We start from the raw sequence: 62,878 nt of genomic DNA on the forward strand, positions 1-62,878 counted from the left end.
CATTAACGACCAATCTTTGAGTTTGATCACTAAGCCAGTTATGAATCCACCTAACAGTTGCCTTGTCCATTCCATACTTGGTCATTTTTTCAATAAGGATAGTGTGAGATACTTTGTCAAATGCTTTGCTGAAGTCAAGATATACTATATCTACAGCATTTCCCTGATCCACCCAGTCAGTGATTCTGTCAAAGAAGGAAATTTAGTTAGTCTGACATGACTTGTTAGTTACAAACCCATGCTGACTCTGGTTAATCACTTCATTCTTATCCAGGTACTTACATACATGTTGTTTAATAATTTGTTCAAAGATCTTTCCTGGTATAGAAGTAAGGCTCACAAGCCTATAGTTCCCTGGGTCCACCTACTTCCCTTTTTTGAAGATAGGAACAACATTTGCTCTTCTCCAGTCTTCTGGGACTTCTCCTGTTCTCCAAGAATTTTCAAAGATTATGGAGAGTGGTTCTAAAATTTCTTCTACGATCTCCTTCAGTACTCTTGGGTGTAATTCATCTGGACCTGGAGACTTGAACTCATTTATGTTAGCTAAATATTCCCTCACAATCTTTCTGTTTACAGATAACCTGGATTCTTCTATTCCTTTAATAGGACAGTGAAGATCAGTTGATGTTACATTTTCTTTCTGAGAGAAAACAGATGCAAAATAGGAATTAAAAAGTTCGGCCTTCTCAACATCCTTTCTTACCATTTCACCATTTTCATCCTGTAAAAATCCTATAGCATCTTTGACTTTTCTTTTACTTTTGACATAAATCAATTTTGGAACAAAATTTCGGGGTGTCTGTTCTTCTTGCCATTCATAGTATTGATAACATCCTTCTCCAGCACCACATTTCGAATGTGTTGATTCTTCTTCTGTTTCTTTATTGTCCAGGTTTCGCATCTGTAGAGAAGACCAAACTATGTACGAGCCATGTCTTCATTGCCAGTGAAATGTTCCTCAATTTGAAGACCTTGTCCAGTGACTTCATTGTTGAATGGCCCATAGCTATTCTCCTATTGACTTCAGGTGTCGTCGCTGCATCTTGAGTGATCATTGATCCAAGTAGGTTGAAGTCTTTCACAACTTCCAGTTTGTTGCAGTCCATCTCAAATGAATCTCTGTCGTACCTGGCAGTAGTCAATATCTGTCTTCTTTTTATTGAACAGTAGTCCCATGTTTCAGCTTTCCATCTTGATAAGTCCTTCATTCCATCTATGCTTATTGCCATCAATGTTGTGTCGTCTGAGTATTTAAGATTGTTGACGATCAGCAATTTTGATTCCTTCTTTTTTGCAAGTCCAGCCTTCCTGAAAATAGCTTCTGCGTATAAATTGAAGAGAAATAGTGACAGGGTTCAGCCTTGCCTGATGCCTCGCTTTACTTTGAACCAGGAGGTCACCGTGGTCTGTTCGGACTGTTGCTTATTGATTTAAATGTTCCTAATGAGACTGGCCAGATGGTTTAGATAACCCATATCCTTCATGGTATTCCAAAATTTCTGATAATCAACAGTCAAAGACTTTGCTTTAGTCAATGAAGCAAATATAGATCTCCTTGATGTATTCTTTGGTCTTTTCCATTATCCATCTAATGTTAGCAATCACATCTCTTGTTACTCTTCCTTTTCTGAATCCGGTTTATTCCCCTGGCAGCTCTTTGTTGAAGAAATAGTAGAGCACGGCACTCATGACAGCAGGTGCACAAGTAGGAGCCAAATATGTAGTATAATATCTATGAAGAACTTGGCACTCAATTGATGTAAAAAATAGATGATTTATTTGCAATCCACAGTGAACATATGACATTTCGGTCTCAGTTTAGACCTCCTTCAGATATACTGTTTATAAAACAAGTGAAATATAGAAAAAACAATGTGTAAACAGATGTACAAAAGAATAACAAACAAGTATTACATATCCATATACTCATCTAATATCTCAATCATGGTCATTACTGACAAGAGCAGAATAAACTGTATAGTAATGTATTGGAGCAGATATAATAATTCAGTACAGCTCATATGGAATCGACCAAAAAAAGGATGCTGATAAACCCAGTGGAAAAACAAGGGCATAGTAAAACAGGAAAAACAGACAGCATAGCCAGAACAATAGACAGAATTTTTAGAAAATAGCAAAAGGCAATGGTACTCACCAGCCAAGGTTTCAAGAAAAAATGCACACCAGGACACGGCCGGCCCCCTTTTGTTAGAAGTAGGTAACACAGGTGCAGAATGCTAATGAACAATCGCAATCGAAAATAGCAAAAGTGTGTGAATTGCACCCTACTGCAAGTTTCATCTGTGTGCAGTTTTAATGCTGGGTAGTCGCCCCTCCAGTGAGAGTGAGTGAGGGCGATTGTTCATTAGCATTCTGCACCTGTGTTACCTCCTTCTAACAAAAGGGGGCCGGCCGTGTCCTGGTGTGCATTTTTTCTTGAAACCTTGGCTGGTGAGTACCATTGCCTTTTGCTATTTTCTAAAAATTCTGTCTATTGTTCTGGCTATGCTGTCTGTTTTTAATATTAGAGTAGGGACTCGCAAAACCGTGAGGACCCTTGACGATGGGTTGCGAGCTTACGTATTTTGGCCAAAATATCAACTAATACCTCATATGATATTTTTTGCACTTTTTTTATCTGCCAGGGCACGGCCAGGCCCAGTAATGGTGACCTTGTGAGTGGGGGCTTCACAACTCTGCGATGCACGGATAGGGTGCCGGGCATCCCGCCTAGTCGAATAGTAGGGGCGTGTAATAGGATGCTGGCTAGGCACAGTGCCGCGAGTGTGTGAATTGCACCCTACTGCAAGTTTCATCTGTGTGCAGTTTTAATGCTGGGTAGTCGCCCCTCCAGTGAGAGTGAGTGAGGGCGATTGTTCATTAGCATTCTGCACCTGTGTTACCTCCTTCTAACAAAAGGGGGCCGGCCGTGTCCTGGTGTGCATTTTTTCTTGAAACCATAGTAAAACAGGTCAGGAGTGTAGTCAGATAAAGACTAAAAACCAAGTGAGCATTACCAGCATTAGACACAGGAGGGTGCAAGATATAGTATAGAGCAGTGAACAGAAGACTTAATTAGCTCTATTGAAATATTGTCACTCCAGGCGCTTTATTGCTTGACAGAAGCTTTATAGCAGCAGACTTTGTGTTTAAGGATGTTCAGCTCTCTGCTATGTCCAGTCTTAGTTTCTTCCCATATCTCAAGAGTCATTCTTGTAGATGTGCTCCATATGCTCTTTCCATCTTTCCTTGATCTCTTCTGGCTCAGTTAGTTTATTCTGTTGTGGTCTTTAAACTTGCCCATTCTTGGTTGAAAGTTTTGCCTTCTCTCTTTCATCTTTAGATTTGCCTTCCTGGTCTTGCCCCTCAGATGTTCACTTTTTATCTAATTTTTAATAATCATTTACTGTTCTAAATTGTTTTCACTTTCTTTTGGAGACTTTACTATAAATTGTATTTTTTTTTCTACATTTTGTCAATAAAACAAAAGAAAATGGTTACTTTTTTGTGTGAATTTTCTGATGTTTAACAAGATTTCCTTTCAGATTAAAACATTTCTCACAATTTGAACATGAATATTGCTTCTCCTGTGTGTGAATTCTCTGATGTCTACCAAGCTGTGATTTTCTGTTAAAACGCTTCCCACATTCTGAACAAGAAAATTGTTTCTCCCCTGTGTGAATTCTCTGATGTGTAACAAGATTTGACTTGTCTGTAAAACATTTCACACATTTTGAACAAGAAAATGGCTTCTCCCCTGTGTGAGTTCTCTGATGAGTAACTAGATGTGATTTTTCTGTAAAACATTTCCCACATTCTGAACAGGAGTATGGCTTCTTCCCTGTGTGAATTCTCTGATGAGAAACAAGCTGCTCTTTCCGGTTAAAATATTTCCCACAATCTGAACAAGAATATGGCTTCTTCCCTGTGTGAATTCTCTGATGTGAAACAAGCTGCTGTTTCCGTTTAAAAAATTTCCCACATTCTGAACATGAAAATGGCTTCTCCCCTGTGTGAATTCTCTGGTGATTTATAAGTGTGCCTTGCTTACCAAAACATTTCCCACATTCTGAACAAGAAAATGGCTTCTCCCCTGTATGAATTCTTAGATGTGTAACAAGATTTCCTTTCCAATTAAAACATTTCCCACATTCTGAACATGAATATGGCTTTTCCCCTGTGTGAGTTCTTTGATGCATTACAAGTCTTGAATTAGTAATATAACATTTCCCACATTCTGGACATGAAAATGGCTTTTCCCCTGTGTGACTTCTTTGATGCATTACAAGTCTTGATTTAGTAATGCAACATTTCCCACATTCTGAACATGAAAATGGCTTCTCCCCTGTATGAATTTTCTGATGTCTACCAAGTTGCGATTTTCTGTTAAAACATTTCCCACATTCTGAACATGAAAATGGTTTCTCCTCTTTGTAAGCCATTTTGAGTTCAACATCCTTTCTGTGCCTTTTGTTTTGCTTATTTGTCTTTGTTGAAGCAGAAAAAAGGACCCCTTGAAAAGGAACAGATGACAGATTTTTTCTGATAAGGGCTTGAGGTGTATCCGGTATAATGTCATGGTCTTCATATGTACCTGGTGCGATACCAAGATTATTTGCTGCAAAATCTGAAAATATCAGACGTCCCTCTGAGCTCCCGATACAGTCACCTGCGAAGAATAAAAATTATTATTACTTTTCAATGGAATTATATAACAGTTTATATTCTTACAGTAGTTTTCAAAATAGTGTGTTCAAAAAAATGAGTTAAGCACAAAATCTTTATACTAATTTTTATTTCCATGTATTGGGAACATTGCACACTGTTTCCTAATTCAAAACATGAAGAGATATGTATATAATTTTTAACTACCGTATTTTTCGGACTATAAGACGCACTTTTTTCCTCCAAAATTTTGGAGGAAAGTGGGGGATGCGTCTTATACTCCGATATATATATATATATATATATACATACATACATACTGTGGGTGGTGTGGGGGAAGCTGCAGCGGCGGAGGAGCGAGGCACAGGAGGCAGAAGCCCGCTGATGCATCCTACACTGTGCCTGCTGCAAAAGAGAATGAATATTCACTGCTCCCCATGCCCATGGGGAGCAGTGAATATTAATTTTCCTTAATAGTGTGCACACTGTATTTGTAGCATGGCTCCTAGTATGTATGGCCCCCCTCATCCTGGTAAATATGGCACCCTTCATCCCTCATCCTGGTATGTATGGCCCCCCTCATCCCTCCATCCTGGTAAGATTGGCACCCCCAGATCCTCATCACGCTGCACACACAAAAAATAAACAAACAATTATACTCACTTCCTCTCTGCTCCAGCGCTGCGTCCTGCTCTGGTGGAAAAGGTGAGTATAATTGTTTATTTTTTTGTGTGCAGCGTGATGGGGGATCAGGGGGTGCCAAGCACACCAGGAAGAGGGATGAAGAGGGCCATATACATACCAGGATGAGGGATGAAGGGGGCCATACATACCAGGTTGAAGGGTGCAATACATACCAGGAAGAGGGATGAGGGGGGCCATGCATACCAGGATGGGGATGAGGGGTGCCATGCATATCAGGATGGGGGTGAGGGCCACGTATGACAGGAAGGAGGGTGCCATATATACCAGGATGGGGGATATTAACAGAATTGGGGGACATTACCCCTATAACAGTGTCAGCAGCAGACCCCCTCCCCCTTAACAGGGCATCATGACCACATTTTTTGCTTACATTTTATTTTCTATTTCCCTCCTCTAAAACCTAGGTGCGTCTTATGGTACGGTGCGTCTCATAGTCCGAAAAATATGGTACTTTACAGAAAATAACAAAAAATGAACATTAGGCTGTTCAAAAAAATAGGAGTGTCTGCATTTGTCTTTATAAACTCACAATATGTAATCTTTTGTTTTAGGACTTAGCATTCCTGTGAATCACTAACCTAATATTTAGTTGTATAACTACAGTTCTTTAGAACTGCTTCACATCTATGTTGCATAGAGTCAACCAACTTCTGGCACCTGAGAACGGATTCCAGTCCAGGATGCTTTGACTACATTCCACAATTTTTTGGCATTTGTTGGCTTTGCCTCAGAAACTGCATTTTTGATGTCTCCCCACAAGTGTTCTATCGAATTAAGGTCCGGGGATTAGGCTGGCCACTCCATAACCTCAATTTTGGTGGACTGGAACCAAGATTTTGCTTGTTTACTGGTGTGTTTAGGGTCATTGTCTTGTTGAAACACCCATTTCAAGGGCCATTTCTCTTTAGGCCAGTTGATGTGTTCTTTGGCAAATGTATTCGCTTCAGTACATATTTTTTTTTTTTTTTTAACAGTGAGACTTTGCTGGGACTTCTTGCTAAGAGATTAGCTTCACACAGGCGTCTTTGAACTGTCACAGTACTCACAGGTAACTTGAAACAGTCTTTGATCATCCTGGAGCTGATCATTGGCTGAGCCTTTGCCATTCTGGCTATTCTTCGATCCATTCGAATGGTAGTCTTCCGTTTTCTTCCACATCTCTCTGGTTTTGCTTTCCATTTTAAAGCATTAGAGATCATTTTAGCTGAACAGCCTAGCAATGTTTGCACTTCTTTATACATTTTACCCTCTCCAATATACTTTTTAATCAGAGTACGCTGTTCTTCTGAACAATGTCTCAAACGACCTATTTTCTCAGGCTTTCAAGGAGAAATGCATGTACAACATGTGCTGGCTTCACCCTTAAATAAGGGCCACCTGATTCCCACCTGTTTCTTCACAGAATGATTGATCTCACTAATTGAACTCCACCTTGCTATTATTTTGAACACATCCCCTTTCAATTAATTATTCAAATACAGACTCAAAAATATTGCAGATCATGAATGCGGAGTCTGTTGGTTTTCTTGGAATCTACTGCACCAACTGGTAAATTGTTTGACATATAATTTATACCAATAACAGTGATTAATTAGTCATATTGGACTGCTATTATTTTGAACACTACTGTATATTGCAAAAGACTGGCTGATAAATTATAGTGTTGGGCCACCAGGTTATGTCCTTTCAAAATTTCACATCTCTATTATACCCGTATTCGCTGTAGATTCATGCTTCACTGTGTCTGTGATTAATCAGTTCCAGTTACATCTTGCATAATCCTGTTAATTTCCCCTTGACAAATCAAAGTAAAATTGTTAGACAGTCTAGTATAGGAGGACCTAACCGGATTATACAAGACGGTTCCACATTAGGAATTCTCAAAGATAAACAGGTGGAATAACTTTCGGTAGAACACCCTGTTTAGCCAGTCTTACGTGCCCTCCCCAAAATCCACAAAGCTAGGATCCCTCCTCCCATTAGCCCCATCATATCTGGGATTGGGTCAGTAACAGAACACCTAAGTTAATGGCTTGACACAACCCTTCAGCCATTGGCCCAAAGAACCCCGTTTTGTTTTTTTTAAGGACTCATGCGACATTTTAGAACATTTTGCTAACAAAACTTGGTTTAGTGAATTAACATGGCTTAGTTGTCATGTTATGTTATATTTTTATACACATTTATACCAGATGATGTTGCAATTAAAGCCCTAGAATTTAATTTATTGCAATACAGTACATTTCCAACGGATTTCCAATTGTACATCAGCCAGGTTACCCATTTTATTAGGACACTTTTTTTTTATCCTTTGATCACTCATTATTTACAGTGTCAAGGCGTGTCAATGGGGACCAAATATTCTCCCTCATTAGCTAATTTGGTTATGTCATTCTGGGAGATGGAATTTCTCCATTCGACTGCCAATCCTTTTCTAGCACAATTGATATGGTATGGCAGATACATAGATGACCTTCTCTTCATATGGGGGGGCTGTGTATCTGCCATACCTGAATTTGTCAAATACACTAACAGTAATGAGTACAATTTAAAATTCACATCCATTTCTCATGTGATGCAAATTTCCTTTCTGGATTTACAATTAACTGACATTCCCAATAAAATGATTTCTACAGCAACTTATATTAACAATTCTCCATACTCCTCCTTCTAGACCTGTCCTCTGCCTTCGACACAGTTGATCACTGTCTCCTACTACAAATTCTCTCTTCCTTTGGCGTCAAAGATCTTGCCCTATGCTGGATCTCCTCATACCTTTCCAACCGCACTTTTAATGTCTCCCACACTACCTCTTCATCCCGCCCTCTCTCTGTTGGGAGTTCCTCAGGGCTCTGTACTAGGACCCCTACTCTTCTCCATCTATACCCTTGGCCTGGGACAGCTCATAAATTCCTACGGTTTCCAGTACCAATTGCCCAGCGTATCCAGTTCAAACTACTAACACTGACCTACAAAGCCATCCACAACCTTTCTCCTCCATACATCTCTGAACTAATCCCGATATATTCCCTCACAATCTCTGGTCCTCCCAAGACCACCTCCTCTCTGCCACACTTATTCGTTCCTCACCCAAATGGCCTCCAAGACTTCTCCCGAATATCCCCCATCCTCTGGAATTCTGTACCTCAACACGTCCGATTATCTGCCACAGACGGAACCTGAAAACCCATCTCTTCAAGAAAGCTTACAACCTGGAATGACCACGCTTTCGCATCACCACCACCAGAGTTGCTGCAACCCCCCACCTACTGTCTCCTTCCCCATCCTGTAGAATGTAAGCGCGCAAGGGCAGGGTCCTCTTCCCCCTGTACCAGTCTATCATTGTTAGTTCATTTACTGTAAGTGATATCTGTATTTTTTTATGTAACCCCTTCTTATGTACAGCACCATGGAGTCAATGGTGCTATATAAATAAATAATAATAATAACAACAACCCATTATGGGTAATACAATATTACCAATTGTGGTTGTAATATTGTATCACTTAGCTACATTTCCTCATTAAATGAACATAAAACGTAGTTATCATGTAAGGGATTTTTTAAATGTGGAAATAAATCGCTGTAGAAATTGTTCCGATTCACATGTAACTAAAACATTTTCAAATCATGCCAACACTTGCAAATATGATATTAAACAATACATTAATTGTAACATTCAAGAGGTCATCTATGTTATAAATTGTTCACAGTGCAATAAGATGTATGTGGTATGCACTTCACCCAAAGTTTCCATTTCAGAACATATCACAGACACAGTTAATGTTGCCAATACCAACCGAAAGGTATCACAGGCATCTAATCATTTCATTACCCACCATTACAGACACACCTCATCTGTTCAAGTCTTAGCAATTGAGAAAGTTAGAAGATCCGATAGGGGAAGAGGACCATAGGAGACGCCTACTTACCAGAGAAGACTTTTGAAGCTACAATTTAGGTACTCGCTTCCCGGATGGTTTCAATTTGCGCAGAGAAATCATGTTTCATTATTAATATATGAAGATTTCTCTCCTTTTGTATATATATTTTCTTTTCTATGTAACTTATCATAGTTAACATGATTTAAATTTTAGAAGATATCAGTGTATACTTCTGCGCTAACACTTATATAAAAGTACAGATATTGCAGCCCAACAGTTGATAGGTACCTTCCCCAAGAGTGCAAACTGACCTGGGCTCACAATGTGATATAGTGGGAGTAATGATGGATCCAGTGATCAATAGATTGATAGTCACAGAGTATCCCCTGATCCACCGCAGGGTGACTAGCTGAGTTCAGTTGTACTAGGTATGTACAGCACCGTTGGTTCAAGTAGTCAAATGAATAAAATACTTACTATTCAAGGAATTTTGTTAGCAGTCCTCCAGCTCCCATTCTACGGTAGTAAGTATGGCAGGTTCCTCTGGCAAGGTGAAAACGTTGCGGGGGTGTCCTCCCGAATCAGCCCCTCCCTTATGTCCTTGTCCGAGGTGATGGTAAACAGTGGAGCGCTCCGGCTCCACCTGCTGCGGCTTACACTGTGCCCGCTGCTAAAGAAAATCAATATTCACTGCTCCCCATGCCCATGGGCGTGTGGAGCACTGAATATTCATTCTCCTTAATAGAGCACACAGTGTCAGCACCAGCCGTGGCTCCTGCAGTGTCTCGGCGGTCACGTGTGCCCACTATTAAAGAGCATGAATATTCACTCCTCTCCACACCTATGTAGAGAGGAGTGAATATTTATGCTATTTAATAGCAGGCACACGTGACCGCCCAGTCGCTGCAGGAGCCGCGGCTGCAGCTACAGTGTGTGCATGCTATTAAGGAGAACGAATAGTCACTACTCCCCACATCTATAGTCCCGGCGTGGGGAGCTATGACTATTCCGGCAGTTCATCTCACTGTGTGAGGGCGCATGGCAGTGACGTTATGTGAATATGTTTTTTCTCTCGTTTACACAACCCTGTTCATTGCAATTGAAACTATTTATTTTTCCGTACATTTTTACAACACTATATTTGACTAAAGTTCATCTTTTCAACTAAATTATTTCCCCTTCTCAAAAATGACATAAGAAGACATGCTGGGTAGGTAGGTACATGTCCAAAAAAGCCAGCAACTGCAAAATGCTTCTGTATTGGTGTCACGTGAAGGGGTATCAAAGTAAACTAGTATAGAGGCATACACAAAGAGACGTGCAAAGTTAAAGATGTAGAGTTTTTAAAATTAATTTGCTATTTTTTTCACAATTTTTTTTTTACCTTTCTCAAAAAAGACATAACAAGAAATGCTACGCGGGTACATGTCCAAAAATGTAACAACTAAAATAGGTGTCAATTAAAAAAAAAATCTGACACACCACTTAGTGAGGTAGATATTCACAGTTATATGTCTGGATTTAGGTCAATTATATTTAGTACTTTTCAAAATATTATTAACCCCCCTTTCACAAAAATGAAGGGCAAGGTAAATGGACAAATTCAGTTCAGTCAGTCACTTGTGACAAGCACATTTTCTCTTATTGACACCAAGTTCAGATTTTCTTGTCTTTGACAAATATTGTGCTGGCTTGCTGTTTTCTAGTGCATGAAAAATTTGGAAAAAAAAAAAAGTGTAATTCAAATGAAGAAAGAAAAGATGCCAGCCCATCAACACTATATCTCAGATTAATCTTACTGGCTTTGCATCTGGCACCTATTTTCTGTCTCTCTCTACTAGTCAACTGAATCTCTGTATTATTCACAGAATACCACACTCATTTTGTACACTTGTGCAGTTCTACAATATATAATGTCTGAAGTAATTGTCAGATGTTTTAGGGCTTTCTCTTCCTATTGCTGAGCTATGAACTCAGATGTCCCCTCACTATACAGAACCACCCTAAAAAGGGTGCAGCATTCGCTGCCTCAGCTTTAATAAAGGCTGTGATATTATCTTCTTATTTGTTGCACTAAACTACATAATGTGTTAGCTGCAAGGCATCATGGAAAAGCCCACGTGGCCACGTCTGAGGTCACAGGAGCCTTCTGTGGCGGATACAACCATTGGCAAAGTGAAAAATATAAATTCGCACAACTCGAAATTGATCAAATTTGCAGAGAAGTGAATTATTTAAAATTCTAAATGAATTAAATTTGCATCAAATCAATTTGCTAATCTTTACTCTATTCTGGTCCAACTAATGGATCAAGATATTGCATGTAAAAGAAGGCAGTTCCAGAACGTATCCACAACGCAAATCTAGAGCTGCACATGGAGCTAAGCAAGTCTGCAATTTGCAAACATGACTCAATATTTTTGACAAGGCCATCTGCATCCAGCCTTATCCATGCCTACAGCAGCGGGAAGTCTCAATGCCTTCTATGAAAATTCAAACTTTAGCCTCAGGCAGAAACAGGAGCTGACGCAAGAATGTACTTAACAGTGAAGCCTGTTGCTGGTAATGATTCTGTCTTATATGTGGACAGAGGCCGCGCATGTAGGCAGAGGCTTGTCAGTCACTGTCAGCGGGTGGAGAAAAGCCGCCAGGGAGCCACCTGTACGACTAGTCATCTGTGTATCTCGGTCCCCGGCGGCTATTAAAAGCCATAGCGTTTCAGCGTAAAACATACATGGCTGAGAACGTACAGCCAGTGCCTGACACACGCTGCCCACGGATTTCGCAGTATGCATCAGGTGTCAGGTTCCCTTTAAGTACTAAGGAGCCAATACATCAAAGTGTTTACTGCGGTTTTCTGGCATAAAACACTTTGAAAAGATGCAAAAGTTTTACAAACTTTGAAGCTGTGTAAAAATGTTCCAATTCTTGGCACCAGTCCCAGCAGCTCCTCCAAAGTGGGTGGAGTATAGACCGGGGTAGGTGGTGTCCACCAAATTCATCAACAGTTATGTCACTCCAGTAGCGTAACTTACGCCGGCCAGACATGTTTCTCCAGGCTGTCACTGACTTGAGTACCATTTCTGGTGAATTCATTAAGTGATGTGCATCTTATCCCACCTCACACTTTGATTCAGACTGGGGTGCACAGAGCCTGTCTTAATGAATCAGCCCCTAAACCTTTAACCGTAAAATCCACATCAGAAGTTCCATGTGAACATACTCTGAAAAAGATCAACACCTATAATTATTCTACACGCGAGTGACTGAGTAATATCGGTAACTTCTCTGCATTTAGTGGTCACTACTCACCTGCGCAGTTATCTGTAGGAATCTCCTCTTTACACCACTCATCACCCCTCACATATGTCTCTGTAGTATTAATATGGGGCAGATCTTTACCCTGAAAAAAGATTTTAAAAGTCACAGAAAGATAGAGAAGTCATAAGAAATTATGTAGAAATACAGAAAAGATCATTTAATGTCCATGATCAGCTTTATCCTGTCATCTCCACCAAGTATAAAACATACACTTAAATGGCCACATTATTAGAGACATCCATCTAGTAGCACGTTGGGCCTCCATTGGACTTCAGAAGTGTAGTAATTCATCGCGGCAGATTCCAATAGGTGTTGAGACTGTTTCCCAGGAATACTGGCCCATGTCACCAGGATAGGTTCTTGCAGTTGCCAAAAATTAGATGAACGTACTAACATGCTCTGAACAACCCATTGTACCTCGTCCCAGAGATGCTTTATAGGATTAGAATCTGAGAGTAGGCAGCTGGGAAGGGGAGAGTTACAGAGGGTCAGCCCTGCAGCTGGGCAGGGGAGAGTTACAGAGGGTCAGCCCTGCAGCTGGGAAGGGGAGAGTTACAGAGGGTCAGCCCTGCAGCTGGGCAGGGGAGAGTTACAGAGGGTCAGCCCTGCAGCTGGGCAGGGGAGAGTTACAGAGGGTCAGCCCTGCAGCTGGGCAGGGGAGAGTTACAGAGGGTCAGCCCTGCAGCTGGGCAGGGGAGAGTTACAGAGGGTCAGCCCTGCAGCTGGGCAGGAGAGAGTTACAGAGGGTCAGCCCTGCAGCTGGGCAGGGAAGAGTTACAGAGGGTCAGCCCTGCAGCTGGGCAGGGGAGAGTTACAGAGGGTCAGCCCTGCAGCTGGGTTACAGAGGGTCAGCCGTGCAGCTGGGCTGGGGAGAGTTACAGAGGGTCAGCCCTGCAGGGGAGAGTTACAGAGGATCAGCCCTGCAGCTGGGCAGGGGAGAGTTACAGAGGGTCAGCCCTGCAGCTGGGCAGGGGGGTTACAGAGGGTCAGCCGTGCAGCTGGGCTGGGGAGAGTTACAGAGGGTCAGCCCTGCAGGGGAGAGTTACAGAGGGTCAGCCCTGCAGCTGGGCAGGAGAGAGTTACAGAGGATCAGCCCTGCAGCTGGGCAGGAGAGAGTTACAGAGGATCAGCCCTGCAGCTGGGCAGGAGAGAGTTACAGAGGGTCAGCCCTGCAGCTTGGCAGGGGAGAGTTACAGAGGGTCAGCCCTGCAGCTGGGCAGGGGAGAGTTACAGAGGGTCAGCCATGTAGCTGGGCAGGGGAGAGTTACAGAGGGTCAGCCCTGCAGCTGGGCAGGAGAGAGTTACAGAGGGTCAGCCCTGCAGCTGGGCAGGGGAGAGTTACAGAGGGTCAGCCCTGCAGCTGGGAGGAGTCTTGGGAGATGTTTCTAGGCGGTTCACTGTATATACAATAGACTGTAGTTGTAGTGCCCGTTTCCTTTGTGGGGCTCTGTAGAGTGAAGTTGTGGCAACATCTACTATAAATTATTGGCACTTGAGACATGATATTAGATGTGCAGAAAAATCTGTAATTAGTGGAGAGGTTTACTCTATCAATAGACCCCAGCGTGCTACTTGACTCTAGTGGTAAATTTAAAGTTGAAGGAGGAAGTGAGGCCGGACCAGGGTGTGTGTATCAAGAGAGGATGAGAATAGCCTGCTTCTAAACTGAACACTGATAAGTGGCCGAGAAACTGGAGTCCAGCTGGCAGAACTTGGGACCAGATCAGAGATCCTGTAAGGAAGTAGAGAAAGCAACTCTCGTGGTTCGGAGCTGGAGGTAAAGAAATGTAGCCAAGCGTTAGTGCGGACCCCAAGATGACAAAGAGAGGCCAAGTATAACCCTGACTTTCAGTTTATAAAAATCTAGAAAGCCAAGCCAGGACATGGATTGTACAGAGAAAGTGGACTACATGGAAAATAGTCAAGGAAAGTGCTATAAGGAAAGATGGAGGGCAGCGAAAACTACTGGATGTAATTGCTGGAAAATGTATAATTCACATGCCTCTGTGGGAAACAGAACATTTTATTTACAAGTCATGTATTTGTTAATCTTTCTGCCCTTTTCATAATATATATAGTCCCCCATCCTGTTATGTGCTGCCCCCATTCTATCCTGGTATGCATGGCATCCCTCATTCCTATCCTGGTATGCATGATACCCCCTCATCCCTATCCTGGTACCCTCTCATCCCTATCCTGGTATGCGTGGCACCCTCATCCCCAATCCCGGTATGCGTGGCACCCTCATCCCCAATCCCGGTATGCGTGGCACCCCTCATCCCCAATCCTGGTATGTATTGTACCTGATCATCCCCAATCCTGGTATGTATTGTACCCGATCATCCCTAATCCTGGTATGTATTGTACCCGATCATCCCTAATCCTGGTATGCATGGCACCCCTCCATCCCCCAATCCTGGTATGCATGGCACTCCTTCATCCCTCATCCTGGTATGCATGGCACCCCTTCATCCCTCATCCTGGTATGCATGGCACCCCTTCATCCCTCATCCTGGTATGCATGGCACCCCTTCATCCCTCATCCTGGTATGCATGGCACCCCTTCATCCCTCATCCTGGTATGCATGGCACCCCTTCATCCCTCATCCTGGTATGCATGGCACCCCTTCATCCCTCATCCTGGTATGCATGGCACCCCTTCATCCCTCATCCTGGTATGCATGGCACCCCTTCATCCCTCATCCTGGTATGCATGGCACCCCTTCATCCCTCATCCTGGTATGCATGGCACCCCTTCATCCCTCATCCTGGTATGCATGGTACCCTTTCATCCCTCATCCTGGTATGCATGGTACCCCTTCATCCCTCATCCTGGTATGCATGGTACCCCTTCATCCCTCATCCTGGTACCCCTTCATCCCTCATCCTGGTATGCATGGTACCCTTTCATCCCTCATCCTGGTATGCATGGTACCCCTTCATCCCTCATCCTGGTATGCATGGTACCCCTTCATCCCTCATCCTGGTATGCATGGTACCCCTTCATCCCTCATCCTGGTACCCCTTCATCCCTCATCCTGGTATGCATGGTACCCTTTCATCCCTCATCCTGGTATGCATGGTACCCCTTCATCCCTCATCCTGGTATGCATGGTACCCCTTCATCCCTCATCCTGGTATGCATGGTACCCCTTCATCCCTCATCCTGGTATGCATGGTACCCCTTCATCCCTCATCCTGGTATGCATGGTACCCCTTCATCCCTCATCCTGGTATGCATGGTACCCCTTCATCCCTCATCCTGGTACCCCTTCATCCCTCATCCTGGTATGCATGGTACCCTTTCATCCCTCATCCTGGTATGCATGGTACCCCTTCATCCCTCATCCTGGTATGCATGGTACCCCTTCATCCCTCATCCTGGTATGCATGGTACCCCTTCATCCCTCATCCTGGTACCCCTTCATCCCTCATCCTGGTATGCATGGTACCCTTTCATCCCTCATCCTGGTATGCATGGTACCCCTTCATCCCTCATCCTGGTATGCATGGTACCCCTTCATCCCTCATCCTGGTATGCATGGTACCCCTTCATCCCTCATCCTGGTACGCCTTCATCCCTCATCCTGGTATGCATGGTACCCTTTCATCCCTCATCCTGGTATGCATGGTACCCCTTCATCCCTCATCCTGGTATGCATGGTACCCCTTCATCCCTCATCCTGGTATGCATGGTACCCCTTCATCCCTCATCCTGGTATGCATGGTACCCCTTCATCCCTCATCCTGGTATGCATGGTACCCCTTCATCCCTCATCCTGGTATGCATGGTACCCCTTCATCCCTCATCCTGGTATGCATGGTACCCCTTCATCCCTCATCCTGGTACCCCTTCATCCCTCATCCTGGTATGCATGGTACCCTTTCATCCCTCATCCTGGTATGCATGGTACCCCTTCATCCCTCATCCTGGTATGCATGGTACCCCTTCATCCCTCATCCTGGTATGCATGGTACCCCTTCATCCCTCATCCTGGTACCCCTTCATCCCTCATCCTGGTATGCATGGTACCCTTTCATCCCTCATCCTGGTATGCATGGTACCCCTTCATCCCTCATCCTGGTATGCATGGTACCCCTTCATCCCTCATCCTGGTATGCATGGTACCCCTTCATCCCTCATCCTGGTACGCCTTCATCCCTCATCCTGGTATGCATGGTACCCTTTCATCCCTCATCCTGGTATGCATGGTACCCCTTCATCCCTCATCCTGGTATGCATGGTACCCCTTCATCCCTCATCCTGGTATGCATGGTACCCCTTCATCCCTCATCCTGGTATGCATGGTACCCCTTCATCCCTCATCCTGGTATGCATGGTACCCCTTCATCCCTCATCCTGGTATGCATGGTACCCCTTCATCCCTATCCTGGTATGCATGGTACCCCTTCATCCCTATCCTGGTATGCATGGTACCCCTTCATTCCTATCCTGGTATGCATGGTACCCCTTCATCCCTATCCTGGTATGCATGGTACCCCCCTCATCCCTATCCTGGTATGCATGGTACCCCCTCATCCCCAATCCTGGTATGCATGATACCCCCTCATCCCCAATCCTGGTATGTATGGCACCCCTCATCCCAATACTGGTATGCATGGCACCCTCATCCCAAATATGGTATGCATGGCACCCCCTCATCCCTAGCTTGGTATGCATAGTACACCATCCCTCATCCTGGTATGCATGGTACCCCTCATCTCTATCACGCTGCACAAACACAAAAAAATAAACACATACTCCTCACATTTCTTCCCTGTGCTCCAGTGCTGCGTCTTTTTGCCGGAGGAAGAGTGTGGTGCCGGAGTACGCACGTGCCCATACTGCGCTGTCCTGCGCCATTTTGCTGAAGACACACTGAAAATGCGGCAACACTCCTCCCGGTCAGGTAAGTATGGAGCCGGAGATCGTGGCATGAGTTCAGTGCCTACGCATACCGCGATCTCCGGCGCCATACACTCCTCTTACCTGTAACAGCTCCATGCGTTCTTCTGTCTGGAGCCAGACTGCGCAGGTTAGTCGTGCTTGCGCAGTCTATAAAGGCTTCAGACAGAGGGATGCTTGTATCATATACACACACATATGTACCCACACGCACACGGTCAAAATTGTTGGTACCCCTCATTTAATGTAAGAAAAACCCACAATGGTCACAGAAATAACTTGAATCTGACAAAAGTAATAATAAATAAAAAATCTATGAAAATGAGCAAATGAAAGTCAGATATTGCTTTTCAACCCTGCTTCCACAGAATTTAAAAAAAAAATTAAACTCATGAAATAGGCCTGGACAGAAATGATGGTTCTTCTTAACTGAATATTTTGTTGAACAACCTTTTGAGGCAATCACTGCAATCAAACGATTCCTGTAACTGTCAATGAGACTTCTGCACCTCTCGACAGGTATTTTGGCCCACTCCTCATGAGCAAACTGCTCCAGCTGTCTCGTGTGTGAAGGTTGCCTTTTCCAGACGCCATGTTTCAGCTCTTTCCAAAGATGCTCAATAGGATTTAGGTCAGGGCTCATAGAAGGCCACTTCAGAATAGTCCAATGTTTTCCTCTTAGCCATTCTTGGGTGTTTTTAGCTGTGTGTTTTGGGTCATTATCCTGTTGCAAGACCCATGTGACTGAGACCAAGCTTTCTGACACTGGGCAGCACATTTCTCTCTAGAATCCCTTGATAGTCTTGAGATTTCATTGTGCCCTGCACAGATTCAAGACACCCTGTGCCAGATGCAGCAAAGCAGCCCCAGAACATAACAGTGCCTCCACCATGTTTCACAGTAGGGACAGTGTTCTTTTCTTGATATGCTTCATTTTTCGTCTGTGAACATAGAGCTGATGTGCCTTGCCAAAAAGTTATATTTTTGTCTCATCTGTCCATAGGACATTCTCCCAGAAGCTTTGTGGGTTGTTAACATGTAGTTTGGCAAATTCCAGTCAGGCTTTTTTATGATCTTTTTTTCCAACAATGGTGTTCTCCTTCGTCGTCTGCCATGAAGTCCACTTTAGGTCAAACAACGACGGAAGGTGCGATCTGACACTGATGTTCCTTGAGCTTGAAGTTCACCTTTAATCTCTTTAGAAGTTATCCTGGGCTCTTTTGTTACCATTCGTATTATCCGTCTCTTTGATTTGTCATCAATTTTCCTCCCGCGGCCACGTCCAGGGAGGTTGGCTACAGTCCCATGGATCTTAAATTGCTGAATAATATGTGCAATAATACACTGCTCAAAAAAATAAAGGGAACACTTAAACAGAATATAACTCCAAGTACATCAAACTTCTGTGAAATCAAACTGTCCACTTAGGAAGCAACACTGATTGACAATCAATTTCACATGCTGTTGTGCAAATGGAATAGACAATAGATGGAAATTATTGGCAATTATCAAGACACACTCAATAAAGGAGTGGTTCTGCAGGTGGGGACCACAGACCACATCTCAGTACTAATGCTTTCTGGCTGATGTTTTGGTCACTTTTGAATGTTGATTGTCCTTTCACACTCGTGGTAGCATGAGACGAACTCTACAACCCACAGAAGTTGCTCAGGTAGTGCAGCTCATCCAGGATGGCACATCAATGCGAACTGGGCAAGAAGGTTTGCTGTGTCTGTCAGTGTAGTGTCCAGAGGCGCTACCAGGAAACAGGCCAGTACACCAGGAGACGTGGAGGGGGCCGTAGGAGGGCAACAACCCAGCAGCAGGACCGCTACCTCCGCCTTTGTGCAAGGAGGAATAGGAGGAGCACTGCCAGAGCACTGCAAAATGACCTCCAGCAGGCCAAAAATGTGCATGTGTCTGCACAAACAGTTAGAAACTGACTCCATGAGGGTGGTATGAGGGCCCAACGTCCACAGATGGGGGTTGTGCTCACAGCCCAACCCCGTGCAGGACGCTTGGCATTTGCCACAGAACACCAGGATTGGCAAAGTCGCCACTGGCGCCCTGTGCTCTTCACAGATGAAAGCAGGTTCACACTGAGCACGTGACAGACGTGACAGAGTCTGGAGACGCCGTGGAGAGTGATCTGCTGCCTGCAACATCCTTCAGCATGACGCTGAAGAGAGTAGAACAGAATTATTATGGGCACCACAGAGTCAGAAGACACTGCGAGTAGACCGGAGCAGCGGGGAATGGGGAGAGGTGAGTATTTAAGGTGGGCTCGGTGCCAGCGCTGGTACCGGGCTCCCACGACTCGCGGGCCCCATAGACGCACATTTCGAGGACGCACGTTCAGTTTCAGAATAAACAGCCAAATCCTGCCCCTGGGGCCCGGTGAGGAGGGGGGCTGAGACCGGGTTCCCCTCATCACCAGGCCCCATACCCAGTATAGCCCTGATGGTGGCTCTGACTCTCAGTAGACTCTTCACATCATTGCAGATAAAAATCGTATAAGGTTGGCAATTTTTGAATTTACTTGTGCTGTGACAGTGTTCAATATAATTCAGTTTGCTCAATCCTCCCATTCTGAAACCTGATCAGTCCGATTTATGCTGCACTCCGCGGTCATGTGTCTAATAAATTTCAGATGGGAGTGTGAAACTGTTTCTAATAAATCGGCCATTCAGTGTATAATACTGGGGGATAAAAAAAGACTGAACACAAGACCTTCACAGCCATCTATACATCATAGGGGAGATTTCATGACATCTCTCTATCTACCTGATAATTCTGAAGAAAATCGGGATCTTCTTGTTTACAGTCCAATAGAAGAAGAGGACGGGGACATCTCTCTGGTGTTGTCCTCTCACTGGATGGAACTGGAGGAAACACAAACAGGGACTGAATTCATTCTTTACATACAGATAATTATAGGCCATGTGTATTTAGTCCTGTCTATTACCTGGTGATGTGAGGGGCTGGGGAACCTCCATCATGACGTCCTTGTACAGATCTTTGTGTCCTTCTAAATACTCCCACTCCTCCATGGAGAAATAGATGGCGACATCCTGACACCTTATAGGAACCTGACACATACAATGATACAGTCATCCCCCGATCCCTTCATAGCGTTACTGTATAATGTCCCAGCATTCCCAGCAGTGTCACCTCTCCAGTCAGCAGCTCAATCATCTTGTAGGTGACTTCTAGGATCTTCTGGTCATTGATGTCCTCATGTATCAGGGGGTGAGGTAAAGGCCCCGTGGTTGGGCTCAGGGATCTTCCCCACCCCTCAGACACAGGGGTCTGACAGCGCTCACTAGAGGTCTTCTTCACTACTGTGTAATCCTGGTTATGGAGACACACATTAATAAATCTCACTACAGACATTTCCAGAGTCCTCACCTCTCCAGTTCTGTCCATCTGTTATTCCCACAGATAAGAATGATGTAATGTGACGTCATCAGAATCTCTCACCTCTCCAGTAAGCCGGAAGAGGATCTCTAGGGTGAGGTGTAATATCCTCTCCGCCATCTTGTCCCTATCCCCATCCATCCTTGATGGGTCAATCAGGAGAATTCTCTTATATAGAAGATCTCCACTGAGAGGATCCGATATTGTAGGGACCTGAATGGGGAGAAGATGACGATGTAACATCATAAAGATCCCATGTAAGAAATCTCTGGAGCGGTTACTGGCTTCTCATGATACATCCAGTCATGGCCCCGTCCTGCCCCCGGTATAACACACAGTCACATTACAGTCACATACAGAAATAGATACAGGCTCGCCCAAGACAGCTAAAGAGTCTCAGCATTGAAGGCGTTAATGTCCCCTGTGCCCAGTAATGGGGAACCTCCACCTGCAGAGCCGCACACTAGATATATGGCTGTGACTAAATCCTAGTGGGTGATAGGATCTGGTGACTTTTTCCACTAGGATTTAGCTTTCTCATGTAGAGCTGGCTGTACCCCAATGGGCAGAGAGCCCCGGTGCTTCCCCCAGGACTGAGTCCTGTCCCCTCTATCACACAGTCCCTGCTCCCTCATTACCGGTCCCCAGTGTAGAGTCCCGGTGCTTCCCCCAGGACTGAGTCCTGTCCCCTCTATCACACAGTCCCTGCTCCCTCATTACCGGTCACCAGTGCAGAGTCCCGGTGCTACCCCCAGGACTGAGTCCTGTCCCCTCTATCACACAGTCCCTGCTCCCTCATTACCGGTCCCCAGTGCAGAGTCCCGGTGCTTCCCCCAGGACTGAGTCCTGTCCTCTCTATCACACAGTCCCTGCTCCCTCATTACCGGTCCCCAGTGCAGAGTCCCGGTGCTTCCCCCAGGACTGAGTCCTGTCCCCTCTATCACACAGTCCCTGCTCCCTCATTACCGGTCCCCAGTGTAGAGTCCCGGTGCTTCCCCCAGGACCGAGTCCTGTCCCCTCTATCACACAGTCCCTGCTCCCTCATTACCGGTCACCAGTGCAGAGTCCCGGTGCTTCCCCCAGGACTGAGTCCTGTCCTCTCTATCACACAGTCCCTGCTCCCTCATTACCGGTCCCCAGTGCAGAGTCCCGGTGCTTCCCCCAGGACTGAGTCCTGTCCCCTCTATCACACAGTCCCTGCTCCCTCATTACCGGTCCCCAGTGCAGAGTCCCGATGCTTATCCCAGGACTGAGTCCTGTCCTGTCCTCTCTATCACACAGTCCCTGCTCCCTCCCTTAGAAGCACCGTAAGGACGCGAAATGGCCATCATCCACTCTACTCTTCTCCCGCATGTTTTCTTCCCCTCACTGCATACTTCTAAGATGTCTCATTTGAAGAAACAAAGGACTGCTTTTATTTAAAGATTTGGCGAGTGCTCCCTTTCCCTAAATTTTCACTTTCATGACATTTAATGTACTTGGCAATTGCACCACCTACGAATCTTGGAGCACGAAGACAGGGATAAAGAGTGGTAACTACTGCATGTGCATTTAATGGTATGGTGCCTGATTACTTCTCTATCTTGGAAGACTCTTGGCAGTGCCCTACTCTACTCTAACCCATTAAACATTTCTTAAAATATCCAATACTCTTTTTAGGTATATATATATTTTTTTATTTTGCTTTAAGGGAATGTGTCACATACATTTTTTTTAAATGACCAATAATATTACATACAAGGAATAAATACCGTCATACCATGACTGGACCACATATTACCACCACCACATAGTGACAGAATAATACCACATTCAAGGAATAAATATCACCACACCATGACCAAATCACATATTACCACCACATAGTGACCAAATGCTATAATACTGATTATTAAACAAAAACCACAATACTAATAATATCCTCTGTATATAGCGTATAGTGTACAGGTAATACAGTGATCACCAGTGACATTATACACAGGAGCTCTGTATATAGTGTCAGTGTACTGGTAATACAGGGATCACCAGTGACATTATACACAGGAGCTCTGTATATAGTGTCAGTGTACTGGTAATACAGGGATCACCAGTGACATTATACACTATATACAGGGCTCCTGTGTAAGTATACAGGTAACACACTGACTCACCAGTGACGTCTCTAGTTGAAGTCCTTCATCTTCGCTTTTCTTCTTGATCCAGCACAGACCGCCATCACTTCTTCCAGGCAGGACTCGTCTCTGCAGAAAAAAAAACACAGTTATCTAGAGCACATTCCCAACTTCAACACTATGAAGAAAAAAGTGACATATTGGTGCCCTGCACAGTAACACTACCCGTCCCTCACTAAAAATAGTATCCTCAAAAATAAAATACATAACAGCAGTAATAATATCCATAATTAGCTCCTACAGTAATAATGTCCCAAATCCTGGCCCCTTCCTGTAATAATGTGTCTCATTCTTGGCCCCCATTGTGTCTCATTCCTAGCCCCATATGTTCTTCCATCATGGCCCATGTGTCTCCATCCTGCCACCAGGCCCCATATGTCTCATCCTGCCCCCAGGTCAAATGTGATATCCCATTCTGCCCCAGGGCCCATATGTTCTCCAATCGTGTCCCCATATGATATCCCATCACGGCCCCATATGTTCTCCCATCCTGCCCCCAGACCCCATATGATATCCCATCCTGGCCCCATATGTCTCCGTCCTGCCCCCAGGAGCCATATGATCTCCCATCGTGCCCCCATATGATATCCCATCCTGGCCCCATATGTTCTCCCATTCTGCACCCAGTTGATATCCCATCCTGGCCCCATATGTCTCCATCCTGCCACGAGGCCCCATTTGATATCCCATCCAGCCCCCATGCCTCATATGATATCCCATCCTTGCCCCATATGTCTCCATCCTGCCCCCAGGTCCCATATGATCTCCCATCCTGACCCCTTACAAAAAAAAACAGAAAAAAAATGTTTCTCCTTATCTGGCCACGGTCCATCAGCGCCCTCGTTCTCATCCATTTGAGGGTTGGACGCGCCAGCTCATAGCAGTGAAGTCATACGCCGCCGATGTGCGCGCTGACGTTAGCTGCCGGCCTCTGATTGGTTGGCGGCTGTTAACTGTTGTCGCCAGGGCCGGCTCCAGGCTTTCTTGGGCCCTGGGTGAAGGAGTTTCAGTGGTCCTTTTTAACACATGCCACAATTCATCACGCACAGATAAGAAATATAGGTATGGTACAATGCCAAAGATTTCACTTACTTCTTACATTACATGAGTGATATCTATTGTATATTCTACAATAGCTCAGAAACTGGCGAATCCTCGCAGCATACAGTGCGTACGTTGGGGGGGATTAAAAAGTCTGCAGTCACACAGAGTGACTGCACACTTTTCATTTTAGACCAGAGAGTATAGTCCTCCCTACAGTATTATGGGCACCACACAGTGCTCCATACAGTATTATGGGCACCACATGGTGCTCCATACAGTATTATGGGCACCACACGGTGCTCCATACAGTATTATGGGCACCACACGGTGCTCTATACAGTATTATGGGCACCACACGGTGCTCCATACAGTAGTATGGGCACCACACAATGCTCCATACAGTATTATGGGCACCACACAATGCTCCATACAGTATTATGGGCACCACACAATGCTCCATACAGTATTATGGGCACCACATAGTCCTCCATACAGTATAGTAGGCCCCATATATTGCTCCATACAGTATAATGGGTCCCATATAATGCTCCATACAGTATAATAGGCCCCATATAATGCTCCATACAGTAGTTAATTGCCCCATACAGTATATAATGGCACCATGTATTGCTCCATACAGTATATAATGGCCCCATACAGTATAATGGGCCCCATATAATAAAAAAAATAAAATACTCACCTCTCCTTGTCCCCTATGGCTGCTGCTCCGTTCTCCTCAGAGTCTTCTAGCTCTCTGCCCTGCTCACCACAGAGGGCGCACTGTAGTGACGTCATCTGCCCTGAGACGTCACAGAGAGTCAGAAGACACTAAAGAGAGTAGAACAGAATTATGGGCCCCATATATTGCTCCATACAGTATAAAGGGCCCCATGTAATGCTCCATACAGTATAAAGGGCCCCATATAATGCTCCATACAGTATAAAGGGCCCCATGTAATGCTCCATACAGTATAAAGGGCCCCATATAATGCTCCATACAGTATAAAGGGCCCCATATAATGCTCCATACAGTATGTGTTCCATATATTACTCCATAAAGTATATGATGGCCCGCTATACTGTAATACACCATACAGTACAGACCAAAAGTTTGGACACACCTTCTCATTTAAAGATTTTTCTGTATTTTCATGACTTTGAAAATTGTACATTCACACTGAAGGCATCAAAACTATGAATTAACACATGTGGAATTATATACTTAACAAAAAAGTGTGAAACAACTGAAAATATGTCTTATATTCTAGGTTCTTCACCTTTTGCTTTGATGACTGCTTTGCACACTCTTGGCATTCTCTTGATGAGCTTCAAGAGGTAGTCACCGGAAATGGTTTTCACTTCACAGGTGTGTCCTGTCAGGTTTAATAAGTGGGATTTCTTGCATTATAAATGGGGTTGGGACCATCAGTTGTGTTGTGCAGAAGTCTGGTGGATACACAGCTGATAGTCCTACTGAATAGACTGTTAGAATTTGTATTATGGCAAGAAAAAAGCAGTTAAGTAAAGAAAAATAAGTGGCCATCATTTCTTTAAGAAATGAAGGTCAGTCAGTCCGAAAAATTGGGAAAACTTTGAAAGTGTCCCCAAGTGCAGTTGCAAAAACCATCAAGCGCTACAAAGAAACTGGCTCACATGAGGATCGCCCCAGGAAAGGAAGACCAAGAGTCACCTCTGCTTCTGAGGATAAGTTTATCCGAGTCACCAGCCTCAGAAATCGCAGGTTAACAGCAGCTCAAATTAGAGACCAGGTCAATGCCACACAGAGTTCTAGCAGCAGACACATCTCTACAACAACTGTTAAGAGGAGACTTTGTGCAGCAGGCCTTCATGGTAAAATAGCTGCTAGGAAACCACTGCCAAGGACAGGCAACAAGCAGAAGAGACTTGTTTGGGCTAAAGAACACAAGGAATGGACATTAGACCAGTGGAAATCTGTGCTTTGGTCTGATGTGTCCAAATTTAAGATCTTTGGTTCCAACCACCGTGTCTTTGTGCGACGCAGAAAAGGTGAACGGATGGACTCTACATGCCTGGTTCCCACCGTGAAGCATGGAGGAGGAGGTGTGATGGTGCTTTGCTGGTGACACTGTTGGGGATTTATTCAAAATTGAAGGCATACTGAACCAGCATGGCTACCACAGCATCTTACAGCGGCATGCTATTCCATCCGGTTTGCGTTTAGTTGGACCATCATTTATTTTTCAACAGGACAATGACCTCAAACACACCTCCAGGCTGTGTAAGGGCTATTTGACCAAGAAGGAGAGTGATGGGGTGCTACGCCAGATGACCTGGCCTCCACAGTCACCAGACCTGAACCCAATCGAGATGGTTTGGGGTGAGCTGGACCGCAGAGTGAAGGCAAAAGGGACAAAAAGTGCTAAGCATCTCTGGGAACTCCTTCAAGATTGTCGGAAGACCATTTCCGGTGACTACCTCTTGAAGCTCATCAAGAGAATGCAAAGAGTGTGCAAAGCAGCCATCAAAGCAAAAGGTGGCTACTTTAAAGAACCTAGAATATAAGACATATTTTCAGTTGTTTCACACTTTTTTGTTAAGTATATAATTCCACATGTGTTAATTCATAGTTTTGATGCCTTCAGTGTGAATGTACAATTTTCATAGTCATGAAAATACAGAAAAATCTTTAAATGAGGTGTGTCCAAACTTTTGGTCTGTACTGTACATAAAAAAAAAAAAAAAAATCAAATAATAAACTCTCCTCGTTACCCTCTGTCCACTGCTCCGATCTCCTCAGCGTCTTCTGACTCTCTGCCCTGCTCACCACAGAGGGTGCACTGTAGTGACGTCATCTCGCCCTCTGCCCCGAGACGTCACAGAGAGTCAGAAGACACTGAAGAGGGCAGAACAGAATTATGGGCACCACCTAATGCTCCATACAGTATTATGGGCACCACATAATGCTCCATACAGTATTATGGGCACCATATATCGCTCCATACAGTATCATGGGCCCATATATCGCTCCATACAGTATCACGAGCCCATATAACGCTCCATATAGTATAATGGGCCCCATATAACGCTCCATACAGTATATAATGATCCCATATAACACTCCATACAGTATATGACCCCATATAACGCTCCATACAGTATATGACCCCATATAACGCTACATACAGTATATGACCCCATATAACGCTCCATATAGTATGTGTTCCATATATTGCTCCATACAGTATATAATGGCCCCTTACGCTGTAATGCTCCATACATGAAAAAAATCAAATACTCACCTCTCCTCGTTACCCTCTGTCCACTGCTCCGATCTCTTCAGCTTCTTCTGACTCTCTGCCCTGCTCACCACAGAGGGTGCGCTGTAGTGACATCACCGCGCCCTCTGCCCTGAGACGTCAAAGAGAGACAGAAGACTAAAGAGAGTAGACTGGAGCAGCGGGGAACGGGAAGAAGTGAGCCAGGTGCCAGCGCTGGTACCGGGCTCCCCCAACTCACAGGCCCCATAGCGTGACGGAGTCCATGAAGGCGAGTGGGATCCCCCCACTCCCTTGCTTGTCCAGGGCGCCGGAACTTTAAATAGATTTTAACAAGTTCAGTTACTGAGCAAATGGCCAAAACTTGCCCCTGGGGCCCGGTGAGGAGGGGGGCCCAGACGAGTTTCCCTCATCACCAGGCCCCATACGCCATTAATGCCCTGATGGCAGCCGGCCCTGATTCTCAGTATACTCTTCACATCGTTGCATATAAAAACAGCATAACGTTGGCAATTTTTGAATTTGCTTGTGCTGTGACAGTGTTCGAAGTAACTAACATTGGGAAGATTGAGTATTCTGAAAACTAATCACTCCGATTTATGGTGCACTCTGCGGCCATGTGTCTAATACAATTCAGATGGGAGTGTGAAAGTATTTCTAATAAATAGGCCATTCAGTGTATAATACTGGGGGATAAAAAAAGACTGAACACAAGACCTTCACAGTTGTCTACACATCATAGGGGATATTGCATGACACCTTCTCTCCATCTACCTGAGTAACAGTGAGATTTTCTTGTTTACAGTCCTGCGGAAGAAGAGGACGGGGACATCTCTCTGGTGTTGTCCTCTTACTGGATAGAACTGGAGGAAACACATACAGGGACTGAATTCATTCTTTACATACAGATAATTATAGGCCGTGTGTATTTAGTCCTGTATTACCTGGTGATATGAGGGACTGGGGAACCTCCATCATGACGTCCTTGTACAGATCTTTGTGTCCTTCTAAAAACTCCCACTCCTCCATGGAGAAATAGACGGTGACATCCTGACACCTTATAGGAACCTGACACATACAATGATACAGTCATCCCCCGATCCCTTCATAGCGTTACTGTATAATGTCCCAGCATTCCCAGCAGTGTCACCTCTCCAGTCAGCAGCTCAATCATCTTGTAGGTGAGTTCTAGGATCTTCTGGTCATTGATGTCCTCATGTATCAGGGGGTGAGGTGGAGGCCCAGTGATTGGGCTCAGGGGTCTTCCCCATCCCTCAGACACAGGGGCCTGACAGCGCTCACTAGAGGTCTTCTTCACCACTGTGTAATCCTGGTTATGGAGAGACACATTAATAAATCTCACTACAGACATTTCCAGAGTCCTCACCTCTCCAGTTCTGTCCATCTGTTATTCCCATAGATAAGAATGATGTAATGTGATGTCATCAGAATCTCTCACCTCTCCAGTAAGCCGGAAGAGGATCTCTAGGGTGAGGTGTAATATCCTCTCCACCATCTTGTCCCTGTCCCTATCCATCCTTGATGGGTCAATCAGGAAAATTCTCTTATATAGAAGATCTCCACTGAGAGGATCCGATATTGTAGGGATCTGAATGGGGAGAAGATGACGATGTAACATCATAAAGATCCCATGTAAGAAATCTCCGGAGGCTTCACATGATCACTACATCCAGTCATGGCCCCATCCTGCCCCCGGTATAACACACAATCACATTATAGTCACATACAGAGATTTATCACAGGCTCAGCACTGAAGGGGTTAATGTCCCTTGTGCCCAGTAATGGGGAACCTCCACATGCCTCCACCTGCAGAGCCGCACACTAGATATATGGCTGTGACTGAATCCTAGTGGGTGATAGGTTCTGGTGCCTTTTTCCACTAGGATTTGGCTTTCTCATGTAGAGCCGGCTGTATCCTATTGGGCTGAGTGTAACGATGCTTCCCCAGGACTGAGTCCTGTCCCCTCTATCACACAGTCCCTGCTCCCCCTCATTACCGGTCCCCAGTGCAGAGTCCCAGTGCTTCCCCCAGGACTGAGTCCTGTCCCCTCTATCACACAGTCCCTGCTCCCTCATTACCGGTCCCCAGTGCAGAGTCCCGGTGCTTCCCCCAGGACTGAGTCCTGTCCCCTCTATCACACAGTCCCTGCTCCCTTATTATCAGTCCCCAGTGCAGAGTCCCGGTGCTGCCCCCAGGACTGAGTCCTGTCCCCTCTATCACACAGTCACTGCTCCCTCATTACCGGTCCCCAGTGCAGAGTCCCGGTGCTTCCCCCAGGACTGAGTCCTGTCTAGTGTTGAACCACCCCCGTAGTGTTAGAGTTCGATTCGGTTCGTCGAACTGTTCGTCGAACACCGTTAAAACCAATGGCAGGCAAACAAAAACACATAGAAACACATAGAAAACACCTTCAAAGGTGTCCAAAAGCTGACAAACTGCTCAGAAGACATAACTAACACATGGAAAAGTGACAAGTACATATAGTCATGCTAAAAGAAAAGAGGTGGAGGAGTAAAAGGAGGGGGAGACACAGATATAGGCATGTCATGCCCTTCTAAAATCCAAAAAGTGAGAAGCCGACACGGCCAGTCCATTCCTGCCCGTGCCACCTCCGTGTCGCCGGGTTTGTGCCAGAGCCGCGGTGGACCCTAACGGCCAGCCCCCCTCTCCCAATACTGGTGCCTGTCCGCTGGTGGGTTGAGCGAGCCCCCCTCTGGTGGAGGCAGGTCTAAGCTTTTTAATTTAAATTGTCTCTCTAATTTGAATGAATACACTTTAAATCCTTTTACAAGGATCTATTGGAGGGCAAGTCTCATGCCAGCAGCCGCGTAATTCCAGCTCCAGTAGAGTCCACTAAAGTTGCTGCAGTTAAAAAGCTTTTATAAGGATCGAGCTCGGCGGTCCACCGCAAGGCGTCCTACCGCCAGTCCCAAGCCCCTATGCCTTGGGGTGCCTCCTGATGCTCTTCACCGAGTATCCCGGGGTCCCGAAGCATTTCCTTTGAAATAATTAAGTGTCCAAACTACAGGTGGTCTAGCTTGCTTAACAGCTGGGATAATCCGCTGACTAGCAGACACTGCTACTAGGCACAAAGTATTTCCTGGGCTAGATGCAGTTAAAAATTTGTAATTAGATACTCTCGTTGGATGCTGAGAAAGCATTCCATAGAGTTTCCTTGCACGCCATATATTATTCTCTTAAAAAGCTTGGGGTAGGGGTCTAGGGGACCCTTTTATAGCCAAAATCACGGCCCTGTATCGCAATATGTCACCTAGGCTGAAGATAAATGGAACTGTAGCACCCCGAGGGCTCGGTTGCTACTGAGGTATTGCACCTCACCCAGAGGTGTGATATCTCACTCTCAGGTAAGGATGGAGAGTGGATCAGGACCCCGACACCTGCATGCATTACACCACATTGCCGTGGGGCAGGGCGACCAATATGCCCCTGAGATGGGCACGACAGTCCCTGTCCCTGGCTGGAGTGGGGGAAGGGAACACTGAGGAAGCGGAACCCTGTAGTGCAGGAGCAGGGAGGAAGCAGTTCCTGGGTGCATTGAGAAGGAAGTATAAAAGGTGGGCACCATCTTAGTTCAGTGCAGAGAAGTCTGAGCAGAAATGACAGGGAGCAGGGGCTCTGCATGAGCTCTGCTCCGGAGGCGGGCCTAGTAACAGAGGCCGAGGCCTGGAAGAGGGAGAAGGAAGGAAGAGGAGCGGAGAAGGCTCCAGGAACGAGGAACGAAGGGATCCCAGGGGTGCGAACGGGCGAGTCGCCACCGCATGCCCGAATCCACCTGCGTGGAGGGGTCAGGCCAAAGGGGGAGACCGGTCCCCGAAACTAGTGGAGGCGGGAAATGACCCTCAGCTAGAAACCGGAGGCTGTGACATTTTATGTGGCGCAACCCCTCGCTACACCCGCTAGGAAGGCACCACATAGGGTCAGGGAAACTGGCGCCAAGTTTACCAAGAGAAGGCCCGAGGCAGCTGGACAGAAGCGTTGGTAAGAAAGGCCAGACAAAGGACACACAAAGGGGGTGCTGTGAAGGGCTCCAAAGTTATCTGGGAGTTGTAGGAGCCCCTCACCTGGTGAGCACAGTACGACGTGGGCAGCCGTTACCTGCAGAAGTGGTCTGGATAAAAAGAACTGTGAGTAAAGGCCCTGGCCTGCATCACTGACTCCGTGTCGTTACTGCTGCTGCCCTGCACCATCACCCCCATCCTCCGCATACACTGCCCTGAGGCTATACTCCTCCCGTGGGGAGTTATACTACGCTCTGCTGCACCCACAACACCAGCCTCAGCGGTCTGCCCTGCAGCGGCGGTTGACTCTGACCGCAATCCAGGGGTGGCGTAGTCGGACATTTAAACATCAAAACCACATAAATAGTTCCGCCACTGGTTTGACTGCCCTGAGCCACGGAACCGGGTCGCCGCCACGGAGACTACAACCACCAGCATCCACCAAAAAGGGTCTGGCTCCAGGTGTCCCAAGGCCCAGGGGGTGCGTCAGAACATTTTCATCACCTTTCATAATCACCAATGGGACAAGGCAGGGATGTCCTCTGTCCCCTCTCTTATACATCCTAGTGACAGAGCACCTGCTCTCATCAATTTGCCAAAACCCCAATATTAGGTGGATTGAGGTGAGAGGCACCGAGTACAAGTGCTCTGCATTTGCTGATGATGTCCTAGTATATATCACTCAATCACATATATTCATCCCTGCTGTCATGGCTGAAATAGATCACTTTGTTACTTTGTCAAATTTTAAAATCAATGCAGCGAAGTCTGAGGCCCTCGATGTCTCCCTCCCCAAATCCATACAGGATTCCATCCAGTCCAACTTTCCCTTTGCCTGGCCCTCACAGGGTATCAAATACTTAGGAATTCCTATTCATAGAGACCTCTCCCGTCTATGTTATCTTAATTTTGAGCCCTTTATTGAACAACTCCATACAGACCACGGTTGGCAAGTTAGAACTGTAAGATTCACTACGTGAACCACTGGTGTTTTGTGGAAAAGCACATGTACACTGTGTTCCAAATTATTATGCAAAAAGTGCTTAGGAGTGATAAGGGAAGAATTTGTTTGTTTGTCAGTTAAACTCATTGATGGTGATGTGTGTCAGGGCTCTTTATATCACTGTAAGCAATTGCAGACACCTGTGCTAATTAGTTTGGCAGGTGTGTCCAATGAAAGACAAGACTACTTAAGAAGGCTGTCCCACATTATTAAGCAGCCTACATTTTCTGCCAAAATGGGAAAGAAAAAGGATGTGTCGGCTGCTGAGAAGCAACAAATTGTGGAGTATTTAGGTCAAGGCATGACTACAATCAACATTGTGCGATGATCAGGATGAAGTGTCTTGGCAATCAAGAAGTATGTACCTGATTCACAGTACACATGTGTGCGTGCTGATAAGGGCAAATTGAGGACTCTTTCCTTCAGCCAATTACGTCAGGTTAAAAAAGCAGCGGCAAAAAAGCCTTGTCATAGCAGCAGACAAGTTTTTGAAGCTGCTGGTGCCTCCAACGTCGCCCGAACAACAAGATGCAGGGTCCTTCAGAGGTTTGCAGCTGTGCATAAGCCATCCTGTCGACCTCCTCTAACCACTGCACACAAGCAGAAACGGCTCCAGTGGGCCAAACAATACATGAAGACTGACTTCAAAACAGTTTTGTTCACCGATGAGTGCCGTGCAACACTCGATGGTCCAGATGGATGGAGTGGAGGATGGCTGGTTGATGGACACCCCATGCAAACACGGCTACAGCGCCAACAAGGAGGAGGTGGAGTAATGTTTTGGGCTGGAATCATGGGGAGAGAGATTGTCGGCCCCTTTAGGATCCCTGAAGGGGTAAAGATGAACTCCATAATGTATGTGGAGTTTCTCAAACAGCACTTCCTGCCATGGTTCAAGAAGAAGAACCGTGTATTCCACAGCAAGATCATTTTCATGCATGATAATGCACCGTCTCATGCTGCACATAACACATCTGCATCTCTGGCTGATATGGGCATAAAAGGGGACAAACTTATGGTGTGACCCCCATGCTCCCCTGACCTCAACCCCATTCAGAACCTCTGGAGCATCATCAAAAGGAGTGTCTATGATGGCGGGAGGCAGTTCACATCTAAGCAACAGCTCTGGGAGGGTATTCTGTCCTCACGCAAAACAATTGAAGCAGAAACCATCCAAAACCTGACAAATTCAATGGACGAGAGAGTTCAGAGGCTCCTTTCGAACAAGGGCTCCTATGTGCAAATGTAACATCACCTAGAATAAAGTTTTGAGTTGAAAACTGTTTGATTTCAGTTTGTAATAACCTGCTAATGCTTATAATTTCAAAAATGACCATTTTTTTGTTCTTTATTAAAATGAAAAGGTTGATCGAAGAGTGTGGGGGATCTAAGAGTGTGGCAACCCAGTAGTCAGGATTACTTCGAATTATGACAATCTGAGGGTCATGTTGCAGGTAGTGCAGCAAGAAGGCACTCAAGTGTCTTGCGCATCTAGGAGCCCCAAAATTATTTTCCGGGCTAGATGCAGCTAAAAATTATTATTAATTTTAAATCTGGTGGAGCTTAGTATAGATGGCCTAATAGAATCAGTACTGCACACTGCTACAAAGCCCAAATTATTTTCCAGCCAAGATACAGATAAACATGATTAGTAATTTTAAATCTGGTGGAGCTTAGTATAGATGGCCTAATAGAATCAGTACTGCACACTGCTACAAAGCCCAAATTATTTTCCAGCCAAGATACAGATAAACATGATTAGTAATTTTAAATCTGGTGGAGCTTAGTATAGATGGCCTAATAGAATCAGTACTGCACACTGCTACAAAGCCCAAATTATTTTCCAGCCAAGATACAGATAAACATGATTAGTAATTTTAAATCTGGTGGAGCTTAGTATAGATGGCCTAATAGAATCAGTACTGCACACTGCTACAAAGCCCAAATTATTTTCCAGCCAAGATACAGATAAACATGATTAGTAATTTGAAAGCTTAAAACGGTTGGTGAGGTGATTTTAACCAATCATCAAGCTTTTACTCTCCCCAGGATGACACAGGGGTAGAAAAGTCGTTTCGGATCCATGATTTGTTCATCTTTATGAACGTGAGTCTGTCTACATTATCAGTGGAGAGCAGCGTGCGCTTATCTGTCAGCACACCACCAGCAGAGCTGAACACACGTTCAGACAGAACGCTGGCTGCGGGGCATGACAAGATCTCCAAGGCGTAAGTGGCGAGCTCCGGCCATTTATCCAGATTGGAAGCCCAAAAAGAGCAAGGGTCCAGTGACACAGTCATGGCTTCAATGTTTACTTGGAGATACTCCTGTACCATCGTCTCTAGGCGTTGACTATGTGTCAGACTTCTTGTCTCCTGTGGCCTTGCAAAGGATGGGCTAAAAAAGTGGTGAAATTATTCTGCAAAATTGATGTTACCAGCAGATACTGTGTTTCTGTTCGGTTTGAGTGCTGAACACTCGACGGTCCCACGGTTGGCAAGTTGGAACTGTTCGATTCACTACGTGCACCACTGGTGTTTTGTGGAAAAGCACATGTAAGATTCTGCAACAGTCTCTGCTGATACTCCTGCATGCGTGCATCCCTTTCTATGGCAGGAATAATTTCTGCAAATTTACTTTTGTATCGGGGATCTAACAGTGTGTCAACCCAGTAGTCAGGATTATTTCTAATCCTCACAATTCGAGGGTCATGTTGCAGGTAGTGCAGCAAGAAGGCACTCATGTGTGTTGCGCATCCAGGAGCACCAAGTCCCTGTTGTGTTGGTGGCGAGGTAACAATCATGCTTCCTTCCTCTGTCCTCTTCCCCCAACCTCGCACAACAGAAATGTGATCAAGGTCTCCCTCATCTGATGAGTCTTCCATCAGTTCGTCCTCCATTTCTTCCTGGGCTCCTGCACCTTCCTCACTAGTTTGGCTGCTACCATGCGCCCTAGTAAAACCATCTCCCCCACCCTCACATGCCTGCTGCCTTGGTGCTGCCGACCGTCTGGACCTTGCAGATGTTAGCCCTTGCGCATACAACTCCTCCTCCTCTACTTCCTCCACCTCCTCTTGTGCCACCACCTGACTCCGAATTCTGTTTAACATGTGCTCCAGCATGTAAATCACCAGAATAGTCATGCTGATAATGACATCGTCATGACTAAACATCTTCGTCGCCATTTCAAAACTGTGCAGAAGGGTGCATAGGTCCCTGATCTGAGACCACTCCTTCAGCGTGATTTGCCCCACCTCTGGATCTCGTTGGCCCAGGCTATACGTCAGAACGTATTGCACCAGGGCTTGTCGGTGCTGCCACAGTCGCTGCAACATGTGCAGAGTTGAATTCCACCGGGTAGGCACATCGCATTTTAGACGGTGAAGTGGCAGGCCCAATGACTTCTGTAGAGATGTAAGTCGCTGAGCTGCGGGATGCGAACGGCGGAAGTGAGCACACAGCGACCGTGCCCTCTGCAGAAGGCCATCTAGTCCGGGATAGTGGGCTAAAAATTGCTAGACAACCAGGTTTAACACGTGAGCCACACAAGGCACGTGTGTGACATAGCCCCGGCGAAGGGCCGCACCCAGGTTTGCAGCATTGTCGCACACGGCCTTCCCTGGTTTCAGGTCCAGTGGAGACAACCATTCATGAAATTGGTTCTCCAGAGCTGACCACAACTCCTCAGCTGTGTGACTCACATTTCCCAGACATTTCAAAGTAAAAACCGCCTGATGACATTGAGCCCTACTGCCAGCATAGTAAGGAGGTGAACAGGATCCCTTCTGTGCAGTTAGAAAGCTTGTGGCATGACCAGACAGGCTTTGGGAACAGGTGGAGGACCGAGAGGAGGTTGAGGAGGCAGAAGCAGTGGAGGAACTTTGAGATAAAGAGGATTGACGCACAACTCATGGGGACGGCAAGACTTGGACAGCAGCCCCTTGTCCTGCTGTCACCATAGTTACCCAGTGCCCAGTCAGCGACATGTAACGCCCCTGTCCATGCCTACTCGTCCAAGTGTCTGTGGTGAAATGCACCCTGTTACACACAGAGTTTCTCAAAGAAGCGGTCATGTTGTGTGCGACATGCTGGTGGAGCGCAGGCACACCTTTCTTTGAGAAGTAGTGCCGACTGAGCATCTGGTACTGGGGCACTGCGACAGACATAAGGTCTCGAAAATCCTCTGTGTCCACCAGGCGGAAAGGCAGCATTTCTGTAGCCAAGAGCTTGCAGATGGTGAAATTCAACCTCTTAGCTTTCTCATGGCTAGGAGGAAATGGTCTTTTACTTGTCCACATCTGAGGGACCGAGGGCTGGCTGTTGTGCTTAGAAAGGGGTTGATAAGGGTGTCCCCGACAAACTGCCGGTCTGTGAGGAAGATGCAGGCGGACATGTTAGGTTGCCTTGATCCAAAGGTGGTGCTATCGATGTCGGACAGCGCTCAACACCAGCTGGTGTTACCACCTCCAAAGAAAATGATGACCTGCCAATCACGCTGGCTGTTGCGGGTAATGAGGTGGCAGGTCTGCGCCCTAAAACAGGTGTGACTGCTGTCCCCCCAGTCACAGAGGATGAAGAGGCCGCGGATGCACAAGATGTGGCAGACGGTGGTTGGCCCGGCCGGCTAGGCCGCATTGTAGCACAGTGAGCTTCCCACTGCAACTTATGCTTCATGTCCATGTGCCGGTTCATGCATGAAGTACTCAAACTATGTATTTTTTGGCCTCTACTTAGCTTTTGCTGACAAATGTTACAGATAACACGAGTTGGGTCATCTTTATCGATCTGAAAAAATGCCCAGGCTATGCAAGGCTTAGCACCCATGCGACCTGAAAAGCCACCACGACTTGTGGTCAGAGGCAGAGTTGTGTTTGAGGATGCAGTTGTTGACGTGCTTCCAGTACTACGCCTCTGTCCAGGAAGGCGCAACCTGACCTCGTCGTCACTAGCATCCTCCTCCACCTCCTCTGCTGACCTCATCTCTTGGCTGACTGTGGGTTGACAGTAAGTGGGATCTCCAACCTCATCATCATCACCCTGTGTGTTATCACGCCCGTCGTCCTCAGAGCCAACCTGTTCCTGCCCTGACAAAAAACTAAAGTTGTCGCTCCAATCAGGTATTTGAGTCTCATCATCGTCTTCCTCATTGTCTCCACCAACAGGAGTTACAGTTTGGGAATGAGGGTCTACATTATGGTCAGAACCTTCTGTGTCTGGTCCTGGATCCGACTCATAAAGATTCTGGGCATCAGTGCAGATCATTTCCTCGTCTGGATTCACAGAAGCTCTGGAGCCGACCTCAGATTCCCAGGCTATAGTATGAGTAAACAGCTCTGCAGACTCAACCATCTGTTCTACCCCATACTCAGACGGGCAGCTGGAGATTTTGGAGCTGTGAGGAAGCAAGTGTGATTGGGGTGACACCTCTGAGGACTGGAGTATTTGTGATGTTGAGGTGGAGGAGAGCCCACTTAAAGGAGAACTTGATATCCGTTGAAGCACCTGCTGTTTTTGTGCCTCATCTGGAATTTGTAGCGATTGGCGTGGCCGTAAGAAAGGGATCTTTTCACATTGTCCGCTAAAAGAAGTAGACATTTTAGTTTGGCTGGAAGATGGTCTTTCTTCTGCAGATGTTACTGTTGCTTTAACACCTACCCCACGGATACAACCTTTTTTCCCCTTCCCAACACGCCTATTCCCCTTTCCACCAGCAGCAGGCCTTTTTCCACTCATTTTGGTGGTTAACTAATTCACAACTCTGGAGCTGTTTGCACAAAAAAACAATGGATGGGAACCGAGCAGAGCTGAGTGGCCAAACTGTGGTATTAGGCCAAAAGTATTGGCTGGGTTAGATGCAGATAAAAATTATATTGAATTTGCAACCTGATGGGAGGTCAGTATAGATGGACTAATAGAACAAATCCCACACACTGCTAGAAGCTGAAATATTTTTTCAGAGCTAGATGCAGAAAAAAATTAGATTGAATTTGCAACCTGGTGGAGGTTAGTATAGATGGACTAATAGAACAAGTCCCACACACTGCTACAAGTTGAAATATTTTTTCAGAGCTAGATGCAGAAAAAAATTATATTCAATTTGCAACCTGATGGAGGTCAGTATAGATGGACTAATAGAACAAGTCCCACACACTGCTAGAAGCCCAAATATTTTTTCAGAGCTAGATGCAGAAAAAAATTATATTGAATTTGCAACCTGATGGAGGTCAGTAGATGGACTAATAGAACAAGTCCCACACACTGCTACAAGCTGAAATATTTTTTCAGAGCTAGATGTAGAAAAAAATTATATTCAATTTGCAACCTGATGGAGGTCAGTATAGATGGACTAATAGACCAAGTCCCACACACTGCTAGAAGCCCAAATAGTTTTTCAGAGCTAGATGCAGAAAAGAGATTAGTTACTTACCGGTAACGGGACTTCTCGGAGACCATGACAGCACCAGGAGAGAGAGGGAATCTGCCCACCAAGGACAGGAAACCTACAGGCTTAAAAGGGGGCGGCCCTCCCTCTCGCCTCAGTTTGGATTACAGAGCATTGAGAGGACCGCCCGGTTAGTAGACATAGCAACATAATCATGAAACAAACAGTATATACATTTTCTTACAACACCAATGTGTGAGAATAAAGAATGAAAACAGATAAGAAGTGCTCCCAAAAAGGGGTGAAGGGAGGGAATATAAGGGTGCTGTCATGGTCTCCGAGAAATCCCGTTACCGGTAAGTAACTAATCTCTTTATCGGTCGACCATGACAGCACCACGAGAGAATTGCAGAGATGAAGATTCTAGGGAGGGACCACCGCTTGGAGCACCCTTCTCCCAAATGTGAGGTCAGACGAAGCACCCAGATCTACTCTATAGTGCTTATAGAAGGTAGATGGAGAAGACCAGGTAGCTGCCATACATATATCCTCCATCGAGACGCCAGACCTCTCTGCCCATGAGGTTGCCACCGCCCGGGTAGAGTGAGCTTTCAGGCCACGCGGTGCTTCTTCTCCGCTGGATACACAGGCTAGCGTAATGGCCTCCCTAATCCATCTAGCTATGGTGGATCTAGAGACATTAAGCCCCTTCCTAACCCCCTGATAGTTCCCTGTTTATCTCCTATCTCTCCTAAAGGGCTGAGTGACAGCAAGGTACCTAACCACACACCTTCTCACATCTAAAGCATGGAAATCTGCTTCTATCTGATTACTAGGGTTCGGACAAAAAGAGGGTAATATTACTTCCTGAAGTCTATGAAACCGGGAAGCTACCTTAGGCAAGTATGCTGGATCTGCTCTAAGAATTATTCTGTCGTCCAGAACCTGGGTTTAGGGAGGGCCAGAGGACAGAGCCTGAATATCACCAATCCTCCTAGCAGATGTTAGAGCTACAAGAAGCGCTGTTTTGAGGGTAATAGATCTCAGGGATACAGAATCTATTGGTTCAAAGGGTGCCCCAGCTAACGCTTTCAGAACCAGGTTTAGGTCCCATGGAACGACATTAGTTTTGGTAACCGGCCTGGACCTACCTACTGCTTTTATAAAGCGGGAAATCCAATAGTTTTCTGCGAGGACACAGTTGTAGAGGGCACCTAGTGCCGACACTTGGACCTTCAAGGTGCTCGTTGCTAACCCCAGCTCGAAGCCCCTTTGTAGGAACTCTAAAATCTTCCCAATTGGCGCTCCCTTATCCACTGAAGATTTAGAAAAAGATAAAAACTTGTTCCAAACTTTTGCATAAATTTTGGTAGTGACAGGCTTTCTACTACGTAATAAAGTAGATACTAGACTCTGGGAAAAACCTTTTAGTTCTAGCAGGGACCTCTCAAATTCCACGTCGTCAAGTGGAGGCCCGGAGCTCGCGGATGGAGCACTGGACCCTGGCTGAGGAGATCCGGAACTTCGGACAGGACCCAAGGGTCCGAGATGGACAAGTTCCTCAGGCATGAGAACCAGGGTCTTTTGGGCCAAAAGGGGGCGATCAAGAGGACCTTTGCCTTGTCCTCTCTGATCTTTCTTAGTACCATAGGCAGAAGGTTTAACGGTGGGAAGGCATAGGCCAGACTGAAGTTCCAAGGGATTTGGAGAGCGTCTACCGTCAGGGGCCTTTCTCTCGGATCTAGGGAGCAAAAAACCTTTGTCTTCCGGTTTTGTTTTGTGGCGAAGAGATCCACCACCGGAAGACCCCATTTCCGGACTAATAGGGAAAAAATGTCCTGTTTTAGTTCCCGTTCGCCTTGCCTTAAAAAATGACGGCTTAAGAAGTCTGCCTTTGAATTTTCTTTCCCTTTGATGTGGAGGGCTGTTAAAGAGAGGAGATGGTGTTCCGAGATCTGAAAGAGATGATCCGCCACTCTCATTAGCGATCCAGCACGAGTACCCCCCTGATGGTTAATATAAGCTACTGCTATATTATTATCGGACAGGATCCTAATGTTCTTATTGTGAAGGAATGGTAAGAAATGATTAACAGCCCTATCAACTGCCAGTAGTTCCTTAGTATTAGAGGAAAGAGCTCTCTCAGCGTCCGACCAGAACCCCTGGGCAATCATATCCCCCAAGTGAGCTCCCCGTCCATGTAGACTTGCGTCAGTTGTAATTATTTCAGATATTCTGACCACCCAGGGAACTCCTCGAGACAAGTTTTCTAAATTCACCCACCACTGTAGAGAGTCAATAGACCGGGGAGATAGGAACATCCGTCTCTCCAAGTGCCCATGTAACGAGACCTCATTCTGTAGGACGTCCCACTGTAACACTCTGGAGTGGTATTGTGCCCACATTACCCCCGGCAGACAAGATATCAGGGTACCAAGTAAGGACATTGCAGCCCTAAGGGACATGACCGGGTTCGCAAGAGCTCCTTCCACCAGCCTTTTGACCTTCTGTTTTTTGGCTTCTGGAAGGAAACACATCTGGAGGTCTGAGTCTAGCAGGATACCTAGGAACTGCTGTACTCTCGAAGGGACTACCCTGGATTTCTCCAGATTTAGGATCCAGCCCAGGCCTTCCAGAATAGAGGAGACCAATTTAAGATGGGAGAGACATTGAGAGGCTGAGTCTCCAATGATCAAAAAATCATCTAAGTAAGGGATAACTAACACATTATGTTCCCGTACATGAGCCATCACCTCCGCTATCACCTTCGTAAATATTCTAGGGGCTATAGCGAGACCGAATGGCAAGGTCGCAAATTGGAAATGTTTGATTTCATCCCCTATGACCAAGGCCACTCTAAGGTATTTTTGGAAGCTTCTGTGTATAGGTATATGGTAATATGCGTCCTTTAGATCCAATACTACCATGTGACAGCCTGAGAACAATAGTTTTATAGTAGACTTAATGGACTCCATTTTAAAGGTGGGAATTAACAAAAATTTATTCAGGGCCTTAAGGTTAACAATACACCTAAAGGATCCGTCAGGTTTAGTGACCAAAAACAACGGTGAGCAGAACCCCAGTCCCTTCTCTGCTATCGGGACCTCCACTAAGACGGCCTTATGGACCAGATTCAGGACCTCCACTTGTAGGGCCATCTGCTCCCGTGTTGAGGACCGGTTTGGGGTCAGGACGAACCTCCCACGAGGGACTCGCTGAAAGTCGAGTCTCAGGCCGGAACCTACCAGATCAAGGATCCAATTATTAGAAGAGATATTTGTCCAGGCAGGTAAGAAGCCCAATAACCTCCCCCCTACCTGGGCCGCGAGTCATTGGCTCGGTTTTCGGGGGCCTTGGCTAGCGGAAGAGGATCCGAACAGGAGCCCTTTACCTTTCGGTCTACGGTCTTCCCATTTATCCTGACCCTTCTGGCGCTTATTACGTAGAAACCTTCTTTTCTGAAAAGGACGTTTGTACGTGGGGGCAGATAGGTTAGGAAAACCCTTTTTTGTGTCACTTGCTCTATCCAGTAGCTCATCCAGAACCGACCCAAAGAGATGTCCCCCTTCACAAGGGATAGCGCAGAGTCTTGTCCTCGCATGAATGTCCCCCGGCCAACATTTTAGCCACAAAGCTCTCCGGGACGAGTTAGACATGGCGGCCGACCTTGCTGCTAATCTGACGGAATCTGCTGATGCGTCCGCCAGAAAGGCTGCCGCCCCCTGAAGAGGAGACATGTCCGCCACGATTTCCTTCCTGGGGGTATTGTTTTTAAGATGGAATTCCAGCTGGTCCAGCCAGATCATTAGGGACCTGGCGGTACAAGTAGCTGCCACCGCGGGTTTTAGGGCTCCCGCCGAAGTCTCCCAGGTCCCTCTAAGGAAAGAATCAGCCTTTCTATCCAGAGGGTCTTTAAGAGCTCCCATATCATCAAACGGAAGGGAGGAACTCTTAGAGGCTTTGGAAATGGCCACATCAATTTTGGGGGCTTTTTCCCAGGAGGAAGAGGCAGATTCCTCAAAGGGGTACTTCCTTTTGAAGAATGGAGGTAGAGCGCCCTTCCTTTCCGTTTTTTTCCATTCGCTAAGGATTAAGCCCTGGATTTTTTCGTTCAACGGAAAACTCCTTCTCTTCCTTTGACCCAGCCCCCCGAACATAACGTCCTGGACTGACTTCTCCTGCCTAGCCTCTGTGATGCCCATGGTGGACCGAACCATTTTAATCAATCTGTCCACTTCACCAAGGGGGAAGCAATTTTGTCCCACACCACTATCAGAGGAGGAAGCAGAGGAAAAGTCTGCACTATCTGAATCCGACTCATAGGGAGAGGATAGGGGGTCATCCAAGACTAAGGGGATCTCACAGTCCGAGTTCATTTTCTCTTTAACTCTCTTGGAGAGGACCTTGTGAATCTCTGTTTTAACTAAGGTTTTTAAACCAGAAGCTAGAGCAGGACCCTCTTCTGCCAGTGTCTGGTTTATGCACAACTGACATAGCTTTTTAGGGTATCCGTCAGGAAGAAGAGACTTGCATAGCGCACACTGTATATGCTTTGCCTTGGCGGTACATTTCTTCCCCTGATAAAATATGGAAGGGGAGAAGGGATACCATATTACTAAGTGAACTTACTCGAAGATCACTTACCCAGGCGGCTCAGGAAGAAAAAACAGCTGGTACCGGATTGGAGGAAGGACCCCTCTCAGCCGGGGGACCTTCCCTAGAGGCTGCAGATTCGTCCATTCTACCAGAGGTATGGTGACCAGACCTAGACCCCGAGCTCCGTTTTCCTGCGGACCGGCTACCAGAACCACATGTGCGATGCGTTTTTTGGGGCTCCCCAGACAGCCGCTGAGATGAAGATGGAGGCTGCTCAACCTGCTGCTGCTGCAACTGGACACCTTCAGACTCCATAATGAAAGAATGAAGCTTTGGGAAGCACTGAGCCATGTTACCTGATAGTTTAAATAGGTATTGACTCCTCCCCTCTAGCAGCGCATCAGCACACTTTTTCCATTTTATTTTTTTTTTGAATTTCGCGCTCTTTTGCCGGCACATGAACGCCGAGTCGCAGTGACGTCATCGGGCCGCGACTTACCGAAACCCGGAAGTACGCGCCGCACGAGCTTCGCGCGAGGACGCAAGCTGTCAGCGCTCCCTCAGGTAAGCTGCGCTTTAGCGATGCACCGAGCTGCGTTCACCCAGGGCAGGGCGAGGGGACACAATCACCTTGGCCCTCACCCCCCCTCCCCATACTTACGGAGGGTGATGGTGGGCTGTCACCCCCACTCGGGATGCTGACCCCACCGCACTTTTGTGGCTCAGCCAGGGCCTACACTCCCACGGGAGACGCACCTGGCTTGAGGCAGAAAAGGGGATGCCACCCCAGACAGGGGCGCAGCCCCACTGCAAAAGGAACCCCCAGTGCTCAGGATGCTGTGCCTCTCCCATATAGGGGCGCAAGAGCATCGGCCAACGCTGGAGCTGCCGTCCCCAGACAGGGGCACAGGATCACAGCCGTCGCCATCCACGTTCTTTCGCCTGCGACCGGCTTCCTCCATCAAGGACAGGAAACCAAACTGAGGCGAGAGGGAGGGCCGCCCCCTTTTAAGCCTGTAGGTTTCCTGTACTTGGTGGGCGGATTCCCTCTCTCTCGTGGTGCTGTCATGGTCGACCGATAAAAAATTATATTCAATTTGCAACCTGGTGGAGGTTAGTATAGATGGACTAATAGAATGATGCTATGCCCAAAAGGTTTTACTTCACTAGGTGCAGTAAAAAAATTGGTATTCTATACACAGGTGGTGTAGCTTGCAACACAGATAGGCTACTCCACTGACTAACACACTCTGCAATAGGACAAAAAGGATTTGATTTGCTAGATTTAGCCAAATGCTGTGAGAAAAACTTGCACAGCACTGGCACAGACCTGCCTGGCAAAAACTGATAGGAACTGATGTAACTTAGTCCTGAAAAGGACTGCAATTACAATTAGTCTTTACTCCCAACCTATCTTTTTAAGAGCACAGACCTGCCTGATAAAAGTCGTAGGAAATGATGTAACCTAGTCCTTAAAAGGACCGCAATCACAACTCTTCCCTACTCCCAAGCTATCTGTAGATTTGTGCGAAAATTGGCTTGAAATTAACAAGGTATAGCGCACACAGCAACAACGGTGCCCTCTAACACACAGCTGCAGCAGTGAGAAAATGGTGGCGACGGGGAAAATGGCTGGGTCTTATAGGGCAAGGACATGTGACATACACTGCCAATCACACATGCCCTTGCTTGTGTGAAAAAAAGCAGTTCGCTCCGTGTGTGCGCTGCTGATAGGCTGACAGACTGCACCTCCCCACTGTAAATGCGGGAAAGAGAAAAAATAATGGAGATCTTCATTATTCCTGCAGACATCCATCCCCTGCCCCTCACCCCGCCCCGCTGTACACTCAAACTGCGCATCAACATTAATTTTCAGCATTACTGAGAAAAAATCCAGTTATGATTTTGGTGCACGAACAGTTATCGAACATAACCTCGAACAGCCGAATTTTTTTCAAATCGTTCGTGTTCGCCGAACGGCTTGAACACCGCCCAAAACAGCTCGAATTTGAGATTGGCGAACAGTTCGAGTCGAACACCGCTCATCTCTAGTCCTGTACCTTCTATCACACAGTCCCTGCACCCTCATTATCGGTCCCCAGTGTAGAATCCCGGTGCTTCCCCAAGGACTGAGTCCTGTCCCCTCTATCACACAGCCCCTGCTCCCTCATTATAGGTCCCCAGTGTAGAGTCCTGGTGCTTCCCCCAGGACTGAGTCCTGTCCCATCTATCACACAGTCCCTGCACCCTCATTACCGGTCCCCAGTGTAGAATCCCGCAGCTTCCCCGAGGACTGAGTCCTGTCCCCTCTATCACACAGTCCCTGCTCCCTCATTACCAGTCCCCAGTGCAGAGTCCCGGTGCTTCCCCCAGGACTGAGTCCTGTCCCCTCTATCACACAGTCCCTGCTCCCTCATTACCGGTCCCCAGTGCAGAGTCCCGGTGCTTCCCCCAGGACTGAGTCGTGTTCCCTGTATCACACAGTCCCTGCTCCTCTCATTACCGGTCCCCAGTAGAGTCCCAGTGCTTCCCCCAGGACTGAGTCCTGTCCCCTCTATCACACAGTCCCTGCTCCCTCATTACCGGTCCCCAGAGTAGAGTCCCGATGCTTTCCCCAGGACCGAGTCCTGTCCCCTCTATCACACAGTCCCTGCTCCCTCATTACCGGTCCCCAGTGCAGAGTCTCGGTGATTCCCCCAGGACTGAGTCCCGTCTCCTCTATCACACAGTCCCTGCTCCCTCATTACCGGTCCCCAGTGCAGAGTCCCAGTGCTTCCCCCAGGACTGAGTCCTGTCCCCTCTATCACACAGTCCCTGCTCACTCATTACCGGTCCTCAGTGCAGAGTCCCGATGCTTCCCCCAGGACTGAGTCCTGTCCCCTCTATCACACAGTCCCTGCTCCCTTATTACCGGTCCCCAGTGCAGAGTCTCGGTGATTCCCCCAGGACTGAGTCCCGTCTCCTCTATCACACAGTCCCTGCTCCCTCATTACCGGTCCCCAGTGCAGAGTCCCGGTGCTTCCCCCTGGACTGAGTCCTGTTCCCTGTATCACACAGTCCCTGCTCCTCTCATTACCGGTCCCCAGTACAGAGTCCCAGTGCTTCCCCCAGGACTGAGTCCTGTCCCCTCTATCACACAGTCCCTGCTCCCTCATTACCGGTCCCCAGTGTAGAGTCCCGGTGCTTCCCCCAGGACCGAGTCCTGTCCCCTCTATCACACAGTCCCTGCTCCCTCATTACCGGTCCCCAGTGTAGAGTCCCGATGCTTCCCCCAGGACCGAGTCCTGTCCCCTCTATCACACAGTCCCTGCTCCCTCATTACCGGTCCCCAGTGCAGAGTCCCGATGCTTCCCCCAGGACCGAGTCCTGTCCCCTGTATCACACAGTCCCTGCTCCCTCATTACCGGTCCCCAGTGCAGAGTCTCGGTGATTCCCCCAGGACTGAGTCCCGTCTCCTCTATCACACAGTCCCTGCTCCCTCATTACTGGTCCCCAGTGCAGAGTCCCGGTGCTTCCCCCTGGACTGAGTCCTGTCCCCTCTATCACACAGTCCCTGCTCCCTCATTACCGGTCCCCAGTGCAGAGTCCCAGTGCTTCCCCCAGGACTGAGTCCTGTCCCCTCTATCACACAGTCCCTGCTCACTCATTACAGGTCCCCAGTGCAGAGTCCCGATGTTTCCCCCAGGACTGAGTCCTGTCCCCTCTATCACACAGTCCCTGCTCCCTTATTTCCGGTCCCCAGTGCAGAGTCCCGATGCTTCCCCCAGGACTGAGTCCTGTCCCCTCTATCACACAGTCCCTGCTCCCTTATTACCGGTCCCCAGTGCAGAGTCTCGGTGATTCCCCCAGGACTGAGTCCTGTCCCCTCTATCACACAGTCCCTGCTCCCTCATTACCGGCCCCAGTGCAGAGCCCCGGTGCTTCCCCCAGGACTGAGTCCTGTCCCCTCTATCACACAGTCCCTGCTCCCTCATTACCGGTCCCCAGTGCAGAGTTCCAGTGCTTCCCCCAGGACTGAGTCCTGTCCCCTCTATCACACAGTCCCTGCTCCCTCATTACCGGCCCCAGTGCAGAGCCCCGGTGCTTCCCCCAGGACTGAGTCCTGTCCCCTCTATCACACAGTCCCTGCTCCCTCATTACCGGTCCCCAGTGCAGAGTCCCGATGCTTCACCCAGGACTGAGTCCTGTCCCCTCTATCACTCAGTCCCTGCTCCCTCATTACCGGTGCCCAGTGTAGAGTTCCGGTGCTTCCCCCAGGACTGAGTCCTGTCCCCTCTATCACACAGTCCCTGCTCCTTCATTACCGGTCCCCAGTGCAGAGTCCCGGTGCTTCCCCCAGGACTGAGTCCTGTCCCCTCTATCACACAGTCCCTGCTCCCTCATTACCGGTCCCCATTGCAGAGTCCCGATGCTTCCCCCAGGACTGAGTCCTGTCCACTCTATCACACAGTCCCTGCTCCCTCATTACCGGTCCCCAGTGTAGAGTCCCGGTGCTTCCCCCAGGACTGAGTCCTGTCCACTCTATCACACAGTCCCTGCTCCCTCATTACCGGTCCCCAGTGTAGAGTCCTGGTGCTTCCTCCAGGACTGAGTCCTGTCCCCTCTATCACACAGTCCCAGCTCCCTCATTACCGGTCCCCAGTGTAGAGTCCTGGTGCTTCCCCCAGGACTGAGTCCTGTCCCCTCTATCACACAGTCCCCGCTCCCTCATTACCGGTTCCCAGTGTAGAGTCCCGGTGCTTCCCCCAGGACTGAGTCCTGTCCCCTCTATCACACAGTCCCTGCTCCCTCATTACCGGTCCCCAGTGCAGCGTCCCGGTGCTTCCCCCAGGACTGAGTCCTGTCCCCTCTATCACACAGTCCCTGCTCCCTCATTACCGGTCCCCAGTGCAGAGTCCCGGTGCTTCCCCCAGGACTGAGTCCTGTCCCCTCTATCACACAGTCCCTGCTCCCTCATTACCGGTCCCCAGTGCAGAGTCCCGGTGCTTCCCCCAGGACTGAGTCCTGTCCCCTCTATCACACAGTCCCTGCTCCCTCATTACCGGTCACCAGTGCAGAGTCCCGGTGCTTCCTCCAGGACTGAGTCCTGTCCCCTCTATCACACAGTCCCTGCTCCCTCATTACCGGTCACCAGTGTAGAGTCCCGGTGCTTCCTCCAGGACTGAGTCCTGTCCCCTCCATCACACAGTCCCTGCTCCCTCATTACCGGTCCCCAGTGCAGAGTCCCGGTGCTTCCCCCAGGACTGAGTCCTGTCCCCTCTATCACACAGTCCCTGCTCCCTCATTACCGGTCCCCAGTGCAGAGTCCCGGTGCTTCCCCCAGGACTGAGTCCTGTCCCCTCTATCACACAGTTCCTGCTCCCTCATTACCGGTCACTAGTGCAGAGTCCCGGTGCTTCCTCCAGGTTTGAGTCCTGTCTCCTCTATCACACAGTCCCTGCTCCCACATTACCGGTCCCCAGTGTAGAGTCCCGGTGCTTCCCCCAGGACTGAGTCCTGTCCCCTCTATCACACAGTCCCTGCTCCCTCATTACCGGTCCCCAGTGCAGAGTGCCGGTGCTTCCCCCAGGACTGAGTCCTGTCCCCTCTATCACACAGTCCCTGCTCCCTCATTACCGGTCACCAGTGCAGAGTCCCGAAGCTTCCCCCAGGACTGAGTCCTGTCCCCTCTATCACACAGTCCCTGCTCCCTCATTACCGGTCACCAGTGTAGAGTCCCGGTGCTTCCTCCAGGACTGAGTCCTGTCCTCTCTATCACACAGTTCCTGCTCCCTCATTACCGGTCCCCAGTGCAGAGTCCCGGTGCTTCCCCCAGGACTGAGTCCTGTCCCCTCTATCACACAGTCCCTGCTCCCTCATTACCGGTCCCCAGTGCAGAGTCCCGGTGCTTCCCCCAGGACTGAGTCCTGTCCCCTCTATCACACAGTCCCTGCTCCCTCATTACCGGTCCCCAGTGCAGAGTCCCGGTGCTTCCCCCAGGACTGAGCCCTGTCCCCTCTATCACACAGTCCCTGCTCCCTCATTACCGGTCCCCAGTGCAGAGTCCCGGTGCTTCCCCCAGGACTGAGTCCTGTCCCCTCTATCACACAGTTCCTGCTCCCTCATTACCGGTCCCCAGTGCAGAGTCCCGGTGCTTCCTCCAGGACTGAGTCCTGTCCCCTCTATCACACAGTCCCTGCTCCCTCATTACCGGTCCCCAGTGCAGAGTCCCGGTGCTTCCCCCAGGACTGAGTCCTGTCCCCTCTATCACACAATCCCTGCTCCCTCATTACGGGTCTCCAGTGTAGAGTCCCGGTGCTTCCCCCAGGACTGAGTCCTGTCTCCTCTATCACACAGTCCCTGCTCCCTCATTACCGGTCCCCAGTGTAGAGTCCCGGTGCTTCCCCCAGGACTGAGTCCTGTCCCCTCTATCACACAGTCCCTGCTCCCTCATTACCGGTCCCCAGTGCAGAGTCCCGGTGCTTCCCCCAGGACTGAGTCCTGTTCCCTCTATCACACAGTCCCTGCTCCCTCATTACCGGTCCCCAGTGTAGACTTCTCCTCAGCTTCAGCTCTTACCTGTGGCCGCTTCCTACACAGAAAACCCTTCACTTCCTACAAGCCCCATCCTGCTCCCCCCATGTGACTGATCACATGACTGTGACATCATCACAGGTCCTGGAAGCAGAACTGCAAAGGTTCCCAGAATAGAGAGAGGGATAAACTCTGCTCAGCTCCGGGAAATGTCTCTTCCCCCTACCGCCCCCAGCCACAGACATTTACCACTTCTCTCCCCCGGCAGGAGGAGATGTCGGAGGGGGCATGAGGGCAGTGAGGGGCATTCAGCAGACGCCTGAGACTGCAGGGCAGAGACCCAGATCCGGGACTGACCGCCGTATCCGGGACTGACCGCCGTATCCGGGACTGTCCGTTGTATGATGTTACATCGTCATCTTCTCCCCATTCAGGTCCCTACAATATCGGATCCTCTCAGTGGAGATCTTCTATATAAGAGAATTGTCCTGATTGACCATCAAGGATGGATAGGGACAGGGACAAGATGGCGGAGAGGATATTACACCTCACTCTAGAGATCCTCTTCCGGCTTACTGGAGAGGTGAGAGATTGTGATGAGTGAGCACTAAAATGCCTGTTACTCGTAATGAGTTTTCCGCAATGATTCAGTTTTTGACTCATGTATCGAGCATAATGTAATTCAATTGGAAACTCGCATTTTTCCTCCGGACCCTCCCAAGATGTCTGGGTGGGCAAGAAAATGAATACTGGCTTGTGTATAAGGCAAATAAAATAAGAGATAGATAAAAAAACGCCTTCTCCACCCCTTAGGCTAAGTTCACATGTAGCGTTTTTGCTGTATTATTGCACTTTTTCACTGCTTTCAATAGTGAAAAAACTGCTGAATGAATTGACATGCTCCTTCATTCAAAAATGCAATAGTTTTCCATTTCAGTAATGAAAAAAAGGAGTAAGGATTCGTGTGGATGAGATTTCTGATTTTTTTTCCCCATTTGTAAGTAGTGAGACTCGTAGACTGGTGAAGCCTATGCAGTTGATGCAAGGCCTATCAAAAATTGAAAGGAGGGATTGTAATACACCCTGGAATACACATAAAGGATGGCCTCAGAAAACATTGTTTCCCCATTTGGAAGCAGTGGGACTCCTAGACTGGTAAAGCGTATGCACTATGTGCAAGGGATGCCAAAATTTAGAATGAGTCACTCCAATACACCCTGGAACACACGGTAGCGTAGGGCATCAGAAAACATTTACATTTAAAAGTAGTGGGACTTCTGTAGCCAACACCAAGGAGCCCCGGATTCAAGGCCACTGCTTGAGGTACAACTGGCACAACAAGGACCTTCAGGCATCCCACTTTTGCTCCAGCTAAGGTGGACAGCAGTTCCTCCTGTGCTGGCTCAGGGCATCGGGAAGCCCCAAGACTTCAAATAGATTAAAGCTGGGGTTTAAAAAAAAAATTTTCATCTCCTTGGAGTCCTTTGTCAATGAAAATTCATGAACAATGTGGGGGAAACTTCTCCGACTCATCATGGGGATAGAACACCACAAGTTCTGTGTCCATTTATTCACACAAGAGGTGCACTTGGGCCTTTCTCCCGTTGTATGTATGCATCTTTATTTTTATTTTACACATAGTTGAGGCAAATCTGAGTCTAGTAGGCCACATCCACTGCTCCCTCCATGCTTAACTTGATTCCATAGGTTTTTATTGTCACCGGGGCATAATAACTGATAGGTGCATCAGCCTGTCAACTGAAAATGATGACAGGCTGACTGTACTCAAAATAAACAAGGCTTGGATTGGCCCAGACTTCTCAACCGCAGCGAATGACCGTAGTGGAACATAAAGCCAAATCAAATGTTTCTTTTTTTTTCTAGTGTAGTCCCATGCACCCATTCCCACCCAAAAAAACGGTATATGGTTCATGGTTTAGTATTTTTCTTGTTCTCCTCCTCCTACAATATATCAACAGGGTTATCATGTGTCCTTCGCTCCAAATTTTTTACATTTTTTTACATACATTTTGGAGGGCCATCAGTCATAAATGTTGGAGGACCATCAGGCAGCCCTCGGTCATACATTTTAGAGGGCCTAGCAGGCGGCCCTCAGTCATAAATTTTGGAGGTCCAGCAGGCGGCCCTCGCGCTAAATTTATTTTCAGGGATACATATTTTATTTTAGAAAATAACACCATACAGTTTGCAGGTGGGAGCACAACAAACACGGTCATCCATGAGACCTATCTTCCTATCCCACTTTGCATAGGGACGAGACACCACCCTGGAAGTCAGAACAGTGCAAACAGGTGGTCAATTGAATGGTAGATAATGCTCCCAGTATGTTTCCCAGCACCACCCTGTCTTCCACATGGTCCAGTCTCACTAGCAAAGAGTCTGGACCACATTTCCTTACCCTCATCCTCCTTCCTCCCACCATGGTGATTCCCAGGAGACAAGTGATCCCACACTCAGACACTCCGAGGAGCTCTTTCCATTTATTGATTCTGGCCTCTCGCCTTGTACATATCAACAGGCACATTAGTAGATCGTGTGTAGTGATGCCCAAATATTTGAGCTGCCATAGTCAGAAGACGACGACTGTGGGGAACGGCAAATATTGTCTCAAGAGGTAGATGATGATCATGATGATGAAACACAGTTGCCAACAAGTGATGTTGTCAGGTCAACAAGTCAGGAGGACCAGAGTGCGGAAGTGGAAGACGAGGTGGTGGACAATGAAGTCACTCCCCCAACCTGGGAAGTTGCTATGCAGAGCGAGTACAGCAGCGCAGAGGGGGAGGGATCTGCAGCACCGCAACAAGCAGGCCCAAGCAGTGGGATGGCCACAGGGAGAAGGCTGAGCAACTGTTCCCCAGAGCACCCACACGAGGCAAGTTCCCAAGCTAAGGGTTACTGTAGGTGTTCCCAGTCTGTTGCATTTTTATAGAAAGTGCGGACAGTAAAAATAATGATCATTTGAAACCTATGCCATACCAAGATGAGCAGGGGCCAGACCACTGCCAGCCTGACCACCACCAGCCTGACCACCACCAGCATGCTCAAGCACATGTCATCAAAGCACTCAACTATGTGGGCCAAATGCCTGGATACACAATCAGTGTCTGCGGGTGACACCACTGCCTCTTCCCCTGTGCTAAATGCTTGCTACCCCGCCCCCCGCCTTCCTGTCCAGTATTCTGGAGTGGATGCCTCCCACCCTGCATCTGGTGTTGCACATTCGCAAGCACCATCAGCAACCACGTCCACTTCTTTAGCCCAGCACAACATTCAGCTGTCACTACTCACGGCCTTGGAACGCACAAGAAAATATCCAGCCACCCACCCACAGGCCAAACCACTAAACGGGCACACTGTCAGACTACTTGGTCTGGAAATGTTGCCGTGTAGGCTTGTGCACACTGAGTCTTTCCGCAACCTCATGGTGGTGGCCGTTCCTCGGCACTTTGTCCCCAGCCGCCACTATTTTTCCTGGTGTGCCATTCCTGCCTTGCCTTACATCAGCACGTGTCCCATCATCACCTTACCCTTACCATGCCCTGACCAACGCAGTTAGGGCTCGCTCTCACTTGCGATTAAAACGGACAAATGCAATCCAATAAAAAATCTGATTGCATTCGGACCAATTTAATCCTATGATGGTGTGCTCAGTGGCATTTTTTTTCCCCAGCTTCAATCAGATAGCGATTGGGCTGAAAAAAAATCGTAGCATGCTGGATTCGGATCCCACGCACCCATATAAGCTATGGGTGCGTGTGAAACATTGCACTGCACTCGGATATCACCCGAGTGCAGTGCGATTCCCGCCGATGCCAGCAACAGAGGAGATGGAGAAACTGATTGCACCATCCCCTCCGCAGCTGTGCTGCAATCTTCTCTGTGTGAGAGGATCGCAGCACGGAGCACTGACACTCGGCTCCCGCTCATCAGCATCGGATGCCATACGCTAGTGGGACCCCGGCCTGCCTGGGAAGGGCCACCGACACATGGACAAGTGCTTGTGGCCAGGGATGCTACATTTCCCTGATGGCACACTAGGTGAACTTTGTGGAGGCCAGGACCGAGTCGGACCCTAGGACAGCACACATGCTGCCAATGCCAAGGATTGTGGGCCATATTTCCATTAGGTTTTCCTCCACTTCACCCTCGGTCATACATTTTGTAGGGCCATCAAGAGGCACCTATTCATACATTTTTTGAGGGTCAGCAGACGGCACTCACGCAAAAATTTTGGAGGGCTATCAGGTGGCCTCTTCCTCCATCTCCGAATTTAAGTCCATATTAGTTAAAACCTGGAAAATCAGAATAGAAAGCGATCAAAAAAGTCACATGCTGAAAATGGTACCAATAAAAACGTCAACTTGTCCCGCAAAAAACAAGCCGTCACACAACTCTGTCGGCCAAAATATGGAAAAATTATAGCTCTCAAAATATGGCGATGCAAAAACTAGTCTTTGAAAAAAAAAGTGTGTGATAGCTGTCAATCATAAAAACCCGATATGAATCTGGTATCATTGTAATTGCACCGACCCGAAGAATAAAGTAGTCTAATCACTTATACCACACGAGGAACGGTGTAAAAAAATAAACTCTAGGGTTAGAGTTGTGCTAGGGTTAGGGTTGGGCTATGGTTAGGATTGGGCTAGGGTTAGGGTTGTATTAGGGTTGGGGTTGGTATTTTTTCAAAAGTAAAGAAAAAAAAATGACGATATGGCGACCAGTGTTGAGCGCAAGTGCTCGCTACTTAAGTTTGCATCGGGTGCTCGGTTATGCACTAAGTATCGTGGGTGTTCGAGTGACATGCTCGAGTCTCTGCCCCATATGCTTCGCGGCCAAAAAAAACGTTGCTGGGATCGCCTGCCATGCACGAGCGATCCCAGCATGTTTTTTTTTGGGTGTCTAACAACCGTGAAACATGCGGGGCAAGGACTCGAGCATGTCACTAGAGCACCCGTGATACATGGTGCATACCCGAGTACCCAATGCAAACTCAAGTAGCGAGCACTTGCGCTCAAGACTAATGCCAACTTATTCAATATGATGACCTAATGTTATCAAATTCTGTCGTACCTCTGGGTTCAAAATGTACACTATACCCCTTGATAAAATCCTTGAGGGGTCTAGTTTCCAAAATGGAGTCAATTGTGGGGGGTTTCCACTATTTAGGCGCATCAGGGGCTCCCAAAATGCGACATGGCGTCTGCTCTTGATTCCAGCCAATTTTGCGTTTAAAAAGTCACACAGGGCTCCTTCCCTTCTGAACTCTGCCGTGTGCCCAAACAGTGTATTTTTCCCACATATGGGGTATTGGCGTACTCAGGAGAAATTGCACAACAGTTTTTAGGTTCCATTTTCTCCTCTTACCCTTGTGAAAATAAAAAATTTGGGGCTAAAAGATCATTTTTGTGGAAAAGTTTAATTTTTTTATTTTCACGGCTCCATGTTATAAACTTCTGTGAAGCACCTGGGGGTTAAAGGTGCTCACCACACATCTAGATAAGTTCCCTGAGTGGTCTAGTTTCCAAGATGGTGCCACTTGTGGGGGGTTTCCACTGTTTAGGCACGTCAGGGGCACATCCGCTAATTATTCAAGCAAATTTTACATTCAAAAAGTTAAATGGCGCTCCTTCCGTTCCGAACCCTGCCGTACGCCCAAGCAGTGGTTTTCCCCCACATATGGGGTATCGGCTTACTCAGTAGAGATTGCACAACAAGTTTCTTGGTGCAATTTCTCCTGTTACCCTTATGAAAATGCAAAACTGGGGGCTGAAAAACATTTTTGTGGGAAAAATGTGAAAATTTTATTTTCACGGCTCCATGATATAAACTTCTGTGAAGCACCTGGGGGTTCAAGGTGCTCACCACACATCTAGATAAGTTCCCCGAGGGGTCTAGTTTCCAAAATGGTATCACTTATGGGGGGTTTCCACTGTTTAGGCACATCAGGGGCTCTCTAATCGCAACATGGCGTCCGCTAATTATTCAAGCAAATTTTACATTCAAAAAGTCAAATGGCGCTCCTTCCCTTCTGAGCCCTGCTGTGCGTCCAAACAGTGTTTTTTCCCCACGTATGGGGTATCTGCGTGCTCAGGGGAAATTGCAAAACAAAGTTTTGGGTCCATTTTTTCCTGTTACCCCTGCAAAAATAAAAACATTTGGATCTAAAGTAACATTTTTGTGAAAAAGTCAACTGTTCATTTTTTTCTTCCCCATTCCAAAAATTCCTGTGAAGCACCTGAAGGGTTAATAAACTTGAGCACCTCCTGATAGTACCAGGGGATGTCCCAGTTGTAAGGATAGGAGCTGTCCCACATGTCCCGTCTTTTCAGTGTGGATGGGCTGGAGAGGGAGGAGAACGATACGGAAAGTCATCCTCCTGGTGGGGACAGGGAGGTCTTGCCTGTTGGGAGTCTGGCACACATGGCAGACTTTATTTCCTGCTGCCTTTTCCATGACGCTCATGTTATATGAATTTTGGCAAACAATGATTTCTGGTTGTTCACCGTTTTCCACCCATGCTACAAGGAGAACTGCCTGCGGCAGAGAGACCTAGTTAAATGGTGCAATACCAAAAGGCCTGAGTCAAACAGTTAGTACAAAAATTCCCATCTGACAACGCTGGCAGCAGAGGTCATAGATAGGGATGAGGGGACTCGTGGATGTTCAAGTTCGACTCGAACTTGAGTTTAAAGTTCGGTTCAGCATCTGAACTTGACCCCGAACTCAATAGAAGTCAATTGTAACCTGAACTTCGGTCCATTAAAATTGGTCCTTCGGTGGCTGTAAAATGGTCATAGTTAGGGCTAGGGGGCTTCAAAAGGAAGCAAAATGTGGGTAAGAGCAGGACAATAGCCATACAAACAAATATGGATAGGGAAATGACTAAAAATAACAATAAAAAAGGACCCCCACATTGGAGGCAGGTCTAAGCCACATAGGCCCCCACGCCCTCGCCCCTTTTTCATGCAACCCTGAGAATCGCTTTGGGTGGGGTGGGTGACGAGGCAGGACTGCCATGGTGTCCAGTGGAGGCTATTGACCTCCCCCTCCCCATGTAAAGGGTGTTTTCTCTACGCCTGCCGCTTTGGGACCTGCCCATACAGCGAGCTGCTCTATCTTACGACCAACCCCCCGGGCAGTATGGGCTCCATTCCACGGTGAGGTTACTACGGGGAACAGAGAATCAGAGTTTGATTCCAGAGAAGGACCCTGATAAGCGGGTACTACATCCAAGGAAGGCAGCAGTAAAGCAAATTAACCACTCATCAGGAGTTGATGTCGCAAGACAACATAGCCATCCATGACAAATTTGAGGCTCTGTAATTGGAATGAGTAGCTTAAATCCTTTAATGTGCAGCTATTGGAGGGCAAATCTGGTTCCAGAAGCCGTTGTAATTCCACCTCCAGTAGCGTACACCAATACCACGCACACATGGATGGTACAGGGAAACTGCGAATGGTCATTAAATGAGTTAATTTTGCCTGCCTTGATGAATTTCTGACTACAGATCACCGTAAAAAACATGATGTGCAAGGGATGCCAAAAATTATAATGAGACATTGCGATACACCCTGGTACTGATGTAGAGGATGGCATCAGAAAACCTTTTTTTTAGTATTTGGAAAAACTGGGACTCCTAAAGTTGTAAAGCCAATGTATTATGTGCAAAGCGATGCCAAAAATTTGAAGGAGGCACTGCGATACACCCTGGAAGAACGTAGAGGAGGACCTCATAAATCCTATTTTTAGTATTTGGAAGGAGTGGGACTTCTAGACTTGTAAATCTAATGTACTATGTGCCAGGGCTGAAAAACATTTACCTCTGGGGAAGTATATATGTGTATATATATATATATATATATCTATATCTATATCTATATATATATATATATATACACACAGACCAAAAGTTCGGACACACCTTCTCATTTAAAGATTTTTCTGTATTTTCATGACTATGAAAATTGTACATTCATACTGAAGGCATCAAAGCTATGAATTAACACATGTGGAATTATATACTTAACAAAAAAGTGTGAAACAACTGAAAATAGGTCTTATATTCTAGGTTCTTCAAAGTAGCCACCTTTTGCTTTGATGACTGCTTTGCACACTCTTGGCATTCTCTTGATGAACTTCAAGAGGTAGTCACCGGAAATGGTCTTCCAACAATCTTGAAGGAGTTCCCAGAGATGCTTAGCACTTGTTGGCCCTTTTGCCTTCACTCTGCGGTCCAGCTCACCCCAAACCATCTCGATTGGCACCAGGTGTGGCGCTAGCTCCCTTCTTTTGGGTGTCTGCCACCTTTTGGGAACCCCAGTATTGAGAGGCTATGACCCCTTGTTTTCCCAACGGACTCTCAACCGCCTGGTATCTTTCCACCAACCCCACCAAGTCATCGGCATTATGGGGATCTCCCTGGGCAACCCAGGATTTCACCGACTTTGGGAGAGAGTGTATAAACCTGTCTATAACGACCCTCTCCACCATCTGTGCTGGGGAGGAAGATTCAGGTTGCAACCACTTTTGGACCAGGTGTAGGAGGTCGAATATCTGGGACCGGGGAGGTTTGTCACTGCAATAGGCCCAGTGGTGCACATGTTGCGCCCTGACAGTCAGAGTTACTCCCAAGGGCGCCAAAATCTCAGTTTTCAACTTAGCGTACTCTTTCGCGTCCTGCAAGGCCAAGTCATAATAGGCCTTCTGCGGCTCGCCTGTCCAATATGGCTCTAGTACCTCCGCCCACTGCTCTGAAGGCAATTTCTCCCGCTCTGCCACCCTCTCAAAGACTGTCAGGAACGCCTCAACGTCATCACCCGGGGTCATCTTTTGTAATGCTCTTCTTACCGTCTTCCTGACGTGTGAGTCATCACCTGGACCTGAGGATGTGGCGGTCGTCCTGCCACGAATCTGCTCTGCCAAGATTTCCATTTGTCTTTGCTGCTGTTGGATCTGCTGCATCAGAAGTTTATTTGTTTCCTGCCGCTGCTCCCGTTGCTGCTGCAGCTGCTCCCAATGCTGCTGCTGGCTGCTCTGCTGGCTCTGCAGGTACTGCTGCTGGAACTGCGCCTGCTGAGCCTGCTGTTGCTGAAGTTGCTGCTGGTGCTGCGCTTGTTGTGCCTGCTGTGCCTGCAACAGATGTTTAAGCGGGTCCTCCATTTTTTCCAGCGACACTTGCTGGCTTATGGCTGACTTCACCCAGGACATATACGTCTTCTTGTAGCAGTCACACTGCCGCTTGGGATCTGTGCCCGTGCTTCTAGCACCAATTGTAGGGATTTGTACTCACTGAGTTGGAGGTAGGCACGGGTTCACGCAGTGATGCAGTCCACGGGTTCAAATAAACTGGTGGTTTATTTTAGTGTCCATACACCAGTTAAGAAACAAAAGTAACAGCCTTTTCCTGGCACAAAAAGGAATAACAGAACAAAGCTCAAAATAACATGTCCATGCAGCATGGCCTCAGCCGTTTAAACAAGTTGCTTTTCTCTGCCTCCTGCAGAGTCTAAGAAGCATCTGCAAGGTCTGCTCACCTTGCCCAACAAACACAGACAGACAGAGACAGTCGCAGCTGTCTTAAATCAGCCTTCCGACACCTGGACTGGAGGTAAGTGAGCAGCTGTCCCCCCCACCCCCAGCTCTTTCAGCTGCTCGTAAAACCCGGCCCTGTAATCCGGGCCCATTAAATTCCTCTCAGCACTATGTGTGCTGGAGCCTGCTTCTCCGGGTCCTACATCACCGAAGCTTGGCACTTCGGGGACACATACCTCCCGTCCACGACCTGTCCGGCAGCCACCTTACAAAATATATATATATATATAAATAATATTTTACAGGTAGGCCTTTAAAAATTATATATTAGAGCATCATACACAAACTTAAAAAATTAGGAGCGAGGGTCAGATCATGGCCCTGTAATTATGGTGGAGGAGGAGGACAATAAAAATTACAGAACAAGAACTGTATACCATTGTTTGGGTGGGAAGGGGTGCATGGCAATACACCAGAAAAAAAGGAACATTTTATTTGACTTTATGTTCCGCTGCTGTCATCCAGTGTGTTTAAGAAGTTGTGGCCAATCCAGGCCTTGTTCATATTGATAAGAGTCAGCCTGTCAACATTTTCAGTTAACAGGTGGATGCACCTATCTGTTATAATGCCCCCGGTGGCACTAAAAACCCGGTCTGACAAAACGCTAGCAGCAGGTCAGGGCAGCACCTCCAAGGCATAGAGGGATCGTTCATTCCACGTGTCCAGCTTGGAACCTAATAGTTGTATGGCACAGAGCAATTTCGGAGGATGCTGGCACGCTCGGCTAGGTACTCCTTCACCATCTTCATTACCTTTTCCCTCCTTGTAAGAGTACCCCGCAAATCAGGGCCTGGGCGCTGGGAGGGTCTAATAAAACTGTCTCAGACCTTTGATAGTGTTCCCCTGCCTCTGTTGGATCTGTTATGTGTCCCCCCTCATCTTTACTCCTTGGTTGCCCAAAGAACTCTGACCTCTGCCATCAGCATTGTCAGATGGGAATTTATTGACCAATTCTGCTACTAAGGTCTTCTGGTAGTAGGCGTCTCCACTGCAGGAAGAAGAAATGGAAAGTTCTCCTTGTAGAGTGGGTTGAGAAGGGTAAACAATCAGTAACTGATGGTGCCCAAAATACGTATAATACAAGGGTCACGTGAAAGTCAGCGGGACATAAAGTCTGCAATGTGTACCAGACTCCCAACAGACAAGACTTCTCTATCCCAATCAGGATGACTCTCCATCTCCTGCTGCCCCTCCTCTTCAGGTCATCCATGCTGAACAGACGAGAAGCTGTTGTTGGTAGTTCCCTCTGTAGCGCAGGTAACCATCTCCTGCTCCTACTCCTCCTCAACTTCTTCCACCTCATCATTACCAAATCCACTTTGAGAAGATGAGACAGGGCTGGGTAGTATCACCCTGTCTACTTTCTTCCTCCACCACCACCTGGTCCGCATTCAAAATTTCCTCTTTCATTGTGAGCAGCAGGCGTTTGAGTAGACACAAGCAGGATGGTCACGCTAATTATGACATCATCGCTGCTTGATTCCTGGACGTTTTGGAGAACTGGACAGATGTTAGATATCCATGACCACTCGTCGATTGTTATGTGCAGAGGCTGAGCGGAATACTGACAGGAATGTTGGAGCTGGTATTCAACTACTCCCCTCTGCTGCTCACAAAGCCTTGACAACATATGCAATCTTGAGTTCCAGCATGTGGGCACGTCGCAAACCAGTCGGTGAGGTGGCAGTTGCAAGCGCTGCTGCAGCACTGTCATACCGGCGGCAGCTGTAGGTGACTTGCAGAAATGGGCGCACACGTGTGGCGTACCTTGTCAAGTAGCTCAGCAAATCAGGGTAGGTTTTCAGAAAGCGCTGAACCACTAAGTTGAACACATGGGCCAAGCCTGGTACGTGTGAGAGGTTACAGCCATTATCACACACGGCCATGCCTGGTTGTAGGTTCAGCAGCGAGAGCCACAGATCTGTCTGGTCTGTTATACCTTTCAACAATTCTGCCACGGTGTGATGTTTGACACCTAAAGATATGAGCTGAAGCAGAGCCTGTTGCCGCTTCCCTAAGGCAGTGCTGCAGTGTTTCCAACTTGCGACTGATATCGATGATAATTCTGAGATGGAGGATGTGGATGAGGAAGGGGTGCAGGAACTGGCGTAGGAGGATGGGAAAACCCTAATGGAACTTGGGCCTGCAACTCTAGGCATTGGTAGCACATGTGCAATCCCAGGGTCCGACTCGGTCCCGGCCTTCAGCAGGTTCACCCAGTTTGTCGTCAGGAAAATGTAGTGTTCCTGTCTAAACGCACTTGTCCATGTGTCGGTGGTTTAAGTGGACCTTCCCAGTAACTGCATTGGTCAGGGCATGGGTGATTTTATGGGACACGTGTTTGTGGTAGGCGAGGACGGTTTTATGGGAGAAATAGTGGCGGCTTGGGACCGAGAACCAAGAGATGGCTGCTGCCATGAGGTTGCAGAATGCCTCAGTGTCCACAAGCCTAAACTGCAACATTTTCAGGCCAAGGATTCTTGAAATGTGGCCGTATAGTGTTTGGGCTGGTGGGTGGATGGCTGAATATTTCCACTCGCTTTCCAAGGCCTGTGGTAAGGACAACTGAACACTGTGCTGGGACAAGGAAGTGGACGTGGTTGCTGATAGTGGTTGCGTATGTGCAATGACAGGTGCAGGGAGGGAGTCATACACACCTGCGTCCTGGACAGGGGATTGGCAAGCATGTGGGGCAGGGGAAGAGGCATTGGTGTCACCTTCAGACACTGATTGTGGACCCAGTCATTTGGCCAAACTGTGTATAGCAATAGAGAACAAATGGAAGTCAGCTCTCCCTCCACAGATTTCAGCGTGTCGAAGCCAGGAACAACGTGTGCTCACACTTGGAATCAATGCAAGAAAGAAGTGAAAAATTCCAGCTCCAAAAAGTTATATTAAAAAATTCCAAGTTTTTATTACATCATTTTAAAATCTGATGAGGTCAAAAGATACATGGAAATTCACATAGCAACGCACAGACTGGGGAACTCCTAACTCTTGACCTGGGATTTGGCCACGTGTGTCTGCTCTGGGGAACATCTGACAGCCTTCTCCCTCTGTCAGCCCCACAGCCTCTTCCTGCTTGTTGCTGTGCTGCGCATCTCTCCCTTTCTGCGCTGCTGTGCTCGATCAGCATGTGACCTTGCCAGGTTGGGTCAATGACTTCATCATCCACCATCTCATCTTCTACTTCCTCACTCTGGTCCTCCTCCTGACTTGATGTTTTACAATGACTTGTTGGCAACTGTTTCTCATCATCATCAACCTCTTGAGACAGTAATAGCCATTTTCCACCATCAGCTTCTTTTGACTGTGGCTGCTCAAATATTTGGGCGTCACCGCACACAATCTCCTC

At 47.4% G+C, this 62,878-nt stretch overlaps 1 protein-coding gene across 2 annotated transcripts; it reads right to left on the reverse strand.

The window, feature by feature from the left end:
• Positions 1-1,763: 1,763 nt before the first annotated feature.
• On the reverse strand, positions 1,764-50,044 carry LOC141270721 (uncharacterized). Of its 2 annotated transcripts, XM_073680816.1 has the most exons (12): positions 49,953-50,044; positions 28,833-28,982; positions 28,524-28,703; positions 28,318-28,441; positions 28,148-28,236; positions 23,052-23,141; positions 20,965-21,114; positions 20,656-20,835; positions 20,450-20,573; positions 20,269-20,366; positions 12,570-12,660; positions 1,764-4,672 (listed from the first exon to the last, which is right to left on the reverse strand). In XM_073680816.1, the coding sequence occupies exons 2-12, from the start codon at positions 28,908-28,910 to the stop codon at positions 3,501-3,503; spliced, it is 2,376 nt and encodes a 791-aa protein (XP_073536917.1). In that variant the 5' UTR covers positions 28,911-28,982; positions 49,953-50,044; the 3' UTR covers positions 1,764-3,500. The 2 variants fall into 2 exon arrangements, with proteins under 2 accessions (XP_073536917.1, XP_073536918.1); XM_073680817.1 differs by lacking the exon at positions 23,052-23,141.
• Positions 50,045-62,878: the final 12,834 nt, after the last annotated feature.

This window comes from Phyllobates terribilis, unplaced genomic scaffold (genome assembly GCF_046119375.1).
Source record: "Phyllobates terribilis strain yellow unplaced genomic scaffold, ASM4611937v1 Scaffold_5__5_contigs__length_657084704, whole genome shotgun sequence".
Classification (NCBI taxonomy): Eukaryota; Metazoa; Chordata; class Amphibia; order Anura; family Dendrobatidae; genus Phyllobates; species Phyllobates terribilis.

What these genes read in the sequence shown, in the direction of transcription:
- LOC141270721 (XM_073680816.1), bottom strand. Translation starts at nt 28,910, where the DNA reads ATGGATAGGGACAGGGACAAGATGGTGGAGAGGATATTACACCTCACC. An exon ending in AAAATCTCACTGTTACTCAG is followed by an intron (nt 23,142 to 28,147) that starts GTAGATGGAGAG and finishes TTTTTTCTGCAG; the next exon opens with AGACGAGTCCTGCCTGGAAG. An exon ending in TCCTACAGATAACTGCGCAG is followed by an intron (nt 4,673 to 12,569) that starts GTGAGTAGTGAC and finishes TATTCTTCGCAG; the next exon opens with GTGACTGTATCGGGAGCTCA.